This window comes from Mauremys mutica, chromosome 17 (assembly GCF_020497125.1).
Source record: "Mauremys mutica isolate MM-2020 ecotype Southern chromosome 17, ASM2049712v1, whole genome shotgun sequence".
Taxonomy (NCBI): domain Eukaryota; kingdom Metazoa; phylum Chordata; order Testudines; family Geoemydidae; genus Mauremys; species Mauremys mutica.
The window spans coordinates 21,466,568-21,536,504 of NC_059088.1; the positions used below are offsets into that span (position 1 = coordinate 21,466,568).

Genomic DNA, 69,937 nt, shown 5'->3' on the forward strand with positions numbered 1-69,937 from the left:
TGACAGCGGGATAAGGTCAGGATGTATGGGGCCGGGATGATATGGAAAAGGCAGGGCATGATATGTTGTGGCAACGCGGGGAGGTGAGAGGTGAGGTGCCACAATGAGGTCAGGACACGTGGTGCCATGACCTGATGAGGTGGTACAGGGACATGATGTGAGGATGAGGTCAGGACATAAGATGCCATGACAACGGGGTGAGGTCGAAGCACCGTGGCAACACAGATGAAGTCATGACAAGCCATGTTATGTTACCATGGCAACATCCCAGTATCACCATGCTGTGCCAGGCCCACCCCTTGACATCATACTGGAGGGGGTTATCATTGTTTTTGTGGCCTCCTCCACTGTCATGTGACCCATGGCGGCCTCCACTATGGCTTCATCGCCCCCCCCCTCCGTGCGCATGCGCTGCAGCCAGCCCAAGAGGCGCTCAGCTCCCCGAGTTTAGCAATAACAGGCGGTGGCCGCAGCCCGGCACCTCCTCACCGCCCCCTCCCATCCGCGCGGAGTGGTTCGGTCCGGAGCCGGACGGGCGAGTCCAAGTCGGAGGGAGCGACCCAACCTGTCTAAGCCCGAATGGTGCGGTCCGGAGCCGCGGGCGGGGCGGGCGGCACCAAGTGAGGGGCCCCCGGGGGGGAGGGAGGAGCTGCCGGCGGCCAGCGGAGCAGGGAGAAGCTCCAAGATGGCGTCGGCCGGCCCCGAGTCTGGGGGCAGCAGCAGCAGCAGCGCCGGCATCGCGGGTAAGGGGGGGCCCGGCGGGGGGGCTGTAACCTCCCCAAAGGGGCGGGGGAAGGGGGGAGGGACCCGCTGTGCGGGGGGGCGCTGGGGGGCCGAGGCAGTTGGGCGGGAGCCGAGTCGCCCCCTCCCGCGTGGCTCTGCTCCCAGAGCCGGGGGGGCCGAGGTGTGACCCGCCGCCTCTGTAACGGGGGCTGGGGGTCTGCGAACGCTTGTGGGGCTCTGGCTGGGGATGGCCGGGGCTCTGGTGCTGAGGGCAGGTGCTGGGTGATGCTTCCAGCGTCCCCCGCGCTGCGCTGTGCTCGGGGGGGGTAGCCTGGCTCTGTGCAGAGATCCCGCCTCGGGGTGCTCTGGGACCCTGCAGACGGAGTGTAAATTATCATCAGGCTTGTTTTAGGGAGAGGCTCCATCCCCTGGGAAGCCAAGGCAAAGATTCCCGTGTCCTGCCTCAGTTTACCAGGGTGGGAAGGTGTTTGTCACTGTTCAAACAGCCGTGACAAACACCTTCCCACCCTGGCAGTCCTGGTCTCTTCTCCTCATTAACTCGAGCTGAACCAGAAATGGTGTTGACAGGAGCTGGAAGGAGCTCTGAATGCCATTGCTAAACCTGGTGATGGAGGCGAGTAATAACAAAAATGGGATTGTGGCAGCTAGTCACCCCTGGGAGACAACGGGGCAGATACTTAGCACTTACACACACCTCCATGTTGCATCTTCAGAGCACTTCACAGACACTAATTCTTGCAGTATCACTGGGTGGGGTGTTACTGAACGCCATCCTCTTTTTTACAGGAATTGGGTTGGGTCTCCTAATAACAGGCCAAACCAAACACCTCTCTATAGCCTGTGGCTGTAGTGCAAGTTAACTTTTTAAAAAGGCCTTTAGTTTACATTCCAAACAATCACTCAAACCTTTGTGATCTGTTGACGGATGTATCCTTTGTTTAGCATTTACTGCACAGGCTTTATAACCTTTCCACCTTCTCCTCTTCCCCATCGCTTATGGATTTGTCTTCACTAAACTACTTTAGGAAATCTCCCAGAGTGGAAGCAATGGTGGAAGCTCTAGTGTAAACAGGGCACTAACATCTTTGTCACAATGTCCTCTAGAGCTGTTCTAAGCAGCCTTAACAAAGCAGTAAAAATGCTGTTTACACTAGTGCTCCTACTGTTGCTGCCACTTTACCAAAAAAAAGTCTAATTTAGGGTATGTCTTCACTAGCAACGTTAAAGTGGTGCCGCGGCAGTGCTTTAATGTGGCTATGTAGTCGCGGCACCAGCACTGGGAAAGAGCTGCACCAGTGCTGTAATCGCTACTCCCCTCATGGGGGTGGTTTTATTACAGTGCTGTGGCACAGTCTACACTGCCACTTTACATCTCTGAAACTTGCAGCGCTGAGGGGGGTGTTATTTCACCCCCCTGAGCAAGAAAGCCTTTGGGACAAGTGATGGCCATTAAGCCTTTGACTGTCCTGTAGTGTGGATTTTAAGATTTTCTATTCTTTGACTAATTAGCAAACGCTGGCTTAGACCAGTAATTGTTCCCTCTGTTTCAAATGACAATTGCTTTATCTCGTGATCTTATTGCTGTGCCACAGAAGGATGCAAACTGGTCCTGAATTCAGCAAGCCTCACCTCAAGGGTTTAAGGGTATCTTGGTTCTTTCTCCAATAAACACCTGCAGGCACCTCAGGAGCAGCATTGTTAGGCTCCAGAGGAAGCAGAGTACAGCATTCCTTAGGCAGAATGAGCATAGTAGTTGGATGTTAAACATGGTTTGTTAACTTGGACGTGGGAGAGTGCGCTTCCTCCCCACAATATAACTAAAACCACTTAAAGACTTGGCATGGTTATTAGGGGGCTATCCACATTCCAGAGTGGCAATGCTGCTATTTACCCTCCGGCTTCTCTCTGCATACATCAAGGGGATGACTGTTTCTGAAACTTGTACCACCCTTTCCTCCTTAAAATCCAGTCATGCGGAGTTTCCTCCACCCTCTCTGCAGGACATGGAGATGTTCCCTCCTTGTTTGTTTTTTAACTGTGTATGGAAACACCCAAGAGGATCACATCTTGTTGCTTTCACTTTGAAGTGTGAGAACAGTGCCAAAAGTAGCAGTGTGAGACTTCAGATGCTTGGTTTTCATTGTAACCTTGAGTTTGGGCCCAAACAAAGAAATATAGCTTCAAATCTAACCTAATTTTGAGAGTGGAGGTAGAATTTTTCTGACAGATTTGAAGTTAATTGCACAAGGGGGTTCTGAATTATGGTAAACGCCACAGCTGCTGCCTTCAGAGCTAGGCTCTCAAGGCAGAACAGAAGTATGGCAATCTTGCAACCCCCACCTCTCCCTCCCCCCCCCACAACAGTGGCCATGAAATTGACCAAAGTGGACCATGAATTTGAGAGGACCCTAACTATTGGAGTCCTAAGCCTCAATTTTAAGAAGTCTCTTGCCCTTTTCCTCACAGAGCTAAATTTCAAAACCCAGGGTGGATTGATTTAAATCACCAAGTGGAAAAGCTCAATTTAACTTATAAATGTTAAGGAACTTTTTCCATTTGTACTTTGGTTATTTTCTTAAGAAAGGTAACAACTAAAACATGTTGCTTTGCAACTAAGTAGAGTCTTTACACTAGATTTGGTACATCTTTTTGCTACCTAGGAAGGTACGCTATAAATATATGCATTTATTTAAGCAGTCATATATAGTTTGATATTTACAATTTTTATTAATTTTACATTTTTAACTTTTTAAGAGAAGGTGAATGACATACTGCTTATTTACTAGATTGGTGTTTCCCAAACTTGGGACGCCGCTTGTGTAAGGAAAGCCCCTGGCGGGCCGGGCCGGTTTGCATATTTGCTGCGTCCGCAGGTTCGGCCGATCGTGGCTCCCACTGGCTGCCGCAGTTCGCTGCTCCAGGCTAATGGGAGCTGCTGGAAGCGGCGCAGGCCGAGGGATGTGCTGGCTGCCGCTTCCCGCCTCCCCCATTAGCATGGAGCAGCGAACTGCAGCCAGTGGGAGCCGCGATCAGCCGAACCTGCGGATGTGGCAGTTAAACAAACCAGCCTGGCCCAGCAGGGTCTTTCCCTACACGAGTGGCGTCCCAAGTTTGGGAAACATTGCTCTAGATAATTAACTTTTTGCTTGTGGTTTGTGTCAAGCAGCATTAGGATGGTAATTGGAATTTAATTAAACACACAAAACAACATATCAAATTTATTTTTATTTAAACAAGCTCTTAACACAGCACATGATCTGTTGTGCCATATTTGTAAAGTTTGACCTCCAAAGTTAGATGTTTTTGCCCTGATTGCTTTTTTTATATAAAGAGTCTTTAACTCAAAAGTTTTGATAGGGGCTCATGGATTCAACATATATTTTTTTTTAGATAAATGTTTTAAGAGATTATAGGTTTTCACCTTAACATGTATTAAATTCAGATTCATATTTAAAAAGAAAAACACTGTTAATTTTATCTAAATTATAAAATCTGGTGTGTTTTTTTTGTTCTTTTGTTTTTTGTCCCCCCAAAATTGATTTGTATCCACCCTGTCAAAATCAAATGATCTGTAGTGGGTAGTCAACAATGTGAACATAAGAACGGCCATACTGGGTCAGACCAATGGTCCATCTAGCCCAGTATCCTGTCTTCCGACAGTGGCCAGTGCCAGGTGCCCCAGAGGGAATGAACAGAACAGGGAATCATCCAGTGATCCATCCCCTGTCGCCGATTCCCAGCTTCTGAATGCTCTTGTAAACTGCACACTGTTGTCTCACCCTGGTCTAAACTTGCACTTTCACTTTTGCTACCATTAATGGAGCTACAATGATGGGAAACGAAGAAAAACCTAGTGCAGAAAAACTTAATGAGCTTATGTTTGCAATACACGTGCTGGCATTGGCCAAATTGCCTTGTCCTTTAAGATAGAGAGGAGAGATGGTACCAGGTGATTTAAAAGAACAAAGTAGTGTGTTTGCTTTTCTAAGCAAAATACAAACAGGTCTGTCAAGCTGGAAGTTTCTTCTTTGGAAGATTCTTTAGAAAGAAGAGCATGAAAATACAGGAAAAGTTTTATCATCTGGCATGGTAGGGGAATGGGGGGTGCCGGTTAGTCAAAAATTCCAGTTAACTAAGAGTTTTTATACTTACCCAGGGAGGGAGTTTGGGTTCGGGGGAGGGGGGAGTGCAGGGCATGGACTCTGGGAGGGAGTATGGGTGTGGGAGGGGGCTCGTGGCAGGGCGTTGGGGTGCAGGAGAGGTTTCAGGGTGCTGGATCTGGGCAGTGCTCACCTACGGTAACTCCCCGCAAGCAGCGACATGTCCCTGCTGCTCCTAGGTGGAGGTGTGGCCAGGAGGCTCTGTGTGCTGTCTCTGTCCGCAGGAACTGTCCCTGCAGCTCCCATTGGCCGTGGTTCCCAGCCAATGGGAGCTGCGGAGCCAGCATGCAGGGCGGGGGCAATGCATGCAGCCCCCATGGCCGTTCCTCCGCCTAGGAGCAGGAGGGACATGTTGCCACTTCTGAGGAGCCACGTGGAGCCAGGTAGGGAGCCTGCCAGTCCTGTGCCAACCGGACTTTTAATGGAGATATCAGAAATGTTGGTTTCTAGAGCTTTACAGTTGGTAAAATGCTGGATAACACAGCTTTTACTGTACGATGGTTTGTGGGGTTTGGTGATAAACAATAGCACCATTTCCTAAGTTTCTTAAACTTGACCCCCCTTTTGGAAAACACAGTCCTTAATGCTGGCATGTGTTGTTAAAGGGCAACCCATCTTAACTTCTTCATCTTCCATGCCACTCCAGCTAGTCCCTTACTTGCACACACCCCTGGAAAATAATGGGCTCTGAAGCCTTTTATTTCTAGGTGACTGGTTCAATTACAACCCAGGTTAGTAGGGACTGAAAGTTGTTACTGCTTTGTCTGTATGGTTGTTTTTGTCCAGATCACACTAGACAGGCATCTACCCGCTACTGTTGACAATTTCAGCAATAGAGGCCAAGAACTAATCTTTTTCCTCTTACCTTTAGTGTTCCTTGCCACATGAAAATCCAGAATAAAGTAGGGTGGGAATTTAAAGTGGATTATTATCTGTTTCTGATTAACCTGTATATGAACACTCTTATTCCTGAATAAGCATGCCTTCTCTGAATTAGTCTAATCATGTGGACTAAGCTAATTTGGAATAAGGCACACTTATTTTGGAATAAAGGCTTGTCTGCACATAAACCGCGACAGTGACACAGCTGTGCTGTGTAGCGCTTCAGTGAAGACGTTACTTATGCCAACGAGAAGGATTGTCCTGCTGGCGTAAGTAATCCATCTCCCTAAGAGGCAGTAGCTAGGTTGACAGAAGAATTCTCCCATCCATGTAGCGCTGTCTACACCAGGGTTAGGTCAATTTAACTGTGTCGCTCAGGGCTGTGGATAGGGTAGATGAGCCTGAGTGGAATGAATTGGGAGCATCTCCCTGGGAAGATGTCCTTTCATGTGGGCCCCTCCAGCTCAGGACCAAAGCACATTGACACTGCTGCTTGTGCAGTATCTCTGGTGATGCAGAGCTTCATTCTAGGACTGTCAGTTTCATTTTTGACAAAGACTAGATCCAATAAAACCAGAAAATGTGACACAGATATTGTAGGTAGTTCTTTGATCTTTGTTGATTACTTTGTAATATCACAATTATAACACCATTAAATATGTTGTTACGGTGTTTTATAATCCCCACTCACTCTCCCTTGTTCTAAAAGCCATAGCTCTCAGGAGACAGAATGGCATTTTAGATGTAGCCTAAATTCTATTCTGCTGGAAAATGACAATTTGCCTCTCCAAAGTGGGGTGAGGGGGGGGAACATGGCCTGAACACATGACAAGGGACCAGTGAGTACCCCCTGATTTCTAATCCCAACTCCCTCCATGGCCTTGGTTGAGTCACTTAACCTGTCAGCCTAAATTTCTTTTCTGTAGAATGGAAATAACAGCTCTGTGAAGTAAATGTGCAAGTGTTGTGAGGATTAGTTAATGTTTATCCCATAAAATAGTCCAGAAAGCATTCCTGTCAGAGTGCTCGTGCTTTCAGAAGGGCTGAACTGTCTTCTGCAGATACTGAAGTCTGCAACTGTGTCTCGAGGAGCCAAGAAACTTAAGATCACATTCCATCTCCCATGGAAAGGTTGTTTTCTCCTTTTAGAAACAACACATTTACATTACTTTCACATCTAGCCTTTGTAATTAAATAGCATTTTGTTGCGGCACTTTCAGGTTGACTCTTACCAGGATTTAATTGTACTGTTTCATACTTACATAATGCTCTTCATCTTCAAAACATTATAATCCTCGTTACCAAACAATCTCCAAACCCAGTCTCCTGCCTGCTTGGTAGTATTCCTACTTTACAGATGGGGAAACTGAGGCAAAGAGGTATTGGCAAATCACTTCACTACAGGGGAGTGTGTGTAAAAGTCAAAAGAATGGCCACACTGGGTCAAACCAAAAGTAGTCCAGTATCTTGTCTTCCGACAGTGGCCAATGCCAGGTGACCCAGAGGGAATGAACAGAACAGGCAATTATCCTGCCGCCCATTCCCAGTTTCTGGCAAACGAGCCTAGGGACTCCATCCTGGCTAATAGCCACTGATGGACCTATCCTCCATGAATTTATCTTGTTGTTTTTTGAACCCTGTTATAGTCTTGGCCTTCACAGCATCAGCCAGGATCAGAAGTCAGTGGCTTTTAGCTCCTTGTCCTTTGGGACAGTCCTCTCGCCTTTGTCTTTCTTCAGGCACAAAGGCTGTCTGCTCCACATCTGTGAACCATTCATTGATATCTCTTGTCTGTCCTTTGCGTGCTCCCCACAATGCCACGTGCATAAATCTTGTATTTATTTGGCAACTCATGATACGGGATGTTGGAGTTGCATAATTCTGATTAACATCCGATTTTCCCACTTCACTGCAGAATGATCTTAACTTCTATCTTGAGCACAGCCAAAGCCAGCAACAAATGCATTGTACAACCCCCAAAAAAGAACAGGGGTACTTGTGGCACCTTAGAGACTAACAAATTTATTTGAGCAAAGTTTGCAGTGCCGGTTTACTGGTGGTAGAAAACATTAATCATCCACTCTAGCTGTTCATGAAACCATAGCTGCTAAAATCAGCAACAGGGCAAGGGCTTGTGGTGTTTGAGGGAAACAGCAAGCTGTCCATCAGAAAGTCCTTTTTAATGTGCGGTGTTCTCACGGAACTAGAAACAGTTTTATTTACCACTATAAATGCACTTGAGGACAATGATTTTTTTTCTAAGCGTTGCTCCTGGGCCAGTGATCAGAAAAAAGAAAGGTCTGTTAGGTTTCTATAGAACATCCCCTTCCCCCCAAAGGCCTGATCAGGGCTGTAACCAAGGTGGGGCAGCTTCCCAGGGCTCAAAGCCGCGGGGGTGGAAAAGTGAGGGAGGTCATGTGGGGTCACATTTCCCCCCCCCCCCCCCCGATTTCTGCCTTCCATTTAGCGTAGTGGTTTTCAAACTGTCGGGTGCACCTCCCTAGGGGGCTTGTCCTACAGTTTGAAAACCGTAGCCTCCTGCCAGGAGCCAGCAGATTGGAAGCTGGTGGAAGCTGCTCGGGCCCCAGCTCTTCGCACTGTAGAAGCCAGGGCACTGGCTGGCTGCTCAGCAGCCCTCCCTCCCTCTCTGCATGGCCAGGTGCTCCCCAGGCAGGGAGTGGGCAAGAGGCGTTGCCAACCGGCACCGGACTCTTGAGGGAGAGGCAAGAGCCCATCAGGGCGCATCTTGGAGCTGTGCCGTGTGCCCTGGCTGGGGAGTACCCAGCCATGCAGAGGTGGCGCAGCTAGAGGAGCAGGGCAAGGCGGGCAGCACCCCGGCTCCCGCAGTGCAGAGAGCCGGGGCCTAGGTGAGCTGGGCAGCTCCCATCAGCGTCTGATCCGCCAGCAGGTGACAGTTTTCAAACTGGAGTGTGCCTTTTGGAAATCTTTGTGCTAATTTGAAGGCAGAAATTGGGGCGGGGGGGGCGGAAAATGTGATCCTGTGTCCCTTGTCCCTCTGCCGCGCCTACGTTGCCTTTAGTGGGTGCAAATATGCTTGTTTGCCCCATGTGCAAAAATGCCTAGTTACAGCTCTGGGCCTGATCCTGAACCCAATCAGATCAGTGCAAAGACTCCCACTGACCTTAGTGGGTTTTGGTTCAGGACCCAAAATAGTTAGTTGCGGTTAAGTATCTCTGTTCCTGGGTTTGCTATTGTAACTATCTCCAACAGCGTGTTTATAATTCCCGTGTTCCAGTAGGTTTACAATGCTCACTTACTAACATGAGCACAGAACTTCACCCACAAACCTTAATGAGATGGGGAGAGAAGTTTGAAAACCTGTTGGGTTTTTCCCCCCTACCCCAACTTGCCAAATCTCTGTGCAATAATGGAGTAAATGTCCACAGAGCTTACTATGTTTCCTTCTATTTCTTGATGTCTGAGCTCAACTCTCTGTATTAGGTATTTATAAAGTGCCTGTTGCTGTAGTAGCTAAGCCCTGAGGAATAGTTTATTCCTGTCCTGTAAAGGAACAAGAGGCGCTTGCTATGAAAACATGGTGCAAAATGTTTAGCGTTTTCCTGTGGGCTATTCCCCAGGAAACTTTATGGTCTCACCGTGAGCCTAATCATTGTCAGCAGCATCCCAGTAACTTCAGAAATATCCTGTCTCATGCTCTGCTCCATTAGTTCATAGTACAAGTGAAATAGTGAGAGAAGCAGCTGTGCACTAATCCAGGGCAACAAAAAGTCATTCATGCATGTGTTAATTCTGCTGACTGCTAGCAAATTAGCTCAGTGGTTTGAGCATTGGCCTGCTAAACCCAGGGTTGTGAGTTCAATCCCTGAGGGGGCCATTTAGGGAACTGGGGTAAAAATCTGTCTGCGGATTGGTCCTGCTTTGAGCAGGGGGTTGGACTAGATTACCTCCTGAGATCCCTTCCAACCCTAATATTCTATGGAATTGTGGTAGCAAGAATGAGTAGTTTGTGAAGAAATTTAGCAAGTCTTAATCCAGAGGTTCTTTAACAGCAAATTTAAATAAAAAACATTTAGGAATGCTCTTAACATAAGTTGTCGGATAGATCTATTGGTTTATTCGTGGGCATGTGGTGGAGGGCTTCCGAGAGCTCGGCCAGAGTGAGAGGCAGCTCTAGCACCCCGGTCGCCAGCGCTGACCATCAGGAGTCCGTCCCAGAGCACTCTGCAAGCATCGGGATTGGTCAGATCCAGGGAGAACAGGCTTGCGTAGAAGGCCCTAGCCGTCCCGCATATCTTCTCTGGATCCATGAGGGTGGGGTGCCATCCTCTGCCAGAAGGCAGGTGACATGCTTCTTAGCTCCTCTTCTCTTTCTCCAGGGTGTAGAAGAAGCGGGAGACATGGTGCAGAGAACTTCAAAATGCCACCCACTGCTTGGCCTTCCAGCCAAAATCAAGTGTTTATATATCCTCTTTCAGAGGACTGTATTCTGCCCTGGCGGAGGGTGGGCTGAATGATCTAACAGATCTCTTCCATCTCCAACTACTATGATCAATGTTGTTTTGACTTTTTGTTCAAGCCAGGCTCCTGGAGTGTCCATAAGAGCCTTCTGCCAAAAGCAAATGAAATATTTAGATTCTCGTCTTCTAGAGCTGCAAAAGAGTTTTGTTGTGAGTGAACTCAACAGGGTGAGGGTGTCTTGTTAAGAACTCAACATTTTTTTATTTTTTTACGCAGTTTGAGAGGTGTCCTCTTTCCTCCCTTACAGAAATTGTATTCGGTCTTGATAAAATTTGTTCCTGTATCTTTAGCCACAAAAAAGTTTCCCATTTCTTTAAGGGTTGAAGTTTCAATTTGCATTCTTTTGCTTTGTTTTTCCTCATATAGATTTCAGCTTTTTGTGCTGCTCAGTATCATCTCAAAGAGGTAGACAAGTTGCATATCTGCTTCAGAAGCATGGGTTTTCTTCCTGTCCAGTAACTAGCAGCAAACAGCCCACCTTACATAACTGTCTTGGCTTTTAAGAAGTGATACAGAATCAAGCCTTTTGTAGGCTTAGTAGATGGGTGCTATAACTTTGCTCAGTGGAAGCTGCTATTTTAATTTAAATGGCTTTTTTTTAAAATGCATGTTATATGAAAGTATGAGCTACTGCCTGACATCTATGCTGTGTGTGTGCCAGGATTATTCTAGTTAAGTTCATTTTATGTTTTCATACCTGCCTGACATGCCTTTCTGAAAACATCTCAGCTGTCTTCCATCTGCAGAACCTTTGAAAGCCATCCTAAATAGAAAAGAGATTGTTGGTTTGTTTGTTTTTGTTATGTCCTTCTCCAGTTGCCTACTGGCAGGGTTGAGATGAAACCTGAAATTGGGAGAGGAAATGGAGATGTCGTCTTTCCTCACAAGAGCTCCTAGCAGCTTCAATGCATGCTTGTTTGATGTGGCCCTGGTGCTTAGCTTGTAAGATGCTTCATAGCCTGAAGAGTGTAGCTCTTGATGATATGTTTGGATGTGGTAATGTTTTCACTTTTATTTTTATCTAAAACGTGAGATGCAACTGAAATTTGTCAGAACAGCTCCATAAATATAGACACTGGTGGCTATGAATCCTGCCCACCCCAAATTAGCATTGGACGAATGAGTGAGGTGAGAATTTGACCTGAATTTCTGTGTTGCATACTCCTTTCAGCACCGCAGTAGCTTCAGTATAGCTTTTAATCTGATATTTATTTGATGTGCTGTAAGAAGTATACTACTTGTGGTGGGCTTGTACTGTTTTCAGCCAACTTCTATTTGCTTTTCCTGATTCAGCTTCCAATAAATAACTCCATGGACCATCTGAATTCTCCTTGGGGATTGGTTGTGTGATGTTAAAAGATACAAATATATGATGATCCATCCTTTTTCCTTTTTTTTTTTTTTTTTTTGAGGAGGAGGTGGGGGCATAGGTAATGTCTAAGCCAGGGGTCTCAAACATGCGGCCCGCGGGCCGTATGCGGCCCTCGGAGCTCTTCCCTGCGGCCCGCGGAGCTCCCCCAGTTACTTCCTGTCGCCACCAAACTCCCCTCACCCCCGCCCCCCTCCCCGAGTTATTTTCTGTGCCTAAGCTCCCCGCGCGCTGCTCCCCAATGTTTGGGGCCGGGTCTCTCCCCTGGCCCCACCTGCCGCCCCCACGCACCTCCCCCCAGTGTCTCCCGGCCCCCACTTGCTGCCACCTCACCGCCCGGGAGCCTGCCCGGGAGCTCACGCTGACTCCACTCCTCCTCCTCCGCTATGCCGGCTTCCGGCATCACCTGCTGCCGCAGGGTCCTAGCGCCCCCCTGCACTAGGGCCAGGGCAGGCTGCCCTTCCCCTGCCCTTCTGCCCTAGTCCTGAGACTCTCCAATGCCCCGAGCCTCTCCAATGCCTCAAACCCCTCACCCTCAGCCCCACAGCCCTCACCCCTGCACTCCCTCCTATCCCCAAACTCCGTCCCAAAGCCTGCACCAAGCACAGAGCCTGCACTCCAGACCCCCTCCCCCACCCAAACTCCCTCCCAGAGCCTTAGGCAGTAAATCTAAGTGCGTGTTTTGTCCTTTGAGTGAGGTGCATTACTGAGTGTATATATTTATTAAAACTGCTTGGAAATGACTTCGTCAAAAAAAAGAACACTCATGGAAGAAAAGAGAATTTTCCAAGACAAATGGGAGAATTTATATTTTTTCACAGAGGTAAAAGATAAAATTCAATGCCTTATTTGTCAGCAAACGATTGCTGTTCCCAAGGAGTATAACATGCGTCGGCACTATGACACGATGCACCGTGAAAAATATGATGCATTCACCGGAAAAATCCGAGAGGAAAAAGTTCAGCAACTTAAAGCAGGATTTGCCAAGCAAAGAAATTTATTTTCAGGGATTAACAAGTCTAGCGAAGATTCAGTAAGAGCAAGTTTTGTGATAAGCGAAATGATAGCTAAATCATCGCGACCTTTTACAGAAGGCTTATTCATAAAAGAATGTCTTATGAAGGCCAGTGAAATTTTATGTCCTGATAGGAAGAAAGTTTTTGAAGGCATAAGCTTGTCTGCAAATACAGTTGCCTGCAGGATAACGGATTTAGCTGATAATGTGCAAAAACAATTGATTCAAATGGCAAAAGACTTTGAAGTATTTTCAATTGCTCTTGATGAGAGTACAGATGTATCAGATACCGCACAGTGTGCGGTGTTCATTAGAGGTGTGGACTGCAATTTGAATATAACTGAAGAATTGCTAGACTTAATGCCACTGAAGGGTACCACAACGGGACGTGACATATTTCAAGGATTGGAAGAGTGCATTGAAAAAGCTGCGCTGCCATGGAACAAACTCGTATCTTTGGCTACGGACGGTGCGCCATCAATGTGCTCTGAAAACATTGGTGTGGTTGGATTATTGAAGACCAAACTGAACAGCCTCAATATACCAGGAATTAGCTTCACCAGTATACATTGTATTTTGCACCAAGAAGCCCTGTGTAGTAAAAGTCTACAAATGAAAGAAGTTATGGATGTAGTTGTTAAAACTGTTAATTTTTGCACGAGGGCTGAATCACAGACAGTTCACTTCTTTTCTAGCAAGTATGGACAGTGAATATGGGGAACTTCTGTATCACACTCAAGTTAGATGGCTGAGTCGTGGAAATGTTTTGAAGCGTTTTTTTGCACTTAAAGAGGAGATTGATTCCTTCATGAAAATGAAAAACAAGGAGGTTCCACAGCTTGCTGATTCCACTTTTATCTGCAACCTTGCTTTTCTAACAGATGTAACTGATCACCTGAACGCACTGAACTTGAAACTTCAGGGTAGAAAACAGGTGATAACACAGATGTATGACAGTATTAAGTCATTCAAAGTCAAGCTTACTTTATGGGGGAAACAGCTGACTGCTGGCAATTTGGTCCATTTCTCAACTCTGAATTCCTTAGGAAAAGTTGAACCCAAATCCTTGAAAGAATATGCAGAGATCATTTCTAACTTACACAAACAGTTTGATGTGCGGTTTAAAGATTTCAAGGCACTTGAACCACATTTTCAACTTTTTTCCACACCATTTGCTGTTGAAATTGACAATGTTGCAGAGGAAATGCAGATGGAGTTAGTGGAGCTTCAGTGTGACACGATTTTGAAGCAGAAGTATACAGATGTTGGAATTCCAGAATTCTACAGGTTTCTTTCACAAGAAAGATTTCCCATGTTATTCTCTGCTTCTGCAAGGATAATGGCAATGTTTGGAAGTACATATATATGTGAACAGTTTTTCTCTTCCATGAAGATTAACAAATCTGTGTTAAGGTCGAGGCTCACTGATGAACATTTGCAAGCAACACTGAGATTGGTTTCGTCTCAGGATATCAAACCTAATATTGATGCTCTGGTTGATGCAAAACGCTGCCAGCTAAGTGGCCAAAAATGAAATGACTGTCAAAATTAGCACTGACGTTTCACATTACAGTTAAAGAAGTTAATAAAAAAGTTAATAAATTGACTTTTAATAGCATACTATATTTTAATACTATACTACTATATTACTCTTCTTTTTTTTTTTTTCTGCCTACCTCCAGGCGCTTCCAGCCGCCAAACAGCTGTTGGTGGCACTTAGCACTTTCCAGGAGGGAGGGGGGAGGAGCGGGGAGCCGCGCGCTTAGGGGAGGAGGTGGAGAAGAGACAGGGCAGGGGCGGGGCCTCATGGAAGGGGTGGATTGGGGGTGGGGCCAGGGGCAGCAAGGGGGCGTGTCAGTGATGCGGCCCTCGGGCCAATGCACTAGTCCTCATGCGGCCCTCGGGGTCATTTGAGTTTGAGACCCCTGGTCTAAGTTATGTAATCCCCTCAAAAGAGAGGCCAGGCATGGAAGTTAAACCGCAAAGAATATCAAAATAGTTACCATAACTCTTTAGTCAGTCACCTGCTTGATTTTAGTTAAAACTTGAGAGAGATCTGCTTAAATTCATGAGTGTTTTTTGAAAAAAAGAGGTACATAGGTTTAAAAATAACACATTTTCAGAAACACCCAGGCACAAGCGAAGCTTTATCTAACAGTTAAGTTTTGTAGAAAATGTGCTCATTGAGTTGGCTAACACTGCTTCCCTTCCTTCATTTCTCCACATACCGCAGAAGAAATGGTCATTTTAAAAAAAGAGAATAACTCCTCTAACTTCCTCGCATGGAAAATCTTTTAGTTTTAACTATTTCCTGGCTCTGTGTATGATGCCTCCCTCTGGCCAAAACCAGTAACGCTTTTAACTGATTTCAGAGTAGCAGCCGTGTTAGTCTGTATCCGCAGAAAGAACAGGAGTACTTATGGCACCTAAGGGTACGTCTTCACTACCCGCCGGATTGGCGGGTAGCAATCGAATTCTCGGAGTTCGATATATTGCATCTCATCTAGACGCGATATATCGAACTCCGAATGCGCTCCCGTCGACTCTGGAACTCCACCACCGCAAACGGCGGTGGTGGAGTCGACGGGGGAGCCACGGACGTCGATCCCGCGCCGTGAGGACGGGTAAGTAACTCGAACTAAGGTAGTTGCGTACCTTAGTTCGACCCCCCCCCCCCCCCAGTGTAGACCAGGCCTTAGAAACTAACAAATTTATTTCAGCATAAGCTTTCATGGGCTACAGCTCACTTCTTTGGATGCATAGAATGGAACACACAGACAGAAGATATTTATACATACAGAGAACATGAAAAGGTGGAAGTACCCATACCAACTGTAAGAGTCCAATCAATTGAGATGAGCTATCATCAGCAGGAGGAAAAAAACCCTTTGAAGTGATAATCGAGATGACCCATAGAAGGTGTTAGGAGAACTTAACATAGGGAAATAGATTCAATTAGTGTAATGACCCAATCATTCCCGGTCTCTGTTTAAACCTAAGTTAATTGTATCTAATCTGCATATTAATTCGAGTTCAGCAGTCTCTCTTTGGAGTCTGTTTTTGAAGGTTTTTTTGTTGCAAAATTGCCACCTTCAAGTCTGTCACTGAGTGGTTAGAGAGGTTGAAGTGTTCTCCCACTGGTTTTTGAACGTTATGATTCCTGATGTCAGATTTGTGTCCATTTAATTCTTTTCATAGATTGTCCAGTTTGGCCAATGTACATGGCAGAGGGGCATTGCTGGCACATGATGGCATATATCATGTTGGTAGATGTGCAGGTGAACGAGCCCCTGATGGCGTGGCTGATGTGATTAGGTCCTATGATGGTGTCACTTGAATAGATATGTGGACAGAGCTGGCATCGGGCTTTGTTGCAAGGATAGGTTCCTGGGTTAGTGTTTATGTTGTATGGTGTGCGGTTGCTGGTGCGTATTTGCTTCAAGTTGGGAGGCTGTTTGTAAGCGAGGACTGGCCTGTCTCCCAAGATCTGTGAGAGTGAGGGATCATCTTTCAGGATAGGTTGTAGATCTTTGATGATGCGTTGGAGAGGTTTTAGTTGGGGGCTGTAGGTGATGGCTAGTGGCGTTCTGTTGTTTTCTTTGTTGGACCTGTCCTGCAGTGGGTGGCTTCTGGGTAGTCTTCTGGCTCTGTCAGAAGCTTATGCGTTTGCAGGCATCTCCCAACATTTACAGGAATTACACACACCTGTTTACATTCATCTCCCCTTTACCTAGGAGACCAGACTCCTGCGGCATGTTCATTCTAGTTCTCAAGTGTAATTAACTATCTTTATTGTGGACAAAGGGAAATAACCTATTGCCCAATCTCAGACTTTAAGGCCAGAAGGGACCATCATGATCATCTGGTCTGACCACCTGCACATCGCAGCACACAGAACCTCACCTACCTATTCCTGCAATAGGCCTGTAACCTCTGGCCGAGTTACTAAAGTCCTCAAATCTTGATTTAAAAACTTCAAGTTACAAACAATCCACCATTTACTCTAGTTCAAACCAGCAAGTGACCCCACACCACACTGCAGAAAAGCAAAAAACCACCAGGGTCTCTGCCAATCTGTCCTGGGGGGGAATTCCTTCTCAACCCCAAATAGGGTGTTCAGTTAGACCCTGAGCATGAGAGAGCGCCCCTCTAGCCAGACACCTGGGAAAGAATCTCTGTAGTAACTCGGAACCCTCCCCATCTGGGACGGTTGGAGATATCGCAATCAACGGATATTGCACATTTGTTTGGAAATGAAGGAACTAGAGAAAGGGAGGGAGTGCTTCCCGTCTTGCACATGGTAGGGTGTGTGTGTGTGTTGGTTACCAATCCTTGTTACAGCATACGGTAACTTTCCTATGCTGACTAGTAATCTTTCCTTGTAAACAGTGGTGCTTGATTTGAAGATAATGTGTATATCTGATTTCCAGATCGCATTCACTAGAATTACATGATGGGAAACTATGTTCTCTTTAGCAGTTAGACCAGGGAAGTAGGAATGCATAGAAATGTAGGGCTGGAAGGGACCTTGAGAGGTCATCTAGTCCAGCATCCTGTGCAGGACCAAGTAAACCTAGACCATCCCTGACAGGTGTGTGTCGAACTGTTCTTTAAAAGTTCCATGATGGGGACTCTACAACCGCTCTTGAAAGCTTGTTCCGGTGCTTAACTTTCCTTACAGTTACGATGTTTTTTCCTAATGGCTAATCTAAATCCCTCTCGCTTCAGATTAACTCAATTACTGCTTGTCCTGCCTTCAGTGGACATAAGGAACAATTGATCACTGTCCCTTTTATAACAGCCCTTAATGTATTGGGTGACTGTCATCAGGTCTCCCCCTCAATTGTCTTTTCTCAAGACTAAACTTGCCCAGTTTTTTTAAACTTTCATCATAGATCAGATTTTCTAAACCTTTCATCATTTTTGTTGCTCTCTTCTGGACTCCTCCAATTTGTCCACATCTTTCCTAAAGTGTGGCTCTGGAACTGGACACAGTATTCATCTGAGGCTTCACCAGTGCCATGTAGAGCCAGTTCTTGGTTTCTCTTCTCAGTCCTGATGCTGATTTGCTGTGTGACTTCAGGCAAATCACTGTACATTACTCTAAAGCTCTGTAAATTGAGAGTGCCTGGCTCACACTGGTATAGCGCAGGGGTGGTCAAACCGTGGCTCGCAAGCTGCATGTGGCTTTTTTACAGTTACTGTTGCTGGTGGAGCCCCGCCACCCCCAGGTGCGCGCCCCCTCCCCATTCTCCACCTACCAAACTCGGGGTGTGTGTGAGGACCTCTGCTTTGCAGCAGGGTGGTGGGGTAGGGACTTCTGCTCAGCGGGTAGAGGGGTGTCAGGGCTTCAGCCCCATGAGGCACACCTGCCAGGGCTCGGGGCTTCAGCAGGAGCAGAACTGAAACCCCAAATCCCAGCAGGTGCGCCCCGGTTCTCGAACTTCTGAAGATTGTTGTATGCGGCTTGCTGGGTCAGTAAGCTTGGCCGCCCTTGGTATAGAGGCCAAGTGAATATGAAATACTTTGAAATCTTCAGTTGAGAAGTGCTACACAAGTGAAAAGTTCTTGTTTTGGGGGTGGGGGTCCTTTGCTTAATGTTTCTTGGATGCAATTGAAAAGGTATTTAAAAGGCTCATTTGTTGTCCCTTTTGAATAAATAGTTTTAGGTAAATCCTCATAGAATGTAAGGGTTGGAATGGATGATTAGCTATGTTAATAATCTCTAAGGTGGTGGGGCTAGCTGTGCTGCTGGTTCAGTGTGACTTAGAGAGAGTATCTGATTTACATACTTACAGAATGCTCACTTGAAAAGGCAATCAGGCTCAATTGGTGCTGCGCAGGTGCTGCATTGTAATGACTGAGTTGCTTCCTCCACCACTGTGTCCCAGACATTGACAGTTTGGAAAGCCTTGTTCAAAGCAGTCACCTGTACTGCAAGGTGACAGAGTGGAGCGCTGTCAGGTTTTTTTTTTTGTTTTTTTTTCATTAAAACAGCATACTGGAAAACGGGGTTAGGGCTGCGTGGCTTCTGTTAGCAGGACTGAAGTGTAGAGAAACAAGCTTCCAGCTGGGAATATGTTTGCTTTCAGATCCATTCTGTTCTGTAGTGACAGAACTTCCTGCTTGGGGGGAGAACAAAAGCTGTTAACTTGGACTGTCAGACAGTGATACCCTAGCAGGCTTCTCCGGCTTCAAGCCCATGGAAACGCGGAGAGCCTCCTTGACTCCACAGCGGTTCAGCTGGCCAAATTGAATAGTGGCAGCAGAAGCTTGAGCCCTTGGATCTATGTCCGAGGACAAATGGCTCCAACTGATGTGCAGAATTGGCTGCTCTGCTAGCCTGACCGCCGTTGGTCCATGGCAATGGTTTTCAACCTTATCTGAGGACCCCTACAATTTTTTGAATGGAAGTACAGACCCCTTTGGAAATCTTAGACATCTTAGACATGGTCCATGGGTCCGCAGACTACAGGTTGTAAGCCACTGGTCTGTGGCCTGGCATAGCACAGCTAGTTGCAAGTCAGTGCATATGAATACAGCTGTGCATTACTCATTTTTCTGAAGAGCACAGAATGTACTGGGAGGAGGAGGGACTAGCTCCTGAATGTGTGGAACTTTATGCATAAAAATTAGAACTTGTCATGACACCTTTCTTGCCTTAAGGGGAGAACAGAGGGGGTGGAAAACAAGTTGGAAAAGCCAGCTGCTGTCCTCTCACTTCAGTTAGTAAAAAGCTTTTGGCACAGAATTATTTTTGCTCACTGTTTCGTCTGTCTTGAAATGGGAGCTTTGATTGTTTGATAAATGGATCGGAAGGATGGTCAGTTTCACTATTAAGTGCCTTTGTATCCTTTGCTAAAATGCAGTTTTCTTACCACTTTAGTTCTTCTTTGCCCCCGTTTTGAATGACTGAGGTTGCCATGGTTGAAAAATAAGCTTAATCAGACTGTATTTGTGGCTCTCACCTGGGGAGGATGTGCTGCCATGGTGCTATCTCATAGAGCTGGAAGTGACCCCGAAAGGTCATTGAGTCCAGCCCCCTGCCTTCACTAGCAGAACCAAGTACTGATTTTGCCCCAGATCCCTAAGTGGGCCCCCTCAAGGATTGAACTCACAACCCTGGGTTTAGCAGGCCAATGCTCAAACCCCTGAGCTATCTCAGCCCCCCCTGGAGGTAGGTGTGTGCGTCCGTCCCTGAGGAAGAAATGCAAGTTTTCCCATGACTTCACTTCATGTGCGGGCAGCATCTCTGCTTTTGCAGTTCTGGGCTGTTTCTAAGTATTATTGCAGATCTGTGTGGTGGTTTTGTGGCTTAGACAAGCATCCACAAAAGAGCAGAATCACAGAGTCAGTTTCTGTTCCCGTATCCAAGAAACAGGACTGGAATCCTGGCCTCAAAAGGTGGAAAAAGTAGTAAATCACCTCACTGTCATTTAGCCCTAGTATTGTCTGAACCTTGACATTTGACTCAAAGGATTTATGTTGTGATTGTAAAAACCCCTGGAAATAAGTTTATAATGGAAGTGCTGACACTGCAGCATCACAAAGCTTGAACTATGAAAATTGGGTCTTTGATGTAGTGATTTTAATTAATGGTTGGTTAGAGCCTTATTAAGTCTTGGTGTAACTCAACTGAATTTGATAAAGTTGCATCATCTTACACCATTTCTGAATTTGGCCCTGAGTTTCTATACACAGCTAAAAAATTCTTGGAATCTGGCTGAGCAGGAGAGATCAGACTAGCAAATAGCTACACTATGAGAGATAAACAAAGTTAAGTTGGGATGGTTGTGTGGTAAGCAGAATGACATTTCCTTGTGGCCTGAGAAAAATTTCCCTGTGCTGTGAGCAAGAGGAGAAGTTGAGAAAAAATCAAACATGAGTCAGTGCTTTTTCAGATGCACTAAAACATTCAAATCACAGCAGAATGTCAGGCTTTTTCTACAATATATAATCTGTTTCTTTGCTAAATATCTCTTAAATTTCTGTCTTGACAGGATCAGCAACCTTCAAAAAATCATTCACTTCAGAGGTAAGTTACTTCTTGAGAAATTGATGTGCTTTGTTCCCTGAGCACTGTCATAAATGGGTGCTTTCTGTGAAACTAGGCATTTTGAGCTCTGTATATGGCTTGAATCTGGAAGGGAAAGCGGGCGACAGCCGAACAAGCAATTATAAGGCTGGTGTATGAGCTGGTGTATTCACTTGTGAAATCAATGGGCCTTTGTTCCTCATAAGAGAATCGGGTCCATTTTTATATCCTAATGGCCCTGGAATTTCAAGTGATTCCATGCCACCAAAACACTTTATAAATGTCAAGCCACAGAGCCTGAGCTCAAGTTTATAGAGCAACAGAATGGCCGTTTACACAGAAGACAGTGACCCAGGCAAGTTTCCAAGGGGTCATAGAGTAGTGCAGACAAGATGCAGCCAAAATTGCCACCTCTGCCTGAGAAACTAGATTAACTTGTACCACCAACCTAGCTCACTTCTCAAAGGACTCAAGTCTTCGAAGTGTATGTGTGTACTGCAATCACAGGATATAATTGTAGCTTGAGCACACATACTAGCTTTAATCTAGCTAGCTCGGCTACTGGAGCAGTGAAGTTGTGGCCGTGTGCACTTGAGCATGAGATGTACAAGCCCAATACCCATGCTAGCTAGAGTATGTCTGCTCAAGCAGCAGTCCTATTGTGTGATTGCAGTATAGCCATACCCTTCATGGGCGCGAGTTGTACTAGTAAAGGAAAGCGAACACTGATTGCAGCCTGAGGTCATTCAGGACCAGTCTGCTGGAAATTAAGGCTTCTAAGAGCAACCTGAAAAAACTCTCCTTGTACAGGAACCAAAATTCCTCCCCTAGCTTGCATTTTGCGAAGACAGTCCCCTCCACCCCTTTATTTAGATTCCAAGTCTACATCACACAGGAAGCTCCCAGGAAGCTAGTATCTCTCCAAGGTTCTTTAATGTCACTCTGCTATTTTGAAGATGAAGTTAGGCCATATAATGTCCCCCTCCACATTAATATGCAGAAGCAGCCCATGAAGACTACTGGTCCCAGCGTGTGGTGCTCCATCTTGATCCAAACAGCTTCTGGCATTGCATGCTGGGACCTGTAATTTTCTGCAAGCTGCATCTTTGTATTAAAGATGGAAGTTGAAAAGAAATGTATTATACAGCTCCATAGGCTTACCCTTGAGAGAGCCCCTGTAGCCCTCTGTAGTTATGCCTCTTGATTCTGGGTGGGGAGATACACCTAAGATATTTGTTTTTAAAACTTCTTCGTTCTTGTCCTCGCCCATACTCCTAGATGTCTGGTTCTTCTGGACAGCCTGGCTCACAGACAATAAAGAAAGGTCATAGAGGAGTAGATTCCACTGGTGAGACTACATATAAAAAGGTAGGTGCCTCTCACCTAATTAATCTGATTGTTTTCATTCCCCTATTCGCTAAATTAATGCTGCCCAGAGCATCAGGCTTTCTGACTCATTCTATTTAGCATAAAAGGTTGAGTAACTTGCGTGACAAACATTAAAGAACATCTTAGTGGGAGCAAAGGCTGGCAGGCTGAAGGGCTGAATTTATGCTTTGGGGATTTATGCTTCTCTGCCATTGCCTCCTAAAGACAGGATTATTTTTTAAACCTTACCCCATTAGTAACACTTCCTAGGACCCTTCTCGTTTACTGAGTGCGCTCTATGCTGTCTGGACACAATAGCAGCTACAGATTGTGATTTTGCTGGAATTTGCTTTACAAAGGGCAGATTGTGTGTTGGTTTCTTAAACCAGCCTATGGATGTGGGGATTTTTGGACACTGCTACTAACTTTCGTTGGACTTCATCAGTATGTGCCAACTTGCTTTACAACAAGAGTGGTTTCCTGTGTCTGGATTAAATGGATAATGGCATGATCGAGGCGTTTCAGCAGCTCTCGCTTCATGTAAGTGGAAGCTTCTCGTTTGAAATCTCTAATCCAGCCATGCTTTAATATCCACATACTGTTTGGTGACGGGGCTCACTTCTAGAGATCACCTGGAAAATAAGGGAACTGAGTGTGTAGGAGAGAACTTAAACAGCACTTCTGTTGAATTTAGTCTCTCTCATTTACTGCAATTGACTATGTTTAAGCTTGGGGGTTCTCAGTTCAGATCTCCAGTATCCCAGCATGCTGAGTGGGGGAGGAGGCGGAGGCAGCAACCAAAGTGGAATTAGATGAGACACTTAAATATGTTTGCAGGGACCCCAGAAACTAGTAACCGGGGGGGTGTGTGTGTGTGTGTGTGTGTGACAACTAATGGGATTACCTGGAAATGACTGACAGGCTCTCCTCACTTAAGTTGTTGCTGTGGCTAGGTCTCTCCCGCCCTTCCTTGAGGCAGTATGTTGATTCATTTATTCTCTCTCTGCCCTTTGTTAAAAAACAATTGTAAACAGGCAGCTGACTGCTCAGTTTATGATGAGGGGGGGGGAAAAATACACACAGCTTAATGGCAACCTCATTGTGGCTCTTTGCACCCACAGATAATGCAGCAATGCCAAGCTGGTGTTCATAGTTTCTTTATCTTTAAAGTGAAATTACCTTTTCGGTTTGAACGGTGTGCTGAGCTTGCATGGATTTCTCAGTGATACTAATTTTAAAAGGCAAGAAGGAAAGGTATTTAGGAGAACTCTGTTCCAACGTCCTAGACAGATCGTGTGATAAATCTCACATGGGCACATCCCAGTGAAGGGATGCCATGAAGTGGTCTAAAACCTGATGGAATCAAGAAAAACCTAAGGTCTGTTCTCAGTTCTGTCACTTACTGTGTGACCTTGGACAGATCTTACTCCATCTCCATTTACCTTCTGCTCCGTCCTGCTCACCCCCCTTCCCTTTTCTTTCCATTAGCTGATCTTCTCCTAACCAAACCCACTCCCAAAAATAATAATAATGGAACTAACCCGCTTGCTGCCATCACGCTGTCCACTCTGCTGGTGTGTGCTTCTACTTCCCCACCTTGCATCTGTCTTGTCTATTTAGATAATAAGCTCTTTATTTCTGAGTTTGTACAGTGCCTAGCGCAATGGGGCCTCATTCTTGGGCGGCCCTTAGGTACTGTAATAAACATGATTAATAATAAATGAGGAATATGTTTATTCATCTTTGAAAGATTTTGTAGATACTCAGATGAAAGCCAGAGCATTCGTTTTAGAAGCAGTGGAGGGGAAATCTAGGGAAGCCAAAACGTACTTGTGCAAATTGGACTCTGGCCTAGTCATCAAGGTTAAATTCTATCTTTCACAACGTACCTTGATCTTAAATGACCAAGTCATCAGGACGTCTTATTAGATGCACAGTGTCCCTTGGCACCTAGCTGGGGTATTGGTTCAATACTGACTGTCAGAAGAACACCACCTACTGAGTCACCTGCTCAGGATTTTGTTCTAGGTTCAGTTGCCTTGTATGTAAACAACTTGCACCTGTTCTGCCATAGTTTTAACAACCTTTGCAGTGGGCTTATGTCGTATAGACCGGGAATTGACACAGAGCATGTAACTTCAGTAGTTGTCTACTGTGTCATCCTTGATCTTATCTCTGTCATCCTTGAAGATTCATGACCGCATAGAACAAGCTGGATATAAGCAAGTGTTAACGGCCTAAGACAAAATTGTGTGCTCTGTAGACATGAGCAGACTAGCAGATTCTTGATGTTTGTAAATAGCTGCCACAGGAATATAATACTGCATTGTTCTTGGACAATGTATGCAGAGGCCACAGCAGCAAAGCTACAGTTTGTTTTTAAAACTGTAATGACCAGCTGTTAGTTAGGCTTGGAAGGATCAGATTTTTATCGGCAAACCTCAGTTTCACCCTGCACACACACGCACACACTGACACACACATTTCCATCACTGGTCAAAAGTCCAGCTAGGCAAAGAAAAATGCCGCTTGAGAACTTCTTAGAGTTTTTAAGGATATTCACTTTCTCTATGGTGACAGTTTGTGTTTTGACACTGGCAAAGCTTAAACTTTTTTGAATCGCAACATCTACGGTCATTAAATAATCCCCTAAATTTCCCGCAACTGTGAACATTAAATTTTCACAGTTGTGCAAAATGATGGTTTTAAGCACTTCCCCCTATTTTTATCCATTTTTAAATAGATACAAGCCTTAACAAATGCTTAAAAATAAACATTGTTATTACAGTCAATATTGTGTTTAAAGAAAAAAATCATCAGTGAATTCTGCCAAGCCTCTTCTTATTGCTTATGAGCCACAAGCCTAGCAAGAGGGTGAGAATAGAGGGTTGCAACCCACAAGTGTGCATTCTGTGGGGTTAGGTTATTCTGAGGGCTAGCTCTGTGGTGGGACTCTGCATTGCCTTGAGGAAGACCAGAGTCTATGCCGCGGCCTTCTGATCATGCAAACCTAAGTCTCGGGAGATTGAGATGATGCACAGATACTGTGCTTGTCTGCTTCCCAGAGGAAAGAGAGTACTTTGCTGTTCAATAGCCACCACTCTGGTCATTGTGAGGAGTGGAAATGAACACCTTGGAAGGAGGTAAAATCCAGGCTTCATAAGGTCAGGTGGATGGTAGCTACAGTGCAAGCCCTCTGGGGTAGCAATGCTGCAGAATGGGGATAAAATGAGATGAAGGATTGTTAGGGCTTTGTTGGGGATGTAGAGGTATTCCCATCCCTACTATATGGCAGAAGCTAGTCTTGTATGCTCTGCGCTTCAGATGAGTGGAATATGGAGCCCTTGTCACCTTAGTTTGGCAGCAGCTTAAATATTCTGGAAACAGGATCCATGTGATGATCTTGCTGCTCGGTGATAAGTTGTAAATAGGTGGAGAATCTTTCCCAGAGAGCAGATTGACATGAAAGAAAGCAGCCAAAGACTAAATTAGCCAGCTAGAGAGAAGCAAAAAAGGAAACTGGGATTTTTGGGTACAAAATGCTATCTAGTCAGTGCCTGCTGGAAGGGTGCTAGTTTAAATTGGAGCCGACTTTTTTTGCTTGAAGACAGTCATCCATTTAACCCCTTCTGTTCCAATTCGGAATCTGCTGCTCCATGTCAGAGATGTTGACTTCCTGTTTCCTTCTCCCCTCCAGACTACATCATCGGCCTTGAAAGGTGCCATTCAACTGGGCATCACCCACACAGTTGGAAGCTTGAGCACCAAACCGGAGCGAGATGTTCTCATGCAAGACTTCTATGTAGTAGAAAGTATCTTCTTCCCAAGGTGAGAGCTTTCTTGCTGCTCTGTGAAACGCTTTTACTTAGAGTTATCCACTCTGAGATGAGTCTTCCTCTGGGTTATGAGCTAGTACTGTTACTTTACTTGTAGGTTAGGGTGTTAAGAAAGCAACCCAGATTCCAAATAAGCTCCCTAAGACATGTACAGGCGTCTCTAAAGCACTCAATAGTATAGTGGCTAGTTCTGCACTTGTTGATATGGCAACCACACAACAGAATGCAACTCAGCCCCTAATTTTAGATATTCCTCAACCTTTCCATTAGAGCAAGCATTCAACAATTACTGTTCTTGCATTATATATGATAGAAAAATACCTGCTGGAGCTCTGAGACATGCGAGGGGTTAATGAAAGAGAATTTAAGGCAGCTGTTCTCAACCTGCAGCCCACCGCTTGCAGCCCAATCAGCACAGAGCTGCGGCCTATGTGACCTCCTCAGGGCCATACAGGTAGTATTGGATGCGGCCCACAATGGTAAATAGGTCAAGAATCACTGATTCAAGGTGTGAAATTTGCCATCTGTTTTGTTTTTGGGGGTTGTAGAAAATTGCCTTGGGGGTGGTCCTTCTTTATTTTTAAAAGAGGCCTTTAAAAGTACTGTGTATTTCTAACTACCCGTTGCCCACCCCCACAGTGAAGGAAGTAACCTGACCCCAGCTCATCACTACAATGACTTCCGGTTTAAAACCTATGCTCCTGTAGCATTTCGCTACTTCCGTGAACTGTTTGGAATACGGCCAGATGACTATCTGGTAAGTCACTGGGGAAGCCAGTGTTATTTGTCATACTTGATTTTTCCCTTCTTCCCCAGTGTAAATTTGCCTCTATCCGGTCCCACTCCTAACACCGTGCGCACCAATGGATGTTGTCTCAGCTTGGCCCCCTTCTTGGGGTTTGCCTTTATTTATTAAAGTTTACCAAGAAAAAGCCCTTGGCCAGGACTTCACTTACAGCCATCAGCCTGATCCCCAATTCCCCAGTGTGGGCAGATCAGTATTTATCCTTGTTGGGATCTCTTGACCCTTCTGATGATTGTTGGCTTATGTTCTGGAGTGGAGCTAATGAGACCTGCCTGTCAGATTCGCAGCAGCATATTCTGAACGTCCATACAGAGTCCAGTACTGATTCCGTCCTGATTGTGCTTCTCAGACACTGTCACATGAAACTCTCCTAGCCTGGACCCACTGTAGGCTCCCATGAAACCACTGCTTTAACCCAGGGGTGGCTAAAGCGGCACATGCAGCCCACAGAATTCTATTGTGCAGCTCCCATCTTTGATGCGGAGATCAGGCTTCTAGAATCAAAATGGAGTTGTGCTCACTGGGCCAGTGATCTCTGCAATTGTGCCACTGTATTAGAGCAGGATGCAGCAGATTTTTCTCTATTTATTTTATACAAATTAGGTGTGATCCTTGCTTATAGGGCCCCGTGGTTGGCCAGAATATGTTGCCCTTAGCCGGTCAGTGGGCCAGTAGTTTCAGGAAGGAACCAAACTGTTCCTTTACTTAGCAAGCAACTGCACTAACTTGAGGGGGAGCGGGGGGTGTCCTGGTCTTTGACTATAGCTCCTAGGTGCTATGCTAATACAAATAATTACTAATCGTGAACAACCCAAAGGGAGGGAGGGAGCAGAGCTGCTGAGACATCACAGGCTTATAACCACATCTCCATGCCTACCTGTAATCTCTCCAAACGAGACATGTTCTAGCACAAAGTTACGGACAGGAAAAAGCACTAACCTGAGGGCCACAGATTCCAGAGACAGACAGTCCTGCTGGATGCTTCCCCAACTCTAAAAGCTGTGCCATGACTTGCTGTGCTCATAAAACATCTCTAGTTTATCTAACTTAATGAGCTAGTTAACCCGTCTATATACTGAATTGCAATATATGATGCTGCTGTTCACTGGGGTGGCTCCAAGTGCTTTGCAAGGGCGCGTATGCGGATGTGTAACGACTCCCCCTCTACGTTCTCAGACCCTTGAGTTGGCCCTTTAGCTGTAACTTCGATAAAGATGCCTGTGCTTTGTTACTTGTTTATCTTATGCCTTTGCTTTTTAATTCACCCCCCTTCAGTACTCGCTCTGCAGTGAGCCGCTCATTGAGCTCTCCAACTCCGGGGCCAGTGGTTCCCTCTTCTACGTATCCAGTGATGACGAGTTCATCATTAAAACAGTTCAGCACAAAGAAGCAGAGTTCTTGCAAAAGCTGCTGCCGGGTTACTATATGGTAAGTGACCTTTCTGCGTGGGTTGTACTGATGTTTCTCTGATGGCATAAACTTGAGAATATCGTCGTAGCTGGCAGATCACAGGCTGTGTGGCCGGTTAACATCTGGTCTCAAGGTCGTATTTTCAGAGATGTTGAGCACACTCCACTCCGATTAGCTGCAGGGGCAGATGCTCAGCACCTCTGAAAATCTGGACCTGAGCCCTTTGGGTGGGTCAACTCAATTTTGCCTCTGCTGGCTAATACTGATATACCCTCCTGCATGTGACTGAGAGAGACTGTTGGAGCTCTTTGGGCCTGCACCAGGAGGTTTGCACCAGACCTTCCCGTCTGGATTGTTTTGAAGAGTGCCTGTATCCCTTAAAGGGACCCACCCAGCGTTCAGGCTTGCACTGCTAGATTCTTTGTGGTTGAATAGCTGAGTGTCTCTCTGCTCAGTCAGTGTTTGTGCGAGAAGCTCCTACTCATGATATGCAAAGACTAGCAAAGTTCCTTATTTCCTTTTTCCCCCCTTCTGGACCATTCTCTTTGTTTCATTAGTGCTGCCCCACAAACACTACTTTATTTAAATGTAACATGCCCGTGTTCCAGGGCCTCTGAGTGTCTGTCTAAAGAGACTAAAAATGTGATGATCAATGGGCCCTGCTCGTCCTAGAACAAAATCAGATCCAGCCCTAACATACAATATATAATCCCACTAGAGATGGCAGATGGTCCCAGAGAGCTTTACTAACTGCCTCCCTGAGTGGGAATTTGGCCAGGATAATGGAGTTTGCCCTTGGCTTAGAAAAGTGCCATGGGATTCTTAATATATGCATTGGTTAAGACCTCTGCTTACCTACCCATGGCACCACCAGCACTTTGCCCATATTACTAGGCTGGGAAACTGGCCCAATGCTAGTTTCTGCAACCACCAGAGTTATAGGGGTCTCTTACTCCAGTATCCTGCTTAGCATTAGATCTGGCAAGAGCCTAGCTTGAAGAGGGAGTGGCAAACTAAAAGACTAAGCACAAAAATCCCCCTTTTCCCTGCTGGCTGCCACAGATGGGCTCTGGCAAATAATTGTGTGGATGAAGATGCAAAAGGTGCATCGGACGCGTTCAGTTTTGGAGAGAGAACATTTCTTACCCTAGAGTTACCTATCTGTGCCCCAGGTTCATCCATCCCTGATTTGTTGCTTTGCTGATCATCACTCTGGATCCCAGACAGGGTTGCTTTGATTCAGTTACACCGGTAAAGAGCAAATAGCTAGCCACTCTGAATGTAGGGAGTCACCCGGACTCTGAAGTGATGTCTTCTGTCTTTGGGCATTTAGAACTTGAATCAGAATCCTCGGACACTGCTGCCTAAGTTCTATGGCCTGTACTGCGTGCAGGCTGGAGGGAAGAACATCCGCATCGTAGTGATGAACAACCTGCTGCCCCGCTCTGTGAAAATGCACCTCAAGTATGACTTGAAAGGCTCCACCTATAAACGTCGAGCATCCCAGAAGGAGCGGGAGAAGGTCTTCCCGACATACAAAGACCTGGATTTTATGCAGGACATCCCCGATGGCCTGTTCCTAGACTCTGATATGTACAATGCCTTATGCAAAACACTACAGAGAGATTGTTTGGTGAGTGACGGGTGAGACGAGCTCAACTGAGACCGATTTCCCCCTTCTCTGTGGATTAGCTTCATGCCTTTTGAAATGTGTGTACCCCAGGGGCACGGTAAAGCTGCTTAGGCCTGGCATTTGCCCTGTTTTTTTCCTTGTGTGTCTACAGGTGGATAATTCTGCAGTGCAGTTTTTAAATGAAAGGTGCTAGAATTGAGTCCTCTGTCCCCCAGAAAGGCACAGCCCAGGCAGCTGCAGTGCAGTCTCCCCCTCCAAACATTGCCCTCCCTGTACAACTCAATTCTGACCCAGGGAACTCCGCTATCGTGATCCATTCAGTCTTTGGCACCTCAAATTCAAATCAGTAATCTAGAGGGATAAGGGCCAGTCTTCCCTCCCCCATCCCCCTGAGCAATCAGATTTATGCTCCCCACCCAATAATGTCTTACTACTTTAAGGCCTGGGCTACATTGCGGGTGGGGTTGGAACTAAGATACGCAACTTCAGCTACACTATTTGCGTAGCTGAAGTCAAAATATCTTAGTTCGACTTACCTGGCCGTCCTCACGGCGGCGAGTCGACTGCTGCGGCTCCCCCATCGACTCTGCTTACTCCTCCTGCCGAGGTGGAGAACAGACGTCGATTCAGGGATCGAGACGCGATAAATGGATCCCCGATACATCAAACACTACCCGCCGATCTGGCGGGTAGTATAGACGTACCCTTACAGTAGGAGGAGTCCTAATTTTAGAGCAGTTGTGTGGTCCAGCAGATAGGACACCGGACGGAGAGTCAGAGGACCTGAGTTTTGTGCCTGCAACTGATCTGGTGTGCAGCCCTGCACAAATCATTTTCCCAGTTGCCCTGTCTGTAGAAGAAAGATACTGATATTTTACTTTTCTTTGTAAAGCTGCTCATTGTTCTCGGTGGGTGAAGATCACTGAGTGTTTATATAGAGGCCGTCCCCTTGGTATTTTCAGAACACTAAGCAAAAATGGTCCGTGCATGCATAAAACTGGAATAGTTTAACCATTCATGTAGCTTGCAAAACGTAAATGATGCCATATTGACTTTGTTTCCGTCCAGGTTCTGCAGAGTTTTAAAATCATGGATTATAGTTTGCTTGTGGCTGTCCATAACATTGATCAGGCACTGAGAGAGCGTGCGATAATGGATGGGACGTCTCAGTCGGACACGCGGAGGCCAGCTACCCAGAAAGCTCTCTACTCCACTGCTATGGAGTCTATCCGAGGAGAGGCCCGGCGAGGCGGCACCATAGAGACTGACGACCAGTACGTCTGCTTTGATGATTCAAATTAACATGGCCAAGTCATACTTAGAGCAGATGGCGTAAAATTCAAGAATTGATAAGGAAGGTGTGATTTTTAGGTACCAAATATGGATCACAGAGCCAAAGCATTGTGGCCGGAGTATGATGTAGGGCTGAGCCTGAGGCTTGGGATTCAGGACTCCTGAGTTCTGGTTTCAGTTGCTTATTGTGAGCACGTCACTTAAGACCTTTGTGCCTCTGCTTCCTTGACCTGTGAAAGCAGGATGCTTGCCAGCCTCACACGGATATTTGAGGATTAATGTGTCTGTACCACACCTGGAAGCTGTACTCAAACACCTAAACATTAAGTATCGCCTCCGGATCATTGGAATTGCTATAGCGGATCAGACCTGAACTTCTGTCTCTAATAGTGGCCAGCACCAGATACTCCAGGGTTTCTTGGATTCTTCTCAAAGTGATCAGTTATCAATTAACCAGCCCCCAGTTTCAGTAAAATAGACAAATGTACAGAAAACAGGGATAAGCTCTTATGTTTTGGTAACTTACTGACTTAGCATTTAGCTCTGATTGGTCTTCACTAGAGTTTGTCAGCTCAGCAGTAGGTGTTCTCTGCATGTTGCCACTCGTTAATCCACTTAACGTTTAACCCATGCAAGGCTGAGTTGTGTAGAGTGAAAGCGTTTTGATCAGGGTAAAGCCTGCAAATCTCATGCTTCCTGTTTTTGTTTTCTAGAATGGGAGGTATTCCAGCCCGGAATTCAAAGGGAGAAAGGCTGCTTTTATATATTGGTATCATCGATGTGCTACAGTCCTACAGGTAAGAGCTTTTACATGACCCCTGTATGTTGTCAACAGTGGATAAAATAAACCTCCAGTAATAAAATTGGCCCTGTTTGGTTGCAACAGTCTGAGACTCTATGGCTTGTTTACTGACGACTACAAGCAGTTTTTAGTTTTATGGCCCCATTTCCTTGACATTTTTCATAGGCTGAAATCCCCACATGCTCCTCTGGACCTTGTATCCCTCGTTTATTCGGTGTCAGAGTACAGGCTTGCTCTTACAGGCCAGGTTTTTCTTAGACTTGGTGATTATGCTGAAGGGAGTGTGCAGGAAGTGGCAGAGAAAAATAGGTGGTAGGTTAAAATTACCATCGCGCCTCTTCCCTCTGCAATGAAAAATAGTTTTACGACTTTGCTTAGATGTTTGTAGTGTTGGTGTCGAGTTAGTGCATAGCCTGGGGTGCTGGGACAGTTTGTACAGTGTGTGTGGGGGGGGGCAGGGTGCAGGGGTGCTAAGAGCCATTGAACCAAACTGTAAACCCTGAATATGATGGAAACCACTTCAAGCCCAGAGGTGCTGCCACACCCCTAGTTTCAGCTAGCTGGGAATTCTAACTAACTTAAAAAAAAAAAATTAAGGAGAGCTTTTTACATTTATCATTGGAAGTCAATGAGCGTTATCTCACTGCCATCGGTGCCTCTTAAAATCTCCCCCCAGAAGAATAAAACTGCTACTGAATGTTTAGATTATTTTAACTAGATCTATAAATTTACTTTGGCTTTAGGAAAAGGGTGCATTTCTGTTGTATCTGTCAATGATAAGCCAAACGGCAGCAATGAACGTAATTTACTAATAGTGATTGCAAAGCCTAAATTTGAAAATTACTGTGGTCTGTTCATTGCTTTCAAATCTCACTTCTCAGATTCGTTAAGAAGTTGGAGCACTCATGGAAAGCATTGGTACATGACGGGGTAAGTGGCAAGAATGTCATCCTGGGGGTCTTAAATTACCTGATAGCAGTATTTTAAAACCAGGTGTCCCATCAAACAGATTAGTTGTTTGTGTAGATATATATTAAAGTAGTATCTATGGTCACACCTTATTAAAGGTACATTTTTATAAAGATCAACAAATGATTAATAAATGCATAGTCGATGGTTAGTCCAAGTTAATAGCTTGCTTATAACCATCTATAACGCCTTCTATTGATGTGTTTATAACACATACTAATCATGATTTCAACAGCTATTAAACACTTTATTAATAGTTTTATACACCATTTATAAAGATGCCTTTAATATCATGTGACCATACTTGTTCCAAATGTAAACCTACTCTAAAAGAAACCCATCTTGTCTTAGAATTCTGCTTATCCCTAGTGACATGTGTAACTTTTGCCCCTTGGATGTTTTTAGGACACTGTGTCTGTGCATAGGCCCAGCTTCTATGCAGAAAGGTTTCAACGATTCATGTGCAACACTGCATTCAAGAAAATACCGTGTAAGTATCTCTTCACAGGTGGGTTCCTGCTGTAGTCAGGGGAGAGAACGAATGGAGGTGTGTCTGATCAGTAGGAAACTTGTGCTGTGTCAGGGTTACTGGTACATCTTCCTGCCCTGCAGAATGTGACTGACAACTCGTAGGGGAGGGTCTTTCATCCATCGGCTTTCTTCAGAGTGCAACACTTCCCCATTATTTATGGGGAAGGTTATGGATGTTGCTATGTAAGACTCTGTTTCCTCTTCTGAAAAAGGTGATATTAAGTAAGATCTTTCTTTTCTTTTGTCTTCAAGTAAAACTTTCTCCTTCTAAAAAGAGCCGGTCTGGCACAACTGTTCCTCGGAGGCCGGGTCAGGGTGGAGCCCCTTACCAATTGCATTCATCGTGTGAAACTAAAGCGCAAGTAACAGCAGAAGCAGATGTGGAGCAAGGTTGGTGCCAATGCTAGAAAACCCAGATGACAGGAATTGCTTTCCTTTTAAAAAAAGAACAGCAAAAGAAGCTTGGTTCAGCCCAGATTTTTGTGATCAAAGACCTCCACTGATGAGACTGTGGGGACATTCAGTACACGCTGTCTGAGTCTGCAAGCTTGCTAGGGCACTATCCTGGGATCACAGATCTGATCACAGCTACCAGGACTCAGATGCAGCCATTAATATATTGCGTAGCTCAAGGGGTGTGGCATTCTGAGGTGTCTTCAGCAGGCCTAGAGGAGTTGTCAGACTTTCATGAAATGTGTCTCTCAGCCCACTGGGGACCTGCCAACACTGTGGTGCATTAATGGTGGAACAGTAAAGAGACCTTTTTTGCCACATAATGTATATTTAGCCTGTGGCACTCACTGCTACAGGAAGTGAATGAGATCAAGAACTAATTTAGCAAGAAGCAAAAAGGGATTGGACATCTGTATGAATTACAACTGGATATTCTTGTTATCATAACAAATTCTGGAAGGGATTTTAAACCTCAGGCTTCAGGGCTTCAGACTGTCTTTAACTCTTAGAGGTCAGGAGGAGACCTCATCTGGTCAGGGGTGGATTATCCCATGTCAGCAGCATTGTTACCCCATCCTCTGAAGCATCTAGTACTGGCCTGTATAAAGACAGGATGCTGGACTGATCGGACCTCTGGTCCGATCCAGTACGGTAAGTCCTATGTAATTGGCCTAAGGGATGTCTTGAGCTTTGATCTCCTTCCCTGTGGATCATGCCCTGCCAGTGTGTTAGTGGAAATATTAGTACAGAGACTGTATCACAAAGAGCTGGATTCACTAAGAATGGATACCAAACGTGCTGGTCTGGACCATTCTGTTGTGTAGTTTGCAGCATTGGCTACAGAAGATCTTGGCAAATGATTAGTTATTGCTGCTCATGCCAGGGGATGCTATTCATTATGTTGACGACCGAGCTATCTGTTCTGCTCTTCCCGCAGGTTCCCATCTTGGTCGCCCCGATCTCCTTCCCAGAACTCCTCCAGTAGACGAAGCTAACAGTGATTCCATAGCAACAACCTTGTCCACTTCTTCGTTGGGCAGTGGAGGCCTTAACTCTCCAGCCAACAGGTACGTCTCCATTAATCACAACAGTGCGTGGGAGGGCACTGCTGCCTGGAGGCTGGGATACTCTGCTTTCAAACACATCTGTCACAGGGCAGATGCCTGCTGCTTTCATGGAGTGTTTATTTTTTGGCATGCTTGTCAAACTACATGTCTTTTGAGGAGTCGTCCCATGCCAGACAGGTTCAGTACCATCAGCGCAAGGGGTCATGGTAACACCATTAACATGCAGTGTTGTGTTTGCAGACAAGGCAGCGTTGCATCCTCTGCTTTGTAAGGTGGTGAGTCTTGTGGGCCTTCTAGCTCCTTGCATGAACTGTGTAGCAGCTTTGATTTTTTTTTACTTCATCATTTGAAATCTTTTACAGTAGGTGATTTGGTGAAATGTCTCTTAAAAAAAGAAGACACGCAGGAGAACATGAGCATAGTAGCAAGCAGGGTTGACAGAATTTACTTCATTTTTTTTTTCTCCCGCCAGAGGTGTTGAGCTCTTGCAGCTCTCATGGATTCCAGTAGAATTATAGGTGCCTAACCCCTCTGAAAATGAGTTTTAAAAGTGCATCTGCTAGGAGATGAATGCGCTGACACAGCAATGAAATGACCCCCTTGAATCTTTTGTTTGTTGCAAAAGGGGTAAGATTGGTAGAGAATAGGAGGGGCTGTAAGGGGGGGGCAGTCTGGATCGTGGAAGCGCACAGCTGCTCTGATGCTAATTTCTCATATCACAAATGATCAGAAACATTCTGTCCTCATTAATCATAGTCTGACTGCAGAATGTCACAAACCCAGCCCAACATCTGATTTTTGTTCTGTCTTGAACTAGATTATAAATGTATAATTTGCCCCTCTCCCACATGCTTCTTTATAGGGATCTGAAACCAGATCTTCTCCTTTTCAATCAAGTCAGCATGTCTGAGGCTTTTTCTTGTCTCGCCACTGAGGGTCTCTCTCCTTTAATTTCTGCTTAGGTCAGTGGGAGTGCAAGTTCACAAATCTGAAACCTCACCAAAGGATTTGGCTAGAACAGCTCCTGCCATCTGCTCAAATAGGTGAGGGCGAGGATCATGCTTTGCCTGAAACCTCTTCTTCAGTTCTAAACAGAATTTTGACTTCTCCTGTCTGTAGATGAAGTACTTCGTAGCCTGTTTTCAGTAGGACCACTTGTCCAACTTGCCATATGCCCCTTTACTGTTCAAAGGCTATAAGTGGTCTGCATCTAGGGAATTCATCATATGTAATATAATACCATGGAACACAGTGGGTGCTTGCACCAAGCTACAAATGCCCCAGGGTTGCTGTAAACCAGAAGGCGGAACGATAAGTGCCTTCAAGGTATGGTGTCCTCCTTGCATGACATAATAATATTCCCAGCATCCATAGGATTTTCCTTGCTGGGTTAATCCCACTGGTCCATCAAATCTGGAATCCTGTGAACATTTTTTGATTTTTTTTAAGGGAAGAAAACACCCTTCCCTCCCGCACCCATCCATTAATACGCTTGCCCAATGGGGCAACACTACACATGGATAAAGCATTTCCTTCCTGACCTCTACAAGCAATCATGAGATGTATCTATGGGAGGTTAGAGAAAAATAGTTGCAAGTGAGGACAGATTGCTAGAGCAAGGGTCTTGGTCTTGTGTTCAGATCCCACGGCACTGTATTAATGGACTAGCACTGAGGTAGTTTCGTAACTACAGTAATTGTTTACATGGAATTAAACCAGAGTTTCTCCTTCTCTATAGCGTCAGCAAGCCTGTGGCTTTGTATTTGCCACTCAGTGTGGCGTTTCACCTTTGTAATCTCTGTGTAGGTCAGTGGGAGTTCAAGTTCACAAGTCTGAAAACGCTACAATTAGAACAATTCTCAGCTTCCGCTCCAATAGGTGAGGGTGAAGACCAAGACCGGAAAGGCACTAATTTGCTCTGTACTTAAGTTCGAAACACAAGGGGATGGGCCCCCTATTTTGCAATATCAGGTTGAAAGAACTACGCCAGTCTCTGGCTTGCAGCACAGCCACTTCCCCTCCTGTGGAGTATTGCTATATGCCTCTAACTGTGCACAGTCTGCACTGAGGACGATGCACTCCTCAGAGCAACGTAAGCAATACCGTGCTGTTAGCGTGTGCTTGTAGCAAATCCTGCCTGCCTTTGTGAGGGGTAAAGCCAGACCCCGGGTGCCTGCCACTGACGTGTGGCTGTCCCTGCACAGCTTTCTGTGTGTGGAGTGCCCCGGGCCAACACTCATGACAGAGTAGGCTTGCCACACTGGATCAAGCCACTGAGCCATTAAATCTGGTGTCCTGTCTTTTGCTGTAACCTGATGCTTCAAAGCCAGCTGTAATGCTGTGCAGGTGGGAAGGAGACTGACTCCCTGAGAGATGTGGAGGTCAGTTTATATGCTGTATAACCTCAGATGAAAAGAGGGGTCAGTCCAGAAGAGAATGGGGCTGGGAGTTAGGACTCCCCTGTGTCTCTAGACCCATCACTGCCATTGACTCTCATATTGTTTGTGAAGCACTTTGAGATCCCCGAACAGTGCTGCTAAATAAAGTATACATTATTCAGCCATAGTGTTTCATTGGCATCCTGTGGCAATGAGTTCCATAGGTTGACCTTCCTCATGGCTTTAGGTGGGGGATTTCTCGTCATCCCTTTGCTGGATTCTGTGGCACTAAATAAATGACCTTAAAATTAGGATATCATTTCTTAACCCACATAAAGTTTGCATTTTAAAATTATCACCAGACTTTCCCCTCTTTGTAAAATCAGTGTCTGGGGCATTGTATTCACCAGCTGAGGGTCTCTCCTTTTAATCTCTGTGTAGGTCAGTGGGACTGGAAGTTCACAGCTCAGAAAGCTCAGCAGAGGATGTAGCTAGTTCAGCCCTGAGTAACCACTCAAATAGGTGAGGCTTTTAATCTAGGCAGGAAAGATGTGTGGTACCCTCTGTGTCCAAACACAAGGACTCCAGTGTCTCCAGTCTGCTGAATGGGAGTGAACAGAAGAGGTCCTAGCTTTGCCCGGTGACCACTTTTCATGTACCGAACGTTGTCCTCCACCGCGCGGTTTGACAGTTCGATGCATTTTGTACCCTGCCGATGATGCGTGCAGCACCAGATGACAAGGTGTAGCCTGCTGGAAGCAAACAACAAGCCTTGGGTGCGTTAGCAGCATAAACCAAAGTGCCTTCAATTTCAGAAGCATGTGGCTTTCCTAACGCAATCACAACTCTTTCTTTAAGACAGTGACTGCAATGTGACTAGCGTCTCCTGGCCTGTGTAACACACAGTACTGTGTGAAATCTCTGTTCACCAGGTTGAACTTTCTCTTTATCTGCTTCATGGATTCTCAACCTTTGGGTCATGAAATGGAGTCAGGACCTCATGCCCACACTGCCTGTCCTGTATTGCTAGGTGGGAGGGGTGGGGAGGCCCAGTTTGGAAACCAGTGCATCGCCTCCCCCTCTCCCCATGCACCCTGACCCTTTTCAAGGTCCAGTCTTCCCAGCCTCTTAAAACACACATGCAAATCAGAGCTCTACCATTGGTGCAACTCCTTATTTTATTGTAAATGTTAGGGGATCCCGAAAATTTTTCCCTTTTGAATAAGGGATTTCCATTTTGAAAAGGTCGAGAAACACTGCTCTAGCCCATTATGTCACTTTATCGTCTCTTTGAAATGCCTTCCAGCTAGGAGTATTTATTTACGTACCAGCAGTGCGCTAGGGCAGGGGTTTTCAACCTGTGCTCTGCAGACTCCCAGGGATCTGCAGACTAAGATTTCCAAAGGGGCTTGTGCCTCCGTTTGAAATTTTTTTTAGGGGTCCGCAAATGAAAGAAGTTTGAAAACCACTGTGCTTGTAAAGAGGATCCATTGGTTTATCTGAACCATAAGCATTCTCATCTAGTGTTTAAGATACACGTTCACACAATAAACAGAGCAATTAAAACCAGGGAAGGGAAGGTGACTGCTCCAACTGAGTAAACACTAGGGATGGAATGTTTTGTAGAATGGAAACATGTGACGGAAATTGGCCTCTCTTTGCGTTTCCCTAAATGAGTCAACGCCAGCGGTGGGCCCCACCTACTTGCCTGAAACTCCCCTCAGTTCGAGTCTGTGATGAGGGCAGTTCTTGTTTGAATAAAAAAATCTCTGCAGTACCCATGTGGGAAAGGAGCACTCTGCTCTGGAGAGACAGTAACACATCACAGCACTCTTGTGCGGCAGGGAGGAGAAACCTGGATTCCAGACTGGCACAGTCACTTTGGGGTGGGGTTTATTTTTTTTCCTGGTGCAATCTTTTCAAGTACACGTGCCAAGGTGGCTAATGAGTCAGGAACCTCTCACGTGTGGCTAAGAGATGCTTTATACATTGCTTGGATATTACTGTGGGCAGATTAGGAAACCCAAAGGGACACGAATTTTGAAGGTTTATTTAGAAGAAGTAGCTTCATAGGTGTCCCGTTTCTGTTTTCCCCAGTGGCTCCGCAGGGCCTTCCGTAACAGAACGCTCCTCAGAACTGACAGAACATTTTGAAGACGTGCAAGAGACAGAGATAAGCTTTGTAAGTACCTGCATTTCCATAGGTCTGAAGAGGGCTCTGTCGGGCACTTTTAGTCGCAGTTTAAAAAAAAGTTTAATTGGGCTTTTAATTCAAATGCAGGCGTGCTGTGCTTGGGGTGTGAGAATCACAAAATGCAACAGACTAACTCAATGGATTACTTCGTTTCTTTGATACCAATGGCCCCTGATTGTGCTGCATGCGACACAGACATCTAGTGAGACTCTGCACCAGAGATCACATAGAGTGGGAGGGGAAATTGAGGCACAGAGCGAACATGTCCAAAGCAGGTCTATGGAAAAGTTGAGAATAGAACCAGGGCTCCTGGGTCCCAGTTCAGTGCCAGAGCCACTGGGCCACAAAGTGTAATTATCCAGGCTCATCTCACTGTCCAAGCTGAAAGTGACCCATCAGCATAATTTGGGACCTATAAAACCACAATCAAGTGTAAACCAAACCTGTGACCTGTCTAGACAGCATCTTCTAGTAGTGTCTGCCTCAGAGAGGCCAAGAATTGCTCGGCCCGAGATCAGTGGTTCTCAACTTGCAGCACAGAGCTGTGGCCCATGTGACATCCCCAGGGCCACAGAGGTAGTATTGCATGCGGCCCACAATGGTAAATAGGTTGAGAACCACTGCCCTGACTACTCAAGGACAGGAAGGAAGCACTTTACGACACTCACATTAGCACAGAGTAGTTGTGCCTGTTCCGAGACTAGCTTTTGAAATGTCAGTGAGGCTTTGCATTGCTACTGGACTTGTCTCTTACTCACCACAACCATTTAGCAATCCAGCACCTTTCACCAAGGAAGAAACTCACTCAAACTGCTTGGAAAACCTTCCTGAATAGTCTACCTATTGATTTTTCTCTTTACAGTGAAATAACAGAGGGACAGTTGTGATGTGAGCAGAAGATTTCTCTCTACTCTGCGTGGGCCGTAGAGTCTGACAAACATTCAGCCCCTGCGGCTGATCTTAGAAATCTTATCCGGACAGAATCCATAGAAGCTGGAAGGCTTGGGACCTACTTAGTGTCATAGTATTAACAGTGGCTGAGCCCAGAGCAACCTCCTCTTCTGAAAAACAGCCCTCAAGCTGTTGCTGGTTGCATCTAGTTTGTTTTCTGCTGCTGTCGTCCTCTTCGAAGACTGGCAGGAGCAAGGCTGCTCATCTCCAAGGAGGAGCAGGAGCTGCTCCATGCAGGCCAGAGTCCTCTGGAGAAAAGGAGCTGGCTTTGGGGGAGTTGGTTACCTAGGATTGAGGACCTCACAAACCTTGCAAGAACAATGGTCAACTCTGAAGAGCACCGGGGGTAATGGACATTGGAGCCTTGTTGGAACAGTTTTTGCAACAGCTCAACATGGTGTTTGGTTTTTATATTAATTTAAGTTTCTTGAATTCAGTCATATTGTTTCTTTTAGGCTGCAACAATTATCTGTTCTTTTTAAAAATAGTTTCATCAGTGTTTCACCAAAAATGTCCCGCAGAAGGGGGAGCGACTGTTTTTTGGTCACACATGAAAGGTATTGATCATGGATGTCTTTTCTATAAACTAATTTTGAGTGCAGCAGTCTAATGCATTTATGACATTGCATCATCATCATCCTGAGACGGTGACCTGGAACAGACCCTCTCACAAGACTTGGTGCTTTATCATGGCTTGGTGCTTGAAGGATTTGGAATGGGCCACACTTTTAAGATGTCAGAGAGGTTTTTGCATTGCTTTGTCCTGTTTTAAACTACTCCTTTAGTCTCTCATCCTCACACAGAATGAGAAGCAAAAGAGATTTTGGGAGATCTTGGTGCCTGGTGCATTTTTATGCCTTCAGTGTTTCTTAAGCAAATGGACCAAACCAATCCTGCTTGGTTTTTTTTCCCCAGTATTATGTGTCCTTCTTGGGACACAACTTGTAAAATCTGCATTTTTTTTTTTTTTAAATAGCTAAATTCCCTTTTGATAGCTATGCTTCTGTCTTACCCCTTGGCATCAGAGTTACCTTTTGTGCACGGTGCTCTGACTGCATCCAAATAGATTCCTATAATGCCACTCCATATAAATGACTGCCGGGTCTCTGCAGAGCAACAGATTTTTGGGTTTTTTGCCTCAACAAAAGTGTGTTGATTAGAATCAGTTGAAAAGACACATTGCTGTATTATCTTCGCCATTTGCCGTACATAAGACTGTGGCAGTCTTTACCAAGTTACCAGCTGCAGACACAAGGCTAGAAACCTGAGCATATGTTGTACTGATTTTTATTTTCACTAAAGTTTTTTTTAAAAATTAAATGAATCTTAGTCTTTTTTCCCCAAAAGCAGTGACCCTCCCCCACCTCCTTTTTATAGGTTAAAACATAAAGAAATTGTTGCTCCTGCACATGCAAGGGTTTTGTATGCCTATTAGCAGTCGTGGCTAATAAAGCCGAAGAATGTAGCAGCTTAGAAGGGGTTTTTTAGTTGATGTATCAGGGCTGAGTGTTGGGGGGGGGGGAACCCCAATCACATTTAAAGTGAATATAGTTCAAGCTGTTAGTTTAAAAAAACAAACAGATCTTTGAAAGGCAGATGAGGCAGAACCGCCTTCCTCACGGAGAGCCAGCCAGGTGTCCAAACGCAAAGGAGTTTAGTCAAGCAGGAAAGCGATGGTCTCTGAGTGATGTCTATCTGGTTCCTAAGGGCTCTGGAACCTCTTTATCTAGATTTTAAACGTCAAGTGATGTCCTGTTGAGACCTGTATCTTGAAGGTCAATGTAGTGACAACAAGAAATGGCTCGAGTACAATTTCCCTCTTTCTCCCTTCTACTCAGCAGGTTATTTTTCACACCCTGATGAACAGTCTATATTAGACACACATTCTTTCTGATCTTCCCTCCTGACTCAAATTCTTTTTTTTACCAGGAGGAAAGAAACCAATTCAGTTGGGTTTTTTTCATGATTTAATATTTATGAAGTTGTATTTAAATGTTTTATTCTGGGAATAGTTACTCAGTGTGCAGGGAGCTCAAAGGGTGAGGGAGGGAGGGCGTTGACATTTATATATCATAATTATTGACTTCTGCTTTGCAATGGTATAACAGCAAAGGCTTCTTGCATTCTAAAAGGGGCAGAGTAACTGGTTTAAGGTGTTAAAACTTGATCGGTTATTTCCATCACGAGGGGTTTGGTTACCTGGCTAACAGCTCAGAGAGTTGGGTCCACGAAGGGGGGCTCAACACCCTTGATCCTGGCTCCCTGTTTAAGCGTCTCGCCCTACCCTTACCCCTCCATTGTTGGACTGAAATGCGTGGAGAAGCATCAAGAGCTGCTGATGGCTGGACCTCTTTCCTGCTCAGTCTACGCCGACAGCTTTGATTCCACACGGCAGGATCCGTTACTTCTTCGTCAATCCAGCAGGGAGGAGCTGACCTGTCGAGCATACATCCTTATGAAACAACTTGTGCCGTGTTGTGAATAGTGTCATTTTAACCTTGTAACACTTTTGCCATCATTGGCTGTTAATTTGAATATTAAAAACAAAAGCTGTCTCTTAGCAGCCTGTCCTACACAGGGGATAATATCGCTGTGAGGGGACGTTACAATACAGAGTGTGTTACCAAACCCAGGAAGGTGTGTATTTTTTTTTTTCCTCTTGGTGGTGAGAGGTTGCTTGAGGGAACTTGAAAACTATACTTCATCCATTTCATAACGTTCATACAACTGTCTCCCGGCACGCAGCAATGGAGATGGTAGATGTGAGAGACAAGGAGAGCTGGGACGGGTCTGCAAGGGTAAGGACTAAGTTCAGGGAACTGCTGTTGAAGGGTGGAGTTCTGAGGTGTGCTTGTTGGCTTGGAGCGAGTTGTCTCCAGTGGCTCTAGCAACACTCTGTTTACTGGTCTACAGATGAAAAGTTAAATAAACCTAACAGTTGCTCAGGGCTGTGAAGAATTTTGCACCGAGTGCGCCATGGTTAAGTTGACCTAACCCCTGTGTAGATGCAGCCAGGTCAACAATAATTCTTCTGCTGACCTAGCTAACCGCATCTTGGAGAGATGGGTTAACTCCAGAGAAACTCCTTCCATCAGTGGAGGAAGTGTCTACACTAGAGTTACAGTGCTGCAGCTGTGCTTGTAGCATAGATGCGGCCTGAGAGGTGTCCCACTGAACACTTAGTTCTGCCCTTGTGACGGAGTTCCCTTGCCAGTGTGGCTTCTCCTTGCAGCCTCATTCGGTTGCTTGCCCTGTAGACACTCTCTGGACATGGTGTGCTCTTTGTGACAGCCTCCAGACAGGTCACTGTAGCCCTGCCCTGCTAGGGTATCAAACTCTCCCTGGACAAACTGACTATTTGCAGTCGCAGGTGGTCTTCTGCTTCACCTCCAAGACTATACCATTTCCCTTGTGGCTGGTAGGGGAACCTGGCCCTGTCCATTACTCCAGATTCCAGACCCATCAACCAGTCTGCTTAAGTTCTGACACTATTGCTGTTAACCTGGGTTCTTTCCTACTTATTTTCTCCTCAGGGTTACTACTGGACCTCGAGAAGTCATTAAGTCCAGACCCCTGCCCTGTGGCAGGACCAATAAACCGAGACCATCCCTGACGGGTTTGTCCAACCTACTCTTAAAAACCTCCAATGACAGGGATCCCATAACCTCCCTTGGAAGCCTAGTTTACTACCCATACAGTTAAAAAGTTTTTACTAATCTCTAACCTAAATCTCCCTTGCTGCAGATGAAGCCTATTCCTACTTGTCCTACTTTCAGTGGCTGTGCGGTGATAATTGGGCCTACACCCTTGCCCTAATTGTCAGCTCAACTCTGAAAAGCGACTGAATGTTCCTAAAAGTGTCACGATAACCTCTTACAAGCGTTGATGGGAGAAGATAAAAATGGAGACAGACTGAATTAGTCCAAAGCCCAAGTCCTACCGATACAATCCCAAGGCCGAGTTAAGATCGTGCCTAGGAAACTAGAGGAGTGTGGGACTGAAAATCAATTAACTCAAATTGGTGTCAGAAATTAAGGATAATTGGTGGACAAAATGAGGGAGAGGAGCCATTTCACACATCACTCCTCCTTGGGGTCCTCAAAAAGACAAGTGTGTGGGGGGGGAAGCTGGCTACTGAAAGGAGGGAATATGAACACTGGCTAAAAGCTTAGGGAAAGGAACGGGTTTTACCATTGCAGCCGCCACCCCATTATTTCCCAGGATATGGAACCTTCTTTGTCTTAATCCTGAGAAAGGTCCTGACTGGACCAGGCCAGAGAGAGGGACCCAGATGACACCACCACCTCTGCCAGCTCCAACTAAATCCCAAACACCACCTGGGATGGGAGTCTTTCTCCCAGTACGTCCTTTCCCTTCCCTACCTTATTTCTTCTCTTCCCTGCCTCCCTGTCCCCTTTTCCTTCGGTCTAAGAAGAGGCTGGCTTGGTTGGCCAAGACTGCATATTTTGCAACCATGCTGTAAGCCTGCGATTGCAAGGACAGCGAAGTGCAATGCTCTAAAATGCCCGCTGCTGGCACAAGTTTGCCAGGTGTCAGAGTGGCTGATAAGCACAGCGGGTGGTCGTGTGTTTGTTCAGCAGCTAGGTTGCATGGGAGAGCCAGCTGCGTTGTCCCTCTTTTGCTGTTCTTTCCTTTCCCCTTGAGTGCTCCTCTTGTTTGGTTTTCTGGAAAGCAGGATTGGACTCGAATACTAACAGCAACAACGCCAGCTCCAGCCCGTTTCGACTAGGGTCTCTTTTTCCCAAAAGGACAGTTTTGACCATCTTTAATGCCACTTCAACTGAGCTGGGAGGAGGGTCCTTTAAAAAACTCTCCAGCTCACAGGAAAGGGAGCGAGAGGTGTTAACATGACAGCCTTACTTAACGCTTTACATTTTCCGTCTGTGTGGTTTTAGTGCAGAGTTGGTGATTTTGAATGGTGTGTTTGCCATGGTATAAGCAGGCCTCTTTGGGCCCCTCTATTCCATCTAAATGGCAACAACAGACAGGGAGAACAGTTGATCCTTATAACAGCCCTTAACATGTTTGAAGATTATCAGGTCCCCAGACTAAACACGCCCAATCTTCATAAGTCAGGTTTGCTAAACATTTTAGCATTTTTATTGCTCTCCTTTGCACTCTCTCCAGTTTGTCCACATGTTTCTTAAAGCCTGGTGCCCCAGACCAGATCTGTTACTTCAGCCTAAGCCTCACCAGAGCTGAGTGCAGTGAGACAGTTTCTTCCTGTGCCTTACATACGACATGGAACTCATGCTTTCATCCATGCGGAGGACAGTATTTGCACGCAGTTGTCATTAGGTTTCAGAATCAACACTCCATTTACATGACTACGTAGTTCACACCTCTCAAAACTATTGTCTGCAGGTTCACAAACAAAGCAAGTGCCTGGATTACAAGACCACAAGGGACCACTGTGTTCATCAAGGCCTGGTCTACACTAGGGGGGGGATCGACCTAAGATACGCAACTTCAGCTATGAGAATAGCGTTGCTGAAGTCGACGTATCTTAGGTCGACTTACATCTTCACGGCACGGGGTTGACTCCCACCGCATCCCCGCCAACTCCACTTCCACCTCTTGATGAGTACGGTGGAGTACAGGATCGATTTATCGCATCTACACTAGATGTGATAAATTGTTCCCTGATAGATGGATCCCTAGTGTAGACGTACCCCTAGTCTGACCTGTCCAACACAGGCCAGAGACCTGACCCAAGTAATTCCAAGAGCAGGTCTTTTAGAAAAACATCCAATCTTTATTTAAAACTTCAGTGATGGAGAATCCATTATGACCGTTGGTAAATTGTTCCAATGGTTAATATTTCCAGTCTGAAATGGTCTAGCTTCTACTTCCAGACATTAGATCGTGTTTGACCTTTCTCTGCTAGACTGAAGAGCCCATTATTAAATATTGTTCCCCATGTATATAATTACAGGCTGTAATCAAGTCTTCCCTTCACCTTCTCTTTAAGCTTAATTGAGTCTCTTACTCTAAGGTATGTTTTCTAATTCTTTAGTCATTCTCCTGGCCCGCTCCAGTTTTTCAGCATCCTTCTTGTGAATTGTGGGCACCAGAACTGGACACAGGATTCCAGCAGCAGTTGCACCAGGGCCAAATCCAGGAGTAAAATAATCTCCCTGCTCCTACTCGAGATTTCCCTGTTCGTACAGCCCACGGAGATGCAGGTTCCTTACAGTCAAGGCCCTTCACAGTCTATCCCCATCATGTCTCGTCCTGTATGGGAGATGGGAGTCGACCTTTCTATCACCCACTTCTTACGTTTCCAAACGCCTTCGTGCTTTCTCCCCTCGGCCCCTCACGCCTGGGACAAGCACCCTGTGAACAGCTGCAAAGCTACAATAGTCTCCTCCTTCAGCAAGATCTATTTGAATTGGAAATGTTGCAGAGAGGACAACAAAATGAGTGGGGGAGTGGACGAGCTTCCGTACGAGCCGAGATTAAAAAAGACGGGGCCTGTTCAGCTTTGAAAAGAGACGACTAAGGGGGGAGAGGATAGAGGTCTATACATTCATGAATGGTGTGGAGAACGGGAATAGGGAAGTGTTAGTTACCCCTTCGCATAACATGCAAACCAGGGGTCACCCAATGAAAGTAACAGGCAGCAGGTTTAAAACAAACATAAGAAGCACTTCTTCACGCAATGCACTCAACCTGGGGAACTTGTCAGGGGATGTTGCGAAGGCCAAAAGTATACCTGGGTCACAAATTAGAGTATTTCCTGGAGGATAGGTCCATCAATGGCTATTAGTCAAGATGGTCAGGGATGCAACCCCACGCTCTGGGTGTCCCTAATCCGCCAACTGCCAGAAGATGGGCCTGGACGATGGGATGGATCACTCGATAACTGCGCTGGTCTGTTCATTGCCACTGAAACATCTGGCACCACCCACTGTGATAAGACGGGATACTGGGCTAGATGGACCATTGGTCTGGCCCAGTGTGGCCATTCTTATATTTTTAATCCTCCTTAAAACTCTCCTTTGCTGTGAGGCCTACAAAAACATTGGCAACAGTTAGGCTGCTGGTGTGCAAAGCCTGTCTTGCTGAGCATATGGCCTCCCTGTTTCCTTGTGCTCCTCCAGCTGTTCTGTATCCAGCTGTTCTCTCTTGTCTTGTGCCTAGATTAGAAGCTTTTTGGGGCAGGGATTCTTTGTTTGGTGTTTGTACAGTGCCTAGCGCTGGTTCTTGAGCATAAGCCTATTTTACAGATGGAGAAATGGATGCCTAGAGAGCTGGAGTTACCTGCTCTTGGTCACAATGCAAAAATCTGTGGCCAGACTGGTGACAGAATGCAATCCCAGGGCTCTGTGCTAAGAACTAGACAGACAGCGGTGCCTTCGTCGGAAAATCACCCCCCTCTGCAGCCAAGGGCATATTGCAAACCTTCGATGAAAGAGTCAAGCCCAAACTTAGTTGTAAGGAAGGAGAAAAAGAGAGGTCAAACTTTAGCTGAACTCTGCTGAACAACAAATTAGCCGAGCTAGAACATGCTGTGTTTTGATATGCTCTGTGCCTGCTTTGCTGTGCTGTCTGCTGAGGGTAGCAGAATGCAGGCTGTTTGGCTCACATTTCCCCTCCAGCTATTATTTTTTATCGGTCTGGCAGAGCGGCTCCCAGCCTTCCTTGGTTCACGTACCGCCCTCTTAAAAATATGCTGTGACGTGAATGGAGTATCAAGCGCCTGTACCCCCAGTGGGACACACAACTCCGTTAAGGGAAGCCCTGGCTAGCTTATTAGCTAAAGAGACCCGGGAGGGGGCCCGACTGGACCGGCTCTCTTGCTTGCAGGGTTGCGGGCAGCCCCGCCTACGTCCTACTGACAGGTGGCGAGAGCTGGGGTTTGTTTGAACCACGGCACCTTTTCAAAGGGATTTTGCCGCCTTCGTGTCACTGTCTGTACACGCCTTGTGGGCATGACCGCCTTGCCTTGAACAGCCCCTAGCTGGAGATCCTTCTACAATGAATTAGAGAGCTGGTCCTGGGAAGGGGGTACCTGATGAAATCAAGGTGTTTCTGTGCTCCCTCCATGTGCCTTCAGAATGTATCAACAATCATCCACCAGGGAACCATTTTTAAATTGGTGGGGGAGGGGCTTCTGACGTGTGTGTGTGACCCAGCTGGCTTAGAAGCGGGACTTACTGTTTATATTGCTGTAACAGCCAGAGGCCTCAAGCAGGGTCAGGACCCCACTGTGCTGCATGGTGGACAAAGCCATGCTCGCTGCATTGAACAGCTCACAATCCAAGGCCCAGATCCTGAAACTGGGTCTGTGCAGAGCCCCCGCTGCAGGACCAGGGCCTGAGACATGTGACAGCGGATGGTGATGAGATAACATACAATTTCATAACCATGTACACAGTTGCCTCAGAGTGGATAAAGCATTAAACTGGGCCTTGGGAGACCTGGGTTCTAGTTCCAGCTCTGCTTCTAGCCTGTGGGGTGACCTTGGGCAAGTCCCATCCCTTCTCTGTGCCTCGGTTTCCCCATGTAAAATGGGGATAAGGATACTGACCTCCGTGATAAAGTGTTTGGAGTTCTCCTGATTAAAAAGCCCTCACTATTCTTTTACTATTAATATTACAATAGCGGCTAGAAGCCCTACGTGACATCAGGGCCCCATTGCGCTAGGTGCTGTACGTACACTAAGAGTGGGTCTACACTTAAAACGCTGAACCAATGCAGTTGCGCCGCTGCAGTGCTTTCATGAAGACACGCTATGCTGATGGGAGAGAGGTCGTAGCTACGTCAGCGGGCGAATATCTCCTGTCAACCTAGCACTGTCTCCATCGGCGCTTAGATTGGTATAACTACTTCACTTGGGTGTGGATTTGAGTGATGTAGTTATACTGAAGTAATTCTGTAGTGTAGACTTAGACATAGTAAGAGCCAGTCCCTGCCCTAAGGAGCATAGGCAAACTAAATAGCCAAGGCAGACAAAGGATGGGAGAGGAAATAGAGAGGGGGCAGTGACTCACAGGGGGAATAACTCAGTGGTTTGAGCTTTGGCCTACTAAACCCAGGGCTGTGAGTTCAGTCCTTGAGGGGGGTATTTAGGGATCTGGGACAAAAATCTGTCTGGGGATTGGTCCTGCTTTGAGCAGGGAATTGGACTAGATACCTCCTGAGGTCCTTTCCAACCCTGATATTCTGTGATTCACCCATCCTCACAGCCAGGAATAGAAAAACCCTGACTCCTGATCTAGTGCCCTACCCACTAGATCACATTGTCTCCCTTACTATAGATGGATGAAGCAAGTTACAATAACAAAGCTCATTGTTTTGTTACTGGGGCTGACTTTAAACATGGGGCAGAGAGATCATCACAAGCCACTCATGCAGAAGGAATCAAAATGCATAATGGTCCCAGCTTTGAATTTCACCATCTAAACCTCAAGTCCACCTTTGAAAATGTTTCTTCCAGAGAAACACAAGTACCCGTTCGGTCCTCTTGAGCTGGTAGTACAGTGACCCCAAATGGCCAAATGTGGTCAGGACATTTCTCTTGCACCAGCTGCTTTTAAAACAATTAACAAAAGAATCTGGCATCTTTGTTTACACTGTAAGATCTATAGGTGCACATGCGGGAGTTTTCAGTTACCACAAGTCGAGTAATCCAAGGCTACCATCCCCTGGGTAATTTTAACTGGCAGGGATGGGGTGGATTGAAGCTAAATGTGATACTGATCAAGGAAATGTGCAGGGGCTCTGTGGAACTCCTTGCCAGAGGATGTTGTGAAGGCCAAGGCTATATCAGGGTTAAAAAAAGAACTAGATAAATTCCTGGAGAATAGGTCCATCAATGGCTATTAGCCAGGATGGGCAGGGATGATGTCCCTAGCCTCTGTTTGCCAGAAGCTGGGAATGGGTGACAGGGGATGGATCACTTGGTGATTCCCTGTTCTGCTCATTCCCCCTGGAGCACCTGGCACTGGCCACTATTGGAAGACAGGATACTGGACTAGATGGACCATTGGTCTGACCCAGTATGGCCGTTCTTATGTCCTTAACCCATCCCAGCACCATTCCCAAACAATTAACAGATGCTGCAGCACTCCTCCATGTACTTGGCTTGTGGGTACACGCATTCCAAATCGCTCACTCGGTGGTGGGCAGCAGGAATTGTTGTAGCAATGGTACATCTACAAAGCTTTTATTGGAAATAAAGTGCTTGCACATTCCTGCAAGGCCAGTTTTAAACTGCCAGAAGGGACGGACAACTGTGACCCTCTAGGCTGACCTCCTGTCTAGCACAGGCCAGAGAACTTTCTCGAAATAATGCCTGAAACCTACAGCGTACAAGTGCCCTCCCTCCCAGCGCCGTAAGTCCCATTCATTGTATTTCACTCATTTCTGTTTTCCCCCGTTGTTATCACAACAAAGGGCTGGCAGGTGAATTCTGCATCAGGGCCAGTAAATTTACAACGCAATTTTGTTTGCAAAAACCTGGCAATTGCTCCAGGGCAAAAGCCCATTCATCTGGGCCAAGTAATTTTTCCTGCTGAGGGAATAAAACGCAACTAATCTCCCTGCATGAGAGGATTTGCCTGCGCCCATTTTTCTTGCAAGGGCGGGGGGAGGGAGCTCCAGCTCCAGCTCCAGCTCCAACGAGAGGCCTCCCGCCCCCTGGCCGGGGACGAAGTTGTCCTTCTGTAGTCCCTTGGGAAGGCGCGATGAAACTACAACTCCCAGCGGCCCTTGCGGCCGACCTTTTAAGATGGGCGCCGGTGATTGGCTGGAGGCTGGGCCAGTGCGAGGGTGGCTTGTTGGCTGGGCCTAGCCCGGCCGGTGTCTCGGAGGGAGGCAAGATGGTGCTGGAGAGCACTATGGTCTGGTGAGCGGCGGGGGCCGGGCCGGGCCGGGCCGGGGCGGCGCGGGACGCTGGGGCGGGGGCCGAGAAGGGCGAGGTCGGGCCGGGACCCCGGTGAGGAGCCGAGGATAGGCCGGGCCAGGGCCCGGGGACTTGGGACCGGGCCCCCGCGGGGTTTCCCTGAGTCATCCCGGCTCCTGCTCCGCTGTCCAGGCCCGGCCGGGGGCGCTGTCGGGGTGGGGCTGGGCTGAGGGGGAGCAGGGTCAGGCGAGGGGGTTGGGGGGAGTGGGGCTGTCAGGGGGGTGGGACTGAGGGGGAGCAGGGTCAGGCGGGGGGGTTGGGGGCGCTATGGGGGAGCAGGGTCAGGCAAGGGGGCTGGGCTGAGGGGGAGGGGGAGCAGGGTCAGGCCGGGGGACTCACTGGGGGTAGAGTGGATCAGGGCTGGGGGGGAAGCGGGGTGGGGCAGGGTTGAGGGGGAGCAGGATCAGGTGGGGGGGGGTTGGGGGGAGTGGGGCTGTCGAGGGGGGCTGGGCTGAGGGGGAGCAGGGTCAGGCGGGGGGGGTTGGGGGGGAGTGGGGCTGTCAGGGTGGGGCTGGGCTGAGGGGGAGCAGGGTCAGGCGGGGGGGTTGGGGGCGCTATGGGGGAGCAGGGTCAGGCGAGGGGGCTGGGGGGGAGTGGGGCTGGGCTGAGGGGGAGCAGGGTCAGGCGGGGGGGTTGGGGGGGAGTGGGGCTGTCATAGGGGCTGGGCTGAGGGGGAGCAGGGTCAGGCGGGGGGGTTGGGGGCGCTATGGGGGAGCAGGGTCAGGCAAGGGGGCTGGGGGGGGGAGTGGGGCTGTCAGGGTGGGGCTGGGCTGAGGGGGAGCAGGGTCAGGCCGGGGGACTCACTGGGGGTAGAGTGGATCAGGGCTGGGGGGGAAGCGGGGTGGGGCAGGGTTGAGGGGGAGCAGGATCAGGCGGGGGGGGGTTGGGGGGAGTGGGGCTGTCGGGGGGGCTGGGCTGAGGGGGAACAGGATCAGGCAGGGGGCTCACCTGGGGTGGAGCGGAGCAGGCCTGGAGGAGATGTGGAGTTGGGGGCTGGTTCAGCGCTGGCTATGGGGGGATGGGGGAGGGCAGTGGGCAGGTGAGGGGTGGAATATGCCCAGGTGGGGAGACTCCGGCAGGCAGGGCCAGGCTGGGGTGAGGAGAACTGCAGTGAGTGCAGGGCTGTCGGAGTAGACGATAGGGTTGAGCAGTGGGGTATGTGGCACTGGGTCAGGCTGGAGAGAATCTGGGGGGGGCAGGACTAAGTAGGGGTCACATACATTTAGGGTCCGGGGTGGAGGGCTAGCTGGGGGGCTGGAGGAGGGCAGGTGGGAGTCTGTGCAGGAGAAGTGGAATATCTCTAGGCTGGGGTGACTCTCAGGCAGGGCCAGGGCGAGGCTGAGGGGAGGAGGAGGCCTGGGTGGGGTGGGGAAGAGGAGCAGGGATGGGAGGTGTCAAGGAAAGGGTTGGGGTTGAGTTGAGGGATGTGGTGCAGGGTCAGGCTGGAGAGGCTCCGTGGGGGAAGTGGGAGCAGGATCAGGGATGGGAGTCTGGCTCAGGAGATAGGGAAGAGGAGCAGGGCTGACTTGGTGGGGTTGGGGAGAATTAGGAGAGGGGAGGACAGGTAGGGGGGCTGGATTAGGATCAGGCGGGGGCGGGTGTGTGTGGAATAATCCCAAGCTGGGGAGATTTCAGTGGGGGGAAAATGCTGAGGTGAGAGGGAGTTGGGGAGGGCTGATGGCGGAAAGCGGGTCTGGAGCAGGGCTGGGTTAAAGTCATGCAGGGGATGAGTGAAGAAGGACCCAGCTGGGGAGATTTCTGGGAGTGGGAGATGAGTGGCAGGTTGGGAGCAGGGATATGGAAGAGGTAGAGGCCATCCCAGTTCTGGGCCGGGGATGGGGTAGAAGAAGGTGAACGGGGAGCATCAGTACAAGGTTGTGGGGGGAAGTGGGATCTGTTGGGTGACTGAGTTCTAGGTTGCACTGGGGGGCACAATTACTGCCCTGTGAGGAGGGGCACAGTAATAGAGTGAGGGGATCAGGGCGTGATCACAAGGTGGTGGGAATCGCTGTCCTTTTCTGGGTTGATGAGGGGCTGGGCTGGCTGTCCCTTCCAGGCTGGAAGGTGGTTTGGAGCTGAGGTAAGGGCAGGGAGAGTTGTTAGCTTGGATGTAGGGCTGGGCTGGGTGGGCTATGGAGATGGCCGTTGTTTGGATTGGAGCTTCTCCTTGGCTATGGAGAGCTTTAGTCTAGTGGGCAGTTGGTGATAGTCTGGGCCAGGAGATTCAGAGGCAGCCTGTGCTGGGATGTGGTGACATTAGGGTCAGGTGGAATAAGGCAAATATTTGACATTGGTGGGGGAGGGCTTGATCCTGTGGAGAAGCTGCAGGGCAGAGTGGGCAGTGTGTGGTGGGCAGACTCTGGGGGATGGGGAGGGGTGGACTCTGGGAGGATCAGTTGGGACTGAGAAGTGGGAGCATATGACATAGCTGAACTTGAATCCACTTCACACTGCATCAACAAAGCTATCGAGGGCTTTCTCTGTGTTAACTCCCCTCTAGCCCGGTGTGGATTCAACCCCCTGCCTTCCTCCCTGTCCACCCCCCACATGTTATCTCATAGCACAAGCAAGGCTGGTTAGAGTTTGATGTGGCCCAGAGTAACTTGTTACAAGAGCAGACAATAGAGACTGTTCACGTTTTACAGTGTCTGACCTCTCTCTCCCCCCGCCCCCTTTCACCTCCCCTGCAAGAGCTGGAGAGTATAAATAACCTTTTAGCCCCGCAGCTCACGCACCCTTCTCCCTTCCCATGCTTTCAGTGACTGGTGTGTATAGGTGGGTTAATGCAGGGCTGGCATGAAATCCTGGGCAGCTGCAATCCAACTGTATTAGTGTTGCACTGTTGCTTATGCAAAGTAAAATGGTGGTGTCAGTTTTGGCTTCTACATTACCAAGCTGATAGCTAGAGCTAAAACCAGGCATAGGAAATAAGTTTATACTTCAGAGATGCATAAAAAAATCACTAAACTTACTATTAAACATACTATTGTTTGGTGCACAATAAAGATCCTGGCTACTACAATACCTCAGACCCATTAGTTGCTGTAGTCTAATTACCAAATGTAACAATAGCAGAGATTCATAAGATGCACAAAACTTCCATTGTGAGTTGTATCTGGTAACTAAATAGCTCTTCAGTTAGTTGAATAGAGACATCACAGTAACTGTGTCAGATTCAAATAAGAGACAGTGTCAGGTTAATTATTGTTCTCTTGCAGCTGTTGATGTCATGACTTTGGGGGAGTGAGTTCTGAAATTGGAGTATAAAATCCCAGATCTAGTGAGCCCAGTCCATTGCATGGTCACTTTCACCAGTGCAGAATGGGTGCAGCAGGCTACCATTCTAGTCTGGCAGTATATTTACCCTCATTCTTACACTAGGTTCACATGGTGACTGTCATAGAATATCAGGGTTGGAAGGGACCTCAGGAGGTCATTTAGTCCAACCCCTTGCTCAAAGCAGGATTGATTTTTGCCCCAGATCCCTAAATGCCCCCCTCAAGGATTGAACTCACAACCCTGGGTTTAGCGGGCCAGTGCTCAAAGCACTGAGCTATCCCTCCCCCACAAGGTGCAGGGTAAGAAGTGCTGGGCCATGGGTGTGCGTGTAGTGGGTTAGACCTGGGCACTGGGATTCATGAGTCCTGGTTTCTGGCCCACGTCATGCCACTGGTACTGTGTCACGTAAAATAAGAGTACAGTATTATTAACTTGCTTCTCAGGGTTGTTGTGATAATTAATGTTAGCAAAGCACTTTGAAATCCATATGCCATGTACTATTTCTTATTACACGCATCCCCTTCCATTCATTGTGCGTCAGTGAATGGCTGCTTTTCGTAGTAACGAATATTTGTGTTCAGCAGCGCACAATGTGACAGGGTTTTGCATTTTCATACAGACTGATGCCTCCTGGCATGAGAAAGTGGCTTTGGGTGCTACAGCCAGGAGAGCAAGGATTAAAACTGGCTCCTGGGCTGTGACATTCTGTATGTGAAAGGTTTAAAATTGCCCAGGCACAAAACTACCGCGTAGTTGCTTCTGTCTGCTGAGCTCATTGCACACACCAGGGGCTCCTTGCTTCCCTCCGTTTGCCCCACAAGCTGTTTGTGTGCCTTATTTCAGGAACTCTCTGCCACCCCTCATTGCCCCATGGCAGGGGCTCTATGTGCCCTCCATTATTTCTTCTGTCTGGGAGTTATGTCGTCCAGGGGCTCAGCATTTTAAACTCTATTGGGAAGAAGGGAAGAGCTGAGATGTGGGTGGCATGGAAGGCATCAGTGGCCCCATCAACTAGTTCTTTGATCTGTAGATCAAAGCTGGTTGAAGCTGGTAACTCTGCTAACTAGATGCCTGGGACTCCCCCTTCCCAGTTTTGTTTTTCACCAAAATCCAGAGGGTTCTGCCCATTAATGCCTAGACTGAACATTTGCTGACATTTTTAGAATGGATCGGCTCTGGCATTCCAAAGTTATCATGTTATTGACAGACATGCCATCAAGTTGAGTGTGGAGCAGTGGTCACCAACTGGTAGATCCCGGAGCCTCTGACAGTCGATCGCGATCTCTGTCTGCTAAAAGTCTGGCGGGGCTAAGGCAGGCTCGCTGCCTGCCCTGATCCCGCGCTGCTGAGTCCTGGAAGGGGAGCAGGATCAGGGGGTCTCCACACACTGCTCCTACCTGCAGCTCCCTTTGTTTGGGAACAGGGAACTGCGGCCAATGGGAGCTGCAGGGGGAGTGCCTGGGTACAGTGTGTGGAGCCACGTGCCTCCCCGCTCCGCCAGGGCTGTAGGGATGGCAGCTTCCGGGAGCGGTGTGGGGCTGGAGCAGGCAGGGAGCCTGCCTTAGCCCTGCTGTGCCGCAGACCGGGAGCCACCTGAGGTAAGCGCCACTGGCAGGAGCCCACACCCCAGCCCTGCGCCCCCTCCTGAACCCCAACACTCTGCCCCAGCCCAGACCCCCCTCCTGCACCCAAACTCTCTCCCAGAACCTGCACCCCCTCCTGAACCCCAACACTCTGCCCCAGCCCAGACCTCCCTCCTGCACCCAAACTCCCTCCCAGAGCTTGCACCCCTCAACCCCTCCTGCACCCCTGCTCCAGGCTCAGCCCGGAACCCCCTCCCACACTCCGAACCCCTCAGCCCCAACCACCTGCCCCAGTCTGGTGAAAGTGAATGAGGGTGGGTGAGGGTGGGAGGGAGGGGGGGAATGGAGTGAGTGGGGGGGGTGCTCGGGGAAGGGGCTCGGTAGATCCTGGGTTGCATTTAAATTCAAAAAGTGATCTTGTGCGGAAAAAGGTTGGAGACCACTGGCAGAGAGCCTCTCTTTGTTCAGCCAGTCGCAGTATTAATGAAAGCACTATCGCAGGCAAGCCATCAGTGTCGATGATGTGCTAGCTTGCATGGAATGGGTCAGCCGGCTAGTGGGTGGAGTGTGAATCCAACTTACCTGGTCAGTGTAGCTAACAGGTCACAACTGCAATGTAACCGCTCCTGTTAACTGAGGGGGAGCTGGGATGTTAATCTCTCTCTGTTGGGAACAGAAGTGAAACCACAAAGCTGGTAATTCCCTGCTTGATAATACCAGGCACATGTTTAGCACCTTTCACCCAAAGAGCTGCATGCACTTTGCAAAGAGCAAGTGAGAATTAGCTCCATTTTACACAGGGGGTGGGAATTGAAGCGCAGGGGGTGGCTCACCCATAGCTCGCCTGGTGAGTTAGTGGCAGTGGCCAGAATAGAGCTCGGAAGCCCTGCTTCCCCGTCTCCGCTTTTAACCACGAGACATCACGGTATCCCAAACAGTCAAATCTGTATAATGGGGGTGCTTGAACTCTGGGACACAGCCCTGGTGACAGCTTGCCAGGAGCCTGGCCTGCATCAAAATGGTTCATTAGCGCCTGGGGCTGAGACACACCAGACAACAGTTCTAGTCCCAGCTCTCATTGACTGTGTGTGACCTTGGGGAAGTCTCCCCTGTCTGTGCCTCAGTTTCCCTCTCTGTAAAACGAGGGCATGGATAGTTGTTCCAAAGCACTTTGGAAGCTACAACTATAGCGGTGCTAAGTTGCTATAATATCAAAAAGCTGTAGGCTACTTCTTAAAATGTCAAATAAATGCTCATAACCCTAAGAGATGCTTGCGTGTATGTACTGATAGGAACATGGGTATTGCCCCATCAGATTGGTCCAGCTGTTCTTTATCCTGTCTCCAGCCATGGCTAATACTGCTGATGGATGAAGAGAAATTTCTTGTTCTTTGTGTTCACCTGCAAATCTTAGAACATGCAGCTGATGTTGAATGCTCTTCAGCTGGCAGTTACAGGGAGGGGGTGCTGCATGCCCAGTTTTAGGACTTATGGACTGGACTGTAGGCTCTGAGTCTGTCCCATAGGCCCAAAGGACAGGCCTCTGCATTGTTCTACTATAACCAGGGCTTTAAAATGGATTGGTTCTTGCGTCTGAATTTCAAGATTCTCTCTCTCTCTCTCTCTCTCTGCCTTAAGAAGTGACAAGGACGAGGAGAGGAGACATGTATGCTGTTAGCTGGCTGACCACAGAGCTAGGATCCTGAGGCTTCATTTTCATGAACCAGCTTAGGGTGAAAACCAGACGAGCCCGTTTTTCAGTTCTGACCTTATCTGATTCTGTATTGCAGTGTCGACAACAGTGAGTACATGAGAAATGGAGACTTTTTACCTACTCGCCTGCAAGCCCAGCAAGATGCTGTCAACATTGTGTGCCACTCGAAAACCCGTAGCAACCCAGAGAACAACGTGGGGCTCATTACCTTAGCTAAGTACGTCTGTAGAGTTTTCCCCCTCCTAGAAATCAAAATGTCTCCTGCTCTCCCACCCAGGTGATGGGTGTGGTCTCTAGTGTGTAGTATTTCCCAGCCAGTGAGTTGCAACCCCCATGTGGGTAAAGGGGTCATGAAAGGCAGTGCGGGGGATAAGGAAGGGGATTATAATACAATCTACAACAGAGATCCCGCTCCCTGCACGCTTTGATCCTGCAAGGTTAAGTATTCTGCCAGCCTCTCAAAAAACCCAAATTACATAGGCTTATCAATGATGCAGTTCTGACTCTTTTATAGTAAATGTAAGGGAGTTAGAAACATTTTTGACCTCGCATGAGGGGTTGCCAACCTGAAAAGGCTGAGAAACACTGATCTAGTGTATCGAGCACAGATCTAGGAATAACTGGCTTCTGCTGTTTTCCCCATGTGAATGTGGGAGACCCCGTGCCTCAGTTTCCCCACCTGTAGAAGGATACGACCTTACAAGGGGTATTGGGAGGGTTGATTAATGGTTTGAAAGGACTTTGTATAACAATGCAACCATTTATATTGTTCTAGTAACTGTGAAGTGTTGACCACGCTTACCCCAGACACGGGACGGATCCTTTCCAAATTACACACGGTGCAACCCAAAGGGAAAATTACCTTCTGTACAGGAATCCGAGTTGCTCATGTAAGTGACACCTTGTTCGTGACTTTTCTTAAAGGAGTTGTCGTCTTGCATTTCTAGAACCCCGCTCACCCTGAAGCATTCTGCTAACTGCTAGTGTGGCCTCCTAGGCAGAGCGCTGGACTGTGTCTCAGGGGACCTAGCTTCTATTTCTGGTTCTGCCATTGCCCTGCTGGGTGACCTTGAGTAATTCATGCCATCTCCGTGCCTCAGTTTCCCCATCTGTAAAATAGGGATGGTGATACTGACGACCTTCATAAAGCGCTTTGAGATCTATGGATGAAAAGTGCTAGATACGGGCTTGGTATTGTAATAACGTCTCATCATAGTTTAGGATACTAAATACCTTCATTTGAAAGTGCGAGGTGAATTTAGGCAAGTAGCGTGTAACTACCTGCGTTGGAACTGAGCCAGGTCATGGGATTTACCAGTCTGCTACCGTGTGAATAATTCTATTGAGACGTCGAGTGTGGGGAAATCAATGAGGCTGTTTGGTGAAGGGGTAGAAAGAGAACTATAAACTAGAGAGAATCTCAGTCTGTGGCGATAGCTTTTGATTTGCTACCAAATTGCGGGGTTACAGTTGCAATATATCTCATGTATGTGCAGCCAACTTAAGGGGGCCAAATTCCGGCAATTCACACCCACAAAGGAGAGGTGCCTTTGTTACCCGTAAACATCTGGAATAGGTCTCAAGGTTTAGTCACTCTCTTCTGTCCTGTTCTTTCGCTCTGTACTGGTATATGTGCTTCTCGTCTCATCCTCTGCTGCGTACATCTGGAAAGCCATTACTCATATCTGTTTAGAGGGGGAAGGATGGTCTTGTAGTTAAGGAAAAGAACTTGGAGGCCGACCTTCTGGTCTATTGCCAGCTCTGCCACAGATTTACTTATGTCTGCACAGCAAAGAAAAACCCACCGTTGGCCCCTGCCAGTTGGCTAGGGCTGCAGGGCTAGTTCATTGCTGTGTAGATTTCTGGGCTCAGGCCCAGCTCCGGGATCCTCCCGTACCACAGAGTCCTAGAGCCTGGGCTCGAGCCTGACCCCAGACATCAACATAGCAGTGAAACAGTCCCGCAGCCTGAGCCCCGCAAGCCTGAGTCGCCTGGCACGGGCTAGCCGCGAGTGTGGAGTTGCCGTGTAGACATTGAGTAAGTCACTTAATGGTGCTCTTTTGCCTCAGTTTCCTTGGGTGCGAAATAGGGATCGTAATACCTGCCTCACAAATGCAGCTAAACTAATGTTTGTTGTGCTGGGATCCTTTGATAGAGAAGTGGCATTATTAGTGCCAGTTCCTTTTAAAGCATGTTGTGGAAGCAGCAGACGCTTAAAAGCAGCTTATTACAATACAGCTTATATCATCTTGAAAATACTCCTCAGTCTAACGAATTTTATCATAGAATATCAGGGTTGGAAGGGACCTCAGGAGGTATCTAGTCCAACCCCCTGCTCAAAGCAGGACCAGTCCCCAACTAAATCATCCCAGCTAGGGCTTTGTCAAGCCTGACCTTAAAAACATCTAAGGAAGGAGATTCCACCACCTCCCTAGGTAACCCATTCCAGTGCTAATCTTGCTTCATAAAAGTGCCTCCTGGTATCTAGCTTAGGTTCAGCCTGTTGTTCCGAAGTGTGTGTATAATATCCCATTTTTTCCATCCCACGCAACTCCTCTCCCTCCTGGGCATTTCCATTTTCTTGATACATCAGTCACCATCAGCTTCCTTTTGAGGATTAAAAAGACTGCGATCGTTCAGCTTGGAAAAGAGATGACTGTGGGCAAATATGATAGAGGTCTATAAAATCAAGAACGGGGTGGACAAAGTGAATAGGGAAGTGTTACTTATCCCTTCACATAACACAAGAACTAGGGGTCACCCAGGGAAATTAATAGGCAGCAGGTTTAAAACAAACCAAAGGAAGTACTTTTTCACCCAATGCACAGTCAACCTGTGGAATTCGTTGCCGGGGATGTTGTTAAGGCCAAAAGTATAAGTGGGCTCAAAAAAGAATTGGATACATTCATGGAGGATAGGTCCATCAATGGCTATTAGCCAAGATGGTCATGGATGCAACCCCATGCTCTGGGTGTCCCTAACCTCTGACTGCCTGATGCTGAGACTGGACGTTGGGGTGGATCACTCAATAATGGCCCTGTTCTATTCATTCCCTCTGAAGCAGCTGGCACTGGCCATTGTTGGAAGACAGGATACTGGGCTAGATGGACCACTGGTCTTACCCAGTATGGCTGTTCTTATGTTCACCTTGGATGACAACTCTTATTTTCCAGTTGGCTTTGAAACATCGTCAAGGCAAGAATCACAAGATGCGCATCATTGCCTTTGTTGGGAGCCCTGTGGAAGATAATGAGAAAGATGTGAGTAAAGCATGACCACTTAGATGCAAGTTCATGGGTATATTTAATCTGTGATGGTGAACCCTCAGGCCTGATTTACACTACAGACCTATATTGTATAACTGTCACTCTCACTCGGTATGAAAAATCCACGCCTCTGAGCGACGTAGTTACACCAACCTAACCCCCATGTAGACAGCGCTGTCTTGACAGGAGAGCCAGTGCAGCCTTTTAAATGTAGACGTGCCCTTAGTTTTCACAGCAATTTCTTTATCTAGGTGTTTATACTGCTCTCATCACCCTGATATCAAGTACCTAATAATTGCTGCTTTCTTGAAACTGGAACTGTTCAATGTCTTTCTGAACTGACTATGTTGGTCAGTCTTTGGGTATGTCTACACGATCGATTTATCGGGGATCGATATATCGCGTCTCATCTAGACGCAATATATCAATCCCCGAACGTGCTCCCGTCGACTCCGGAACTCCACCAAGGCGAGTGGCGGTAGCGGAGTCGACACAGGGAGCCGCGGCCGTTGATCCCACGCCATGAGGACGGGAGGTCAGTCGAAATAAGATATGTCGACTTCAGCTACGCTATTCCCGTAGCTGAAGTTGCGTATCTTACATCGTCCCCACCCCCTAGTGTAGACCAGGCCTTTATATCCAGCAAACATGGTTCTAAGAAATCTTAATGAGCATTGATATTACAGCAATCTCATTGCATCGGTATCAGGAACTGTAAGGCTCAAAGCTTATGTCCCAGTGAGACAACTGTTTAGCTGCTAAACCCTGCTACTAGAATGTGAGTTATTGAAAGGGAGGGAGTGGGTGGGGGTGAAAATGGAAAAGAAGGAATGATGCAAATAAACTCACTCGGCTCTCTCAGAGAAGGCCTAGTGCCTTAGCGTAACAGATCCTCTCTCAGGCAATACAAGTTTCTATCAAAATAGAGCCTCATTTAACCTATTTTATAAATAGGCTTGGAAGGATTCGATTTCTGTAGGTAAATGTCAGTAAACATTGATTTCACTGTACACATACAAACCTATGAAAAAATATTTCCATTGAAAAACGCTGCTTGAGAACTTCCTAGAGTTTGATTTAAGGATATTTACTTTGTATATTTTGATGTGATGTTGACAATTTGTGTTTTAACAGTTATAAATCTCTAACTTTTTGAATCTCAACGTCTTGTTGTGATTAAATAATTGTCTCACTGCCCCATAATTTCCCTGCAACTGTGAAAATTTAAATCTGCCCCCGGTAGGTGAGGGAATTTAAATCAGATCATGCTTAATGTCTGGTTGCAGTATTAAAAAAGCCTTCAAGCATCAAACAGTCAGAAATCTGAACTCTTAATTGTATTTGTCTGGATGGTTTTTTTTATTTAAAAAAAAAATCAGAATTTTAGATAGGTGCCTTTTTAATTAAATCAAAGTACATACAATGAAATCTCTCAAACATTTTACTGTACAGAAATAATCTCTTACTCTGAAGCTTGTATAGACTGTGGCACCTGTAAATTAGATGCTTTTATATCTGGCTTTGATGAACGAATCCCACACACTTTTATCTGCTTTCTGTTATGTGGAGATGTAGGAGCTGAAGAGGAGTGATGAAAGGCTAACACTCCTTTCTCTTTATTGCAGCTGGTGAAACTGGCAAAGCGCCTTAAAAAGGAGAAAGTAAATGTTGACATTATCAACTTTGGAGAAGAGGTGAGGCTTTTAAACTGATCTCCCAAGAGTCTTTGAAATACAAACTCTACCCAGGGGGTTACATCTGATTTTCAAACACTTGGCTCCTGTCTATCTGGGTACACCAGTGAAGAATACTATCACAATTCCCCCTATCTTAATCTCTTCAGCAAGGATTTTAAGGCTGATCTATTCAGACAACAGAAATCCTTCCATGAATGTTTTGCAGATTCCAAAGGAGACTCTCTTCTCAAATATTCCCCTGGTGTGTTTCCTACCCAAACATTTCACACTTCTGCTAGTGCTTCAGTGAAACTGACTCTAACTAAAAGTGAAATTGACTGGTCTAGACTCACCATCAGTGAAGGGCAAAAAGAAACCAATTTGGATTTTTAAAAATTCTTTGTTTCCATAAACGAAGGTATTGAAGAACATCCTTTCTTTTAATATTTTTTTAACTTCGTTTCTGCATGCTTTAGTCACCTGTCTTTTCACAGTGTTGGGGTTAAAATAGAAAGCCAGCTGTAATGCTGAGTTTCCTCCATCTTTATCAGTTTGTGGCACAAACCTTTGTATGTAAAACATACTTTACCTTTTGGATTTAAAACCCCAATCCATCCTTAGGAAGAAATCTCTAAGGCAGTGTGAAGTTACCATATCCCCTTGCAACCATGCATCAAAGACTTTAATTACTGTTCATTAAATATACTGTTAATGCTCCGGAACGCACCTCCATGAGTCGCAGGCTACATTAGTCAGTATCGGCTTCAGACTTCCTTGGGCAAAGGACTGTATTGTGGTGTAAGGCTAAGGAACAGTGGGGAGTGCTGGGAATACAAGTGTGGTTACATTTTGTCGGTCTGGCATTTAGTCCTGTGAGGTGACCCCTCTCCATCGAGGTAAGTGAATTCCTGGGTTATCTTGTCCTTGCTGGAAATGCCCCATATAGTTTCTCACCCCTATGCCTCCGAGTGGTGTTTCTGAGCTGCAACACTAGCTATGCAAGAATCTAATCACCACTTTAAAAGACTTTGGCGGTTGGTTTTAGAACCAAGCGGGTAATGATGTTCCAGGTGAGCAGGAAAAATAATAGGTTTGGTGGTTTTCCCTTCTCTTCCCCAGTAATCCCTACTCCACTTCCAGATCTCCAGGGACATACTTGCTTGGAGGGAGCAGCCTTCACAGGGTTCTGTGACTGTTCTTTCCTGATCGTTAGTGTGTGGGTGGCATTAGTGATGCCAGGGTGATACCCCAGCCAACCTTCTTTCCTAGGGGCAACCCGTACTCAGCGGAGAATGATGGTTTATTCCCTAAGCTGAGACAGCTGAATCCCAGAAACCTACCACAACCATTCCTAGCATAGCTGATGATCAAAATGCAAAGCAGAGTGGCCTGATGCCATATCACATTGAACTACTCTATCTGGATAGATACAGCAAAACCTCAGTGTAATATTGATTCTGGTGGAGGGCAAAAGTATGAAAATTAATGCTGTATTCAAGACATGAGGTGCCCATGTTAGAGGAGAAATAGGACCAAGTTTGTTCTGGTACAATCTCATCTCTAGTGTTGCTGGTACACCCTCAGGCTGACTGCCAGATAACACCCATAAGGTTCCTGATCTCCAGTGGGATCACACCACCATGAAAGGAAACTGCTGGCACTTCCTTTGAGCAGGACTCTAAAACACGAGCAAACTTAGGATGAATTGACTAGAGCAATGTTCTGGGCCAACTGTCCTCACTCTGCACAGGGACTTCCTGGGGGGAATTTTAATCAGTTACCCGCTGGAGGGGGCCCGTTATACAGATGGCCTCTTCCAGCTCTGAAACGTGGCGTGTCTCCATACCCCTGGTGCATACTGGTCACCGTTCTCTGTACTTCTGTATTTATAGACAAGTTCCCTTCCTGAACACCAGTTGGTAAGAGGACTTCAGGGTGATTACAGCTCATAGGGCAGCCCAGCATCGCCTCCTTTGAGCCAAGCCAACGGGAAGAAGTCAGCCTGCGTTCTAACCTCTCTCTTTCTCTCTCTCTTTCTCTCTCTCTCTCCCTCCCCCTCCCCTAGGAAGCCAACACAGACAAGCTGACTGCCTTCATTAACACCTTAAACGGCAAGGATGGGACTGGTTCCCACCTGGTGACTGTGCCCCCTGGCCCTAGCCTTGCCGATGCCCTCATCAGTTCCCCCATTTTGGCTGGGGAGGGCGGGGCCATGCTTGGCCTTGGCGCTAGCGACTTTGAGTTTGGAGTGGATCCCAGTGCGGACCCAGAACTGGCTCTGGTAAGAGATGATGGAACCAAGAATCGCTTTGAAGGAGCCGAACTGTTTGGGAACGTGCTGTTGCTTTGAGTTTACCCCATTGTCTGCTCCACAGGCGCTGCGTGTGTCCATGGAGGAGCAGAGGCAGCGGCAGGAGGAAGAGGCCAGGAGAGCTGCAGCTGCTTCTGCTGCTGAGGCAGGAATTACAGCCACTGGTGGGGATGGTAAGAAACCAGACGGGGGATCTAATCAGTCTTCAGTTGGAGGGGCAGGAGTGAGCAGAGTAAAGCAGCGAGTTCGATGCAACAGGGAGAGGGAGTCTGCTGATGCAGCCAGATCATTTGTACTGAGATCGTGTCTAGCCTCCAGTGCTAAGCCAGGCCCGGGTTGCATTTGGATGGGATGGACACCTACGCGCTGCAGGGGATTCATTAGGGAGGGGTGCACTTCCTTTCAACATGTTAATTCCTTCCATCCCCCCAGTGTGGTGTTCCCCTTCATCTGAGATCCCTGATCACATGCACTGGCTAGAGATCCCATGGCACTTTCCACTAGAATACTGTTAGCCCCGTCTCAGCCGAGTCCCTACTCGGGTATCTACAATCTGCCTTCCCTAAAACTGTCCCTGCACTTACAGTTGGATGCAGTATTTTTTCCTGCCCTGAACTGTTGCTCATTGTTGCTGTGCGCTTTGTGCAGCTGTCTCATCCCACCCCAGAAGTGGCTGCTCTTCAGTGGTGAGGAGGAATTCTTCTCTGAATATAGAATTTGTTGGGGAATTGCTCTAGGAACGTGTACTGTGTTTATCCCTGTGCTAGATTCGGACGATGCCTTATTGAAGATGACGATCACCCAGCAGGAGTTTGGTAGAGCTGGCCTGCCTGACCTTAGCAGCATGACAGAAGAGGAACAGATTGCTTATGCCATGCAGATGTCTCTGCAAGGGCCAGGTGAGTGGCTAGAATTTAGCACAGCTGTCTAATCCCTGAAGCCAAATCCTGTGCTGAGTGAGCTGTCCCAGTGACAGCAGCTGGTTCTCGACACCTGTGAACGTCTGACAGCGGTTGGGCACCCAGAAATTGAGATGCACAAAATGAGTGAGTGCTTGTCTGAGTGGACCTGAATTCCATGAATGTTCTACCTGTCTGGGGGCGAGGGGTGTCAGAACCTGCATGTCAGGCCTTCAAGCCTGAATCTCCTTTCTCAACCCTCACTATTCTGCCTTGAGGCTTCCTGCTGCATCCATCAGTATTATCCCAGGCACCTCTTGACTGATATGGTGTCTGTAGCAGGGAGCAGCAGATCAGTGGGGTGGGAATGATTTGCCATGTGCTGGGTAAGGCGAGGATGGAATGAAGCGCTGACAGACTCCTGACCTGAAGGCCTGCAATTGTGGAAGTCTGGTTTGTGAAACTCCTGGCCCATTAACTGCCACAGGCAAGTCGCCTTCAATATCTTTACGTACACACCCTGCTGACAACCCAGCATAAATACTATTGCTGTAAAGGTGATGGCAAATATTCAGTAGCCAAGACGTTTCTTTCCTCTCTTCAGAGTTCGCCCAAGCTGAATCGGGAGAAGTTGATAGCAGTGCAGCCATGGACACATCAGAACCTACCAAGGTGATGTGTCACTTCCCAGCCACCCTTTTCCCAGTCTCTCACATCCACTCTATGCAGAGTCCAAACTCCCCCTCTCCTTAGACTTGGTTAACATAACAGTTCAGTTCAAGCCTTGTCAGTAGGATTGGCTGCTACTGGGGTTCCTCCCTCAGGACTGCTCAGCTCGCACCCTAGGTCCCCCTTTCCCCACAGAGCCACTCCCATCTCCCTTATCAAGAGCTGCCAGGCTCAATGAGTTCCTGGAATCCACTTAAACCTTCCCTAGTATGCTCAGCACCTGCTTATGGGGTGGAGTGTTTCAAGTAAGCAGTGCTGGCCTGTTAGATCCCAGCATATCTTCCTCGATGGGGAGTGACTCTCTCTTCATGGATGTGCAGGAAGAAGATGATTACGACGTGATGCAGGATCCGGAGTTCCTACAGAGCGTGCTTGAAAACCTGCCTGGCGTCGACCCCAACAACGAGGCCATCCGCAACGCCATGGGTTCCTTGGCCTCGCAGGCCTCCAAGGAGAACAAGGACAAAAAGGAAGAGGAGAAGAAGTGATGGCACTGGGGTACTGGCCTCCCTGCCACTGACAAGCGATTGGGATAATCTCAGCCCTGCATGTTCCGGTCCATGTAACCTAATAACTTCAATTTACTTAATCACTGTTCTCCAGGTAGCAGCGGAGCGATCACAGGGTGAGGGTAGGAATTTTTTTTTTCTTGATGTAACAGTTAATAAAAACGTTAAATTTTTTTCCATCTCCCTTCTAAAGTAACTATAGAACCTGCTAATGGGTTTTGTTTAGAGGCACATAGGAATATTGGCAGGGGTGCACCTTGCCCAGTCTCCTGACTCCAGGCTAGAACAAGCTGCTTCAGAGCAGGGTGCAAGAATCCCTGCAGTGGTGGGGTGACCCTCCTCCAGGGAAAGCTGCCCCCTTAAGTCCATGAGGTTACAGAGCAGGAGAGGGCTTCACTTAAACCAGATTAGTTGGGTCCAAGTGAATTCCTTGCATCTCTTAGGCCTGGTTTAGAGAGAGCTTTTGTACTGATACAACTGTCAGTTAGGGGAATGCTTCTCTTTTTACTGATCTACCAGAACAGCCGCATGTCTGGACTTGGTTATATATATTGGGATAGAGGAGCCTTATACTGGGGTAGTGCATCCCCTTCCTGTGTGGGAATAGCTGTGTTTGTATGACGCACCCTTTGTACGGAGATATAACTGTACCCATGGTCATGGTGGGGGTGTTGTGCTGCTTTAACTATACCAGTACAACTTGTGTGTAGACAGGGCTTCTGCCATGGAAAGCTGCGTTGCATAGTTTGCAGCCCCTCTAGCATGCAGGTCCCCTAACTTAGAGCAGGAGGCCATGGTATCCTAAGCCGCCTTAAACTGAACTGAATCCAAATTCAACCTTCCAAGTAACATCCCCGGCTTGCTGATCTTAAATATATTCCCTTCTCAGCTTCGTGGTACATAGGGACCTTTGGGGAAAGGAAATAAACCCCTGAGAGCCTTCCCCACTATGCCCAGATCCTGCAACACTTAATCAGGTGTGTAACTTTACTCACAGGAGTAACCCCATTGACGCAAACAGGATTATCTGCCTATGGAAAAGTTATGCATCAATCTGATACCTTGGTGCTCCTAAGTGGAAGTTGGCAAGGTTCAGACGAGGGGTGGGGTGCAAATTGTTATCAGTGAGAGAAAGTGCCCAACAGAACGGAATCACTAGGATGGAGTAAATTCTCAGAGTCCTTCAATCAAGACTGGGATGTCTGTCTTGAGCAGGTCCTCCAGCTCAGCTCAGGTCATTGGGCTTCATGTAGGAATCGCCGGATTAAATTTTCTGCCCTGTGTTATGCGGGAGCTCAGACTAAATGACCACAATGCTGCTGTACATACGTAAGTGTTTGCTGGCAGGAGTGATGCTAGTGTGCTTCTCCTGGAGCCGTTCTCGTCTGTGCATTGGGGAAGGGGCAGAAGGAGAGGCCTTATTTTAACTGTAATTGTCTCTTTATTAAAAGCCATCACCCTTCTGGCAGGAGGCAGTTCCCTAGCTTTCAGCAAGGCCCAGAAGCACCTCAGCACGTAAGAACCCTACAAGCCTTCTCAGGAATCCCCTCCCATGGAATAGCAGGGTGGGAGTTGGGTATGTTAACAGAGCTCGGAAGGAAGCCTAAGTCTGCACCAGCAGATGGCCCTGCAGGTCAGGATGAGAACTGTGTTGGAAATTCCCTGGTCGGACTTCATCCAGCCATGTGAACTTGCCCACCAAAAATGTCGTCCGGCTGAGCCGTACCAGGTAGGTGCTTGTTGTTATATACAGGCCTAAACAGCTTGGACTGTCTCTGCAGCTGTGATGTTCTGGGGCTTTAAACCCATCCCTGAAGTGCAAATGGACGGCTGCACTTCCAAGTTAGCAGTTCCAAGAGGCAGTCTGGCACCATCTTGTTTCTATGGCCTTATCTGAGCTCTGCTTTCAGACCAGGCAGCCTCTGGGAAGCAGTGCAGAATACATGGGGCCTCCCTCGCTGTGGCTGTGGAGCAGTGAGGACACCAGTGCCCTGGCCTGTAGTCTTTAAAGGGCTGTAGGGCCCAGTGTACTTTATCTCCTCAACCCACCCATCCAAAATCCGTGCGCTACAACAGAACCCCCGTTTCCGCAGCTGCTGAGAACATACCCAAGTGATGACTCTCCTTGTCTCAAAGATTTAAAAGCCAAAGGCTCTGCTCAGGAACTCTTCGCCCCTGCGCAGCAAAGTGCTTGCTAGGAAGTATTATCAGCACAGGAAATTATCCACACGGAGACACAGGCTGTTTTGTGGTGCTCTTTATTGATCACTGTCAGTCATTAATATATCTTCCTCGTATCCCCACCGAGGGCTTCCTGTAGTACAGAAGGTGCTACGGAGGCACCAAACCCATGTGAATGACAACGTAATGAAGAATCTCTGCAGACTGGCTTTTGCTTCTGAGTTGATTAGTTCGATACATGGTGATGCTACGGGTAACTCGGCAACTTGTCACATCTCTGTATTTTATTGCTACTGATTATCTCGGGCAAAGCAGTGATACAGAATCCCACGCTCGTTAGTTGTCGGTTCTCCCCCGAAATATAGAACCCAAGGCTAGAAACTCCTAGACGTGTGCGTGGCCATCCCAGATGGATGCAGCTGGAATTAATACAGTAAGTCGGGACAGCTGGATTTGCAGTCTGGT

The 69,937-nt window shown here is 47.1% G+C and overlaps 3 protein-coding genes across 8 annotated transcripts in view; 2 read left to right on the plus strand and 1 right to left on the minus strand.

The window, feature by feature from the left end:
- The first annotated feature begins 446 nt into the window (after nucleotides 1-446).
- Nucleotides 447-43,150, plus strand: PIP5K1A (phosphatidylinositol-4-phosphate 5-kinase type 1 alpha). Of its 4 annotated transcripts, none has more exons than XM_044991343.1 (18): nucleotides 447-743; nucleotides 20,671-20,705; nucleotides 21,984-22,073; nucleotides 25,771-25,901; nucleotides 26,549-26,666; nucleotides 27,990-28,142; nucleotides 29,458-29,757; nucleotides 30,826-31,031; nucleotides 31,764-31,847; nucleotides 32,734-32,782; nucleotides 33,227-33,311; nucleotides 33,605-33,742; nucleotides 34,743-34,872; nucleotides 35,835-35,915; nucleotides 36,679-36,750; nucleotides 37,692-37,772; nucleotides 39,348-39,432; nucleotides 40,307-43,150. In XM_044991343.1, exons 1-18 carry the CDS (start codon nucleotides 686-688, stop codon nucleotides 40,307-40,309), a joined length of 1,899 nt encoding a protein of 632 aa, XP_044847278.1. In that variant the 5' UTR covers nucleotides 447-685; the 3' UTR covers nucleotides 40,310-43,150. The 4 variants fall into 4 exon arrangements, with proteins under 4 accessions (XP_044847278.1, XP_044847279.1, XP_044847280.1 ...); XM_044991346.1 differs by having other exon boundaries at nucleotides 491-582; XM_044991344.1 differs by lacking the exons at nucleotides 36,679-36,750; nucleotides 37,692-37,772 and having other exon boundaries at nucleotides 449-743; nucleotides 40,307-43,148.
- Nucleotides 43,151-51,120: 7,970 nt separating this feature from the next.
- Nucleotides 51,121-67,464, plus strand: PSMD4 (proteasome 26S subunit ubiquitin receptor, non-ATPase 4). The gene is made up of 10 exons (XM_044990596.1): nucleotides 51,121-51,268; nucleotides 57,978-58,118; nucleotides 58,677-58,791; nucleotides 61,075-61,161; nucleotides 62,793-62,861; nucleotides 64,909-65,124; nucleotides 65,219-65,327; nucleotides 65,922-66,053; nucleotides 66,658-66,725; nucleotides 67,103-67,464. The coding sequence occupies exons 1-10, from the start codon at nucleotides 51,243-51,245 to the stop codon at nucleotides 67,268-67,270; spliced, it is 1,131 nt and encodes a 376-aa protein (XP_044846531.1). The 5' UTR covers nucleotides 51,121-51,242; the 3' UTR covers nucleotides 67,271-67,464.
- A 2,081-nt stretch (nucleotides 67,465-69,545) lies between these two features.
- Nucleotides 69,546-69,937, minus strand: part of LOC123351440 — a 6,577-nt gene continuing 6,185 nt past the window's right edge. For all 3 annotated transcript variants that reach the window (XM_044990790.1, XM_044990789.1, XM_044990788.1), the window contains one exon: nucleotides 69,546-69,937. This exon is cut by the window's right edge and continues 60 nt beyond it. The gene's annotated coding sequence lies outside the window, so the exon portion shown is untranslated.

What these genes read in the sequence shown, in the direction of transcription:
- PSMD4 (XM_044990596.1), top strand. Translation starts at nt 51,243, where the DNA reads ATGGTGCTGGAGAGCACTATGGTCTG. An exon ending in TGGAAGATAATGAGAAAGAT is followed by an intron (nt 61,162 to 62,792) that starts GTGAGTAAAGCA and finishes TCTTTATTGCAG; the next exon opens with CTGGTGAAACTGGCAAAGCG. An exon ending in CGGACCCAGAACTGGCTCTG is followed by an intron (nt 65,125 to 65,218) that starts GTAAGAGATGAT and finishes TCTGCTCCACAG; the next exon opens with GCGCTGCGTGTGTCCATGGA.
- PIP5K1A (XM_044991343.1), top strand. Translation starts at nt 686, where the DNA reads ATGGCGTCGGCCGGCCCCGAGTCTGGGGGCAGCAGCAGCAGCAGCGCC. An exon ending in TACGGCCAGATGACTATCTG is followed by an intron (nt 26,667 to 27,989) that starts GTAAGTCACTGG and finishes ACCCCCCTTCAG; the next exon opens with TACTCGCTCTGCAGTGAGCC. An exon ending in CCTGCCATCTGCTCAAATAG is followed by an intron (nt 35,916 to 36,678) that starts GTGAGGGCGAGG and finishes ATCTCTGTGTAG; the next exon opens with GTCAGTGGGAGTTCAAGTTC.